Raw genomic sequence first — 69104 nt, 5'->3', positions numbered from 1 at the left:
CATCAAGTACGAGGTAGGGGCGCGAAGAATACGGAACTGTGATGATTTGTCCGGGATTGTAGGAGGGGGGGGGGGGGGGCGATGACTCGAAGGATGAGGGCGATGGCTGGCAAGAAGGGGTCAAGGAATTGCAGAATTGATGTTGATGACCCCCGTAAGATTAAGAAAATTAACCGGGCGGTGACATGATGTCTGTACTCATCCAGACTTCAATAAATCTTAGATGATCATACACATACTGAACATAATTTGCAGACAATAGAACTGATGACTTCAGAGAGACTAGAGTGGATCTATCTCTATCTCTATCTTTATCTCTATTGATAAAGAACAGGGCACTGAATTATTTAACGTAACGCGTCAGTGTGCTACGCTCTTTAAGCACACAGCAACGTATATAGTGTTGCACTACAAATAGCACAATACAAAAATCTGCAACAATATCCCACATTCAGAGCTCTCAATGCATCCAGTGTCCACCCTATCGCTCGCCGTTTCCGCCGCTCGTTTTGTGCCCAGTTTGTCCTTCCCATAAATAGCCCCAGATAATTATCGTGTGCCCACCGGCAATCGGAGGTTGATTGTGACGTCACTCTGACGTCACGAGCACTATCCCGTGGCGTCGGCGGTTGTTTGTCGCCGGTGCGTCACCACAGAGCCGAGATATTTGTGGCGCGGGGGGACAGTTGTGGAGCACGGACCCCTGTGGTGCCGGATTGGTATGAATGTGTTGTGGTCCGGCTAGCTGAGGCGTCTGGGCTGAAAGTAGCGCGGAGGGAAGGAAGGGAAGGAGAAAGAACGGCGTGGAAATTGTTCTGTGCTGGGCCCCATGTGTGTGTTTTTTAAGTGTTGAGAAGCATTCGTTATTGCTGTTTTCTCTGATTAAAAGCAAATAAAGATGTGAATGGATCATCTAGAATTTATTACCCATTTTAAGAAAGACCTACGAACTGTTTTAGTGCAATTAACTCAACACATAAATATAAATATCTGACTGTAGATGTTAAGAGAAGACTGTTTATAACTGCACGGTACAGAACATTAGAAAGTTACGAGAAAATACTTTGTTTATCTTTCTAACCAATCACCAATCTCCCTCACGATACAGCCGCACAGCACCGCATTCAACATGTCCAAAGCATTCTGTACCGGGACTGTTTTCGTCCAGCGAATCCAATTGGCTGTGCGCCTCGTTCCGATACGATATCGCGTCTGTCCAGCACAGTAGCTAGCTGAGACTAATGTTCTCTGTGCTGCTGACAATAGGATTGGGTCATGGCGGACGGTGTAACCCGTGCTACATCGGGGGAGGGCAAGGGTCAGCCATTATGTGAGGTGAGGAAAGGTGGCTGAAAAATGGGGAGAGTGAGAAAGAGAGAGAGAGAGAGAGAGAGAGAGAGAGAGAGGAGAGAGAGAGAGAGAGGGAGAGGGAGAGAGAGAAGTTATCTCGCTTTCGTGTAAACTTTTGCTAGTTGCTACTTGCCACATTTTCGTCAGGAGAATGTAGAGAAAGCGAGCATGAGAAAATAGAAAATAAGAGTATTTCCAACCAAAACACCCAGTCGGAAGACCCCAAATTTGACGTCCATTGAGTCACAACAAGAAGCACTATGGATGGACGGACACTTCTACTTTTTATAGAATCACCACCATCACGGCAACTTTCTCATCTTGAAAGGGGACAGGGCGGAGGTCGCTAGCCGCAGGCCTGCCACTTGGGATTACCACAATGAAGACCGACACGACATTATCCGTGGATGACTCGAGTCATATCCAGACCCACGAGAATGCCTCTTTCCAATTATCCGGATCAAACTGCTATTGGGAAAGTTTCATTGCGCGGAGACATGCGATGCGACACTTGATGGTGGAATGTGGAGCGTTGTTGCCTGTAAGAAGTGACAGCCAAGCAGCTGACAGCTGTCTGAGAGGTGCTTAGGAGGAACCCAGGAACCCTGCCGCCTTCTTTCTCATAGGAACAAATTACGTTTAGCATTGTTTTTTTATAGTCTGGTGTAAGACACGTGACCGGATGACTGGTCATGCCCCACGGGCATGACCCGAGTACACTCTCTGACATTGGTCCCGTGACGCAATAGAACGCTGACAGGGGCTTCTGGCTCACATTGGTCCGATATAACGCTGATTTGCTGTCTTTCAGAGCACAGTACGATGCTGATTCTCAGTCCCCAGGCGACTTTGGACAGCTAATTTTGTTAGGTGACCGTTGGGCACATCGAAACGGTCTAAGAATGGGGGATATTCTGGGAAGTTTGGAAGAGAGAGGAGAGGGAGAGAGAGAGAGAGGGGGCAAGGGAGGGAGGGAAGGCTTAACAAATTTCAGTTACGTGTATTCGTATGTCGACTAAAAGTAATCATGATTTGTAAAATGGATGTACTTTAGATTTAATTGCTCGTGATAACGAATAGTGAAATAGGAGATAAAGAAAGGAGCAGGCAAGAAATGTATTCTTATTCTGTCTTTTGTTAACAATTCCGACGAAGATCTGTAATCGAAATATCAATAGGGGAGAGTGGGGAAAGATGCCAGGGTTTTACTATGTCATATATTATTCGAAAATGACGATCCGAAAGCAAAAACTTGGAGTTTCAACGGAAGCAGACATCATTTTTCTCCAAAAATGTCACACTTTCGTGCCTGAATATGAAAACTTTTTTTTGCTATTAAGCATTTTCCTGAAGAAGTGAAAGGGGGCATCTTACCCCACATGGTGGGAAAGACGCCCCCTGGCGTTGGGGAAGATGCCCCCTGCACTATAAGTGACATAAATGGGCACGTGAATCACCTGAACGAATCCGTAGTCTCTTCGAGCCTGCAGTAGACACCAAACGTCATCGTAAGGGCCCTCAAAAGTAGTCGTAAGGGGCTTCAGAGGTCATCGTTAGGGCCATCATAGTCCAGCGCGGCCAAACAAGCCTCCGGTGGCGTTCGGAGACCACTGTGGGGCCCTTATAGGTCTTCATGATGCTTGAGGGCCCTCGAGCCCATCGTGGGGACCTCAGATGCCAGCGCGGCCCGTGGAGCCAACGTGGGAACCTCAAAGGATGTCGTGAGGGGCCCTGGAGCCATAAAGGGCCCACAGAGGCCGTCGTGAGGGCTCTCAGAGTCAGATGCCGCCCAAAAAGTCGCTGCGTGGGCCGAGAGACCGGCATGGGGAGCACCCGACCGTACTGGGCTCTCAATAGTCCCATATCGGCTTTTGTCTCTCATCACAAGTATGTAATAAATGATTTGACGGGCTGCTTGAAGGACAGCCTACGGATTTAGGGGGGTCTTTCCCCATCAGGACAGGGGGCATCTTACCCCAAGGTACCGAAGTAACATTAAATCACTACAATTTGTTAGCCATAAAACTACACCCTGAAACAAACTGTCTGGAACACAGTACACGCATGTTAATGTATCACGACTATTGCAAGGGACGCAAAAATTATCATCCTTCTTTGATATTTAAAATGTTTTGACACCAAATATTTTTTGAAAGCAGCAAATAAAAAACATGCAATCACCAGCCAGCCGTTGCCCAACTGAGATTCGCCAATTTTTGTGCAGTTAACAAGGCAGACTTCCGCTTTACGCTAAGAACATTAATTTCCAGGTTCGATTCTTTGTTTCGCCGCTAGAGGGGGTGGGGCGTCTTTCCCACCCTGGGCATCTTACCCCACTCTCCCCTATCAATATATCCTTTTTGCTAATTTATATTTTAAGAGGAAAGGTCATATGATACTAAAACTGCTTTTACTAATGTTCCTCGCACAAGCGCTCAACAACATTAAGAAATGGTATTGTCTGTAAGCGACCGTAAATTACGTTCTCACCAATCAAATCCTTAGAGATTTAGCTGCTTCATCCATAGACTGACACATGTCTCGAGGAAGTCAAATGCTTATCAATCACAAAAAAACTGTCATCAAGATCACCAATCCCATTGTAAGTAGGTACAGCCCACCGCTAAAGTAATGTAGGGTTTTACCAATCTCAACGGTTGGCTTTGACTGGCGATTGTTTAATTAATGCGGAGTGATCGAAAAGAAGATGTCAATAGCTAAAGTTGCAGCTGCAAGGGTGACGATACATATAAGCTACAATCAAAGTTTCATTGTAGTCTGGCTAATCGTTCCTAAGCTTCAGAGGCAGAACATACCTATGAATGAAACCCCACATTACTTCTGCTGTGGACTGTACCTACAAATGAACTGACAACCAGAAGCGGATCCAGGAAAACTCCGGGGAGGGTCATGAATCGAAGTGGTGCCCCTACCTATACCCAAAATTAAAAACTCAACGGATTTCGTCCACTTAATTTTGGTGGTGCCCCCATTTTCAGTTTTTTTATTTTTTTATTTTTAGTCAGTATCTTAACTCTTACCCACAACCACATTTACCAATTGTAAGCAAGTATATGAATGTGTTATGTGTATATATGTTGTGGACGCTGAGTAGTGAGTACTTACCAGGAACGTTATCAGGTAAGCGAATCGTTGTCAGTCCGACGAACTTGACCCTGGCGTCTAAAGGGTCTGTCCTTGACACTTCAGGCTTGTCAGGGGCACCAAAGTCCTCCCAGGGACACCACAAACCTGTCAGGGCACCTACGGCCTTGTAGGGGCGCCACAGGCCCGCCAGGAAGCAGGGGCACCACAGGCCTGCCAGGAAGCAGGGGCACCACAGGTCTAGCAAGTATACACGACAGGCCTGTCAGGGGCACAACGCCGGCCTGTTGGGCCCATGAGCACCCCTAGGGCAGGGGCACCACAGTCCTTCCAGGGGCACCGCAGGCCTGTGAGGGGCACCAGCGGCCTAGCAGGGGCACCAGTCAACACAGGCCTGCCAGGGGGGCACCACAGACCTGCCAGGGGCACCAGAGGCCTGTCAGGAGCACCACGACCTCGCAGGGGTAACTTGGGCCTGTCAGGGCACCACGGGCCTGTCGAGAGGCACTTCAGGCTTTTCAGGGCACCATAGTCCTCTCCGGGCGCAGGGGTAGCAGGGGCACCAGAGGCCTGCCAGGGGCACTACAGGCCTAGCAAGGGCACCACTGTTCTATCAGGGGCACCACGAGCCTGTCATAGCCAGGCATCTCAGGCTTGTCAAGGCCCAGGGGCACCACAGGTCTGTGAGGGGCACCAGCGACCTAGCAGGGGCACCAGTCAACACAGGTCTGCCAGGGGCGCCACAGACCTGCCAGGGGCACCACAGACCTGCCAGGGGCACCAGAGGCCTGCCAGGGGCACCACAGGCCTAACAAGGGCACCACGGGCCTGTCAGGGGCACCTCAGGCTTGTCAGGGCCCAGGGACACCACAGTCCTTCCAAGGGCACCGCAAGCCTGTCAGGGGCACCAGAGGCCTGCCAGGGGCACCACAGTCCTTCCAGGGGCATTACAAGCCTGTCAGGGGCACCAGAGGCCTAGCAAGGGCACCACAGGCCTGCCATGGACACCACAGGCCTGCCAGGGGCACCACCGGCCTTGCAGGGGCGCCTCAGGCCTGTCAGGGGCACCACGTGCCTGCCGGGGACACTTCAGGCTTGTCAGGGGCGTTACAGTCCTGTCAGGGCCCAGGGGCACCAGGCCGTGGTGTCCCTGCTAGGCCTGTGGTGCCCCTGGCGGTCCTGTGGTGCCCCTGTCAGGACTGTGATACCCCTGATAGGCCGGTGGTGCCCCTGGCAGGTCTTTGGGCCCCTGGGCCTCAAGGGGGGGGGCCATGACCATGTGACCCCCCCCTTGGATCCGCCCCTGCTGACAACAGCTCTTGCAAGAGTAAAGTCGCGCTTCCTTTTTATGTACTTTATGTAGTTCTACTGTTAAGGCCTTACAGTGCTAAAATAACTGTATAACCTTTCTTTTTCGATGCCCTGTCTTACACTAGGATGATCACGGCGTTTCAAATACATTCATACTTTATTACCTTACCTATTGACCCTGCAAACAACTGTACCACAGCTCGGCTTTCGATTTGAGCCGCTTTGTTGGGCACATGCTTGGGTGAATCACAACACATCTTCCCTGAAAGGATTTATGGTTTGCAGGCCTGGGAATTTCACGGACAAAGGATATCATTGATGGTGACTGCAGATGTCATTTTCTTTTCGTCGTTGTGTGCTTTGACAGCATTCAGGGTGAAAAAGCGATATGCCGACGATAGGGATCTCCGTGATTTTATCAAGAAAACAACTAGGATATGTTACAAATAAAGAAAGCTCGAGAGGGAGAGAGAGAGAGAGAGAGAGAGAGAGAGAGAGAGAGAGAGAGAGAGAGAGAGAGAGAGAGAGAGAGAGAGAGAGAAACAGAGAGAAGAGAAGAGAAGAGAAGAGAAAGAAGAGAAAGAGAAGAGAAAGAGGAGAGAAGAAAGAGAAGAGAAGAAGAGAGAAGAGAAGAGAAGAGAAGAGAAGAAGAAAGAGAAGAGAAGAGAAGAGAAGAGAAGACGAAGAGAAGAGAAGAGAGAGAGGGAGAGGGAGAGAGAGTGAGAGAGAGAGAGAGAGAGGGGAGAGGAGAGATGCAAGATATTTCAATAAATCCCACCCACCGACCTTTTTCAGGCCCTCTATCTAATAATCAGCATACTTCTCCACTCTCAAGCACACTCCACTCCACACTCACTGACTCCACACTCCACTCTCTGCTGCACATCCCTTCCCTCTTAGTACCCTCTACAATATACAGCATATACCTCTCGACTCTGCCGCAGACTAACGTAACAAACTGCTGTCCCCGTTCCACCGCTCTCAGGGACGCAATATTGCAAGAGTGATATTGTGTCCAGATAAATGACACATTTACAACTATGCGTCCCAAAATGACGACCCACTTTGGCGTATCTCGAGGTGAGGTGACGGCGGTTGTGTGTTTGTGTGCGGCACTCTGTCTGTCTGTCTGTCTGTCTGTCTGTCTGTCTGTCTGTCTGTCTGTGTGTCTGTATGTCTGTGTGTACGCCACCCTTGTTTACCTCAGCCTGGGTGTAATTATCGTCAATTGTGCGGATCGGATACGACGCTGGCACGCAATAGACGGTACTGGGGCTATATGTCACCCATCCGCTGCGTATTCTGTGGGTGACAATCACTGTTCCTGCCTTAGTAATGCTTCGGAGCTTCGATTCGCTTGCCGAGACATGAGGTAGGGCACCAATACGACACGGATCTCTCTTGTAACTGTATCAATACCAATGAATTGGGAATCACTGATATGAAGTCAATAACAGAACAGTGTGATTTTAAGACTGCTGTTTTTAGAACGCCGAGAGAAAACTCTGGCTTGCTTTTATTTCCTCACCCCTGTTTGTTCAAACCGATAAAGATGTTCTTGTACTGGCATGCTGCTTTGTAGGCGTGCTGCTACAATACATGATCGGTTGTCATGGGGCTGACTGACATTGATTGTTGCCAATTAAGCTAAACGGTTTCATCAGGCATTATGCATTCTTAGCACTATTAAACTCTCCAAAGTCGATTAAATCAGAGGGATAATGAATTAATCCGATCAGTTCTGAATGATCCGTCAGCTTTCATTTGACTATGCAGTCAGCCAAAGGCATCACTGGGTCAGTGGGCGTTCGAACTAACATTAGTTATAGCTCGAGATGCATTAGTCTTGTGGGTGGGAATTGTGAGAAACTTGCACTTTCATCTATTAATATGTCTGTGGTTAACCGGAAGAATCCCACGCTGTGTGTTGCTAGGGGATGTTGAGTTGGGGTAAAGAGTGGTGGTCTGGGAAATTAATCTACATGCTAGGTCTACTCGTATATGCTATCTGAGCCATCGGGGACTCTACAATTACATACTGCACGGTGCAGTGTGAAGCATGTGATACTGTCTACTGACTTGTTAACTTTTGTCATATCGTGACTGTTTTCACTTAGAAAACCAATTAAGAAGTTATCAACATTTAACGGAGGAATTTGGAGACCTTTCGTATCGCTACATTGCAATGTGTTACAAAACAACACGAGGCTGATTGCTTGCCATTGAAACGCAGATACCACCGACGTCTCCGTCTCATACATTCAACATGTATCGAGCAGAGCTATCGAATTGAGCCAACCGTAACCAATTTCGGAGGTGTGGTATCGTTCCTTTTCACCGTTTCTGGCAGCTCGGGAACCGGCATCCGGCGGTTATGTGGAGTGACGTCAGATAAGATGGAAATATGCCTCACATTTGAACCAAATATCATTCAAGGTGTGGCAGGCGTTGAAGTTTTTTCCTCCACCATACAGCAAATAACGCTTCCTACTTTCCAGATGCTTTCGAAGGTCGGAAAATTTGAGATGCACACTTTGGGGGATTTATATGGGGATATGTTACGAATGTTTTTTTTAAGCGTATACCTGCAGTCTACAGAGCTAGTTATTTTTGTTTCTTTTCACAATGAGTCTATAGGGTGTGTTCTGCGCATGCTCTCTGGGACCCAGCATTACCTGTTGAACATTTTTACATGTGTTCATTTGTTGCTTCCCTAATCAAGCGTTTAACGACGACTATTCAGCATTGCAATAAGTGACGAAGATGCGCAGGACTATGGCACAACAAGTCACAAACATGGATGTTTGGACATTTGCTTCTCGTAAAAATCAGGGAATGATGGGTGGCAATAACCATGTGATTGCTGCTCGCTTGGTTATTGCTGTAACATGTAAGTTAGCCAGGTATTTGCGCGTGAATCTTAACCTTATCACAATTAAGCGACGCCCGGAGTGGTATTGCCGAGCGAGAATACATATCGAGAATACAGACATGTAATAGCTAATACCAAAGCATAATAATTATATTTCGTGACCCATTTGTTTCGAAATTGTTTGACCAATGATGAAATACATTTTTATTGCACAAAAACACACCCGACGACTATCATAGTGTCTCAATATAAACACCAGCCCAGCTCTCCACGACAGCCGTCAGTGGCAGCCTCACCTGAGTCAGCTGATTCTGACGTCACGGACGTCCAACCTGCGCTCGTGCCCTCAGGCGAGCAACTGGCAGTGGTAACACCGTCGGTGAGCGCGAGACCAAACCGGCGCACGCGTGTCTTCTGCCGCCCCCGCCCCCGCCCCCGCCCGAGCCAGAGCAACAGGTCCCCCGGCCTGGCCTGCGTGACGTCATCACAGAACGTCACCGAGACCAAATCGATTTGGGGGAGGGGGTGGGGGTGGGGGGCCACTCTGGCTCTCCCGGTGTCGAGTTTAAAGGGACATGTCGACCGTAAGGCTCATTTTGGCGCTCGTCGCGGGCGTGATTCGCCCTTATTGGTGTGCCTGTCGAGACTTGATTGCGGTAAGTGAAGCTGATTTGTGGCTGGAGGATCAGATTTGATTTGAATCAGCGACGTAGACGAGCTGTGGTATTTCGTGGCATTTTCATGCTGACTCTTCCGGAGCCATTATATAAACAACAGGGATTAAACGAAGTTGTTCATGTTCATCTCGTCAAATTTCACAGTCAAGCACGTAAGCGTCCGCTAGAATGATCTTGAATGCCCTTTCCTAGAATCGGACAAAAGATGTAAGAAAGGATGTCAGCGCTTATGCATTTAGAAGATGGTGTACCTCATACATGTTTGCAATGTTGTTTTACGCCACCATTATGAGTGATCTTATTTAATTTAGTTTTGATGTGTTTTTTATTTTTTATTTTTAATATGCACGCCATCGTCGATAAAGTTTAAACGCTTGGTTTACCGGTTTCGGTTGTGTAAACCGTTGAGTTGTGGTAATCTGTGTGGTGAGTAAACCGCTGATATTTGGCACACTTCTATGAAATGGCATCCGAAACTAATCACGAGTAGTTTAACAAAGCCCTGTATGATGCACGATCGCAATTGCTCAAGCCTGCTGGAACCACGTTTGGTAAATGCTCCTGTTTCAAAAATATATTCTCCACCCACAGGTTGACTTTAGAAGAAAATATATTTCCATTTTTAGCAGATACTTCTAAAGTCAAAAAGAAAGCACCAGCAAACACGCGTAAGACATCACAATCCACAAGGAGATCGCAAGTTACACAGGTCAGTGAAGTGAAACCTCGGGACCGCTCAAACTACATAAGAGCATCACATGCAATTGCGTACAAAAACTTCATATGGCATCACTGCAGCTAGCCGACTCTTGAGATGCCAGCCCCAGGAGGACAGTCGTACTCTATGCAGCATTCTGGGTAGACAGCGAACCGAGAAGTGGGTATCGGTGTGCACGAGGGGTGGTGAGCGACCACGCCGCACCTGAAAACAAACGAAATGATGTTAGGACCCACGGTGTAACGATTGCATATATAGTTGATCGTAGAAAGAAAGATTGCAACTTAGGTAGAGGTACTCAGCGCTAAAAATGTCCTATCGAATTCAATTAGAATGAAGCGCTGCAGATGGTCAAACTCAAATTGATTGGCGAAAGATATTTCTATAAACGAATGTTGCTCGCCGCTTTCGAGATTTTATTACCTATCCAATTAAGGTGTAAAGAGCTTGTGTGGCTATACCTGTTGTTTACATCTAGGTACTTTGTTTATAATTTATAATGCATGCTAATGTATAATACTTACGATAAAAAGGACAGATATAGAGCGCCCCTTTCTTTCGTGCACTCCACGACCGAACAGTTTGCCAGATATCTCTTTTTGCCCGGCTTCAGGTAACCTCTGATCTCATGAACGTAGCATTCTTTTTCGTGGCCTGCAACAGATGTGTAAAAGGAACAGTCACATTTACATGCAAAGATGTTACACAAATTACATTTTTAGAGCATTAACTGTATTTTCCTCGTGTTAACAATAAAATATGGGCGGGTGACATGCACTTGTTTTTTGTTTTTGTTTTAAATTGTGTCATCGTTTTTGAGTCACCGTAGAGAGGAAGCGAATTTTAAAGGGACCCTCCCACCTTCAAAAAAGTTTATGAATTGGCATGAAAATGATGTCGCTCGGTTCAGAAAGAGCGAAAACGAATATCTACCAAATTTCACCGAAAAATGTTCACCGGTTTTCAAGATATTAGACTTTTACTTTTGTTTACTTTTTTGGGATCTCCGCTGTTTCTAGCGACTTTATTTTAGAAGTGCGGCGTTTGCGGCAGATGTTGCGCGCAAATAGCATATACCACCGCGTGCTACAAAACGTTTTAGTCAAACATTTAAAAATCGTTAGATATCTGCGCTGACGTCACACATTCAGAGGGGTATTCCTAAGCATTAGCCCCTCTGAATCAAAATGCTGCAATTTTGAAATTCAATATTTCCGATTTAAGGCATTTCTCGATGTTGTGAGTGCCGAAACCGGTAATTGTGAGCCAGGGACCCCATTTTGGCTATCTCAACTCAAATCTAATGTTAAGGTGGGAGGGTCCCTTTAAAGCGCATGTATTTCGTGGCATTCGTGGCGCCAAGTCATCGCCAATTTCGAGATTTTTATGAAATGTGACAAAGTTGACAATGCAATTCGCTGAAGCAGAGGCAATAAAGACCCCGAAAAGACCACAAAACTGTCCGATAAAACCGAGTTTTTTTTAAGGTACAAAATACAACTTGAAGCATACTCTCACCTGGGTGAATTTCCGACGGTTCGAAACGTGCTGCAGCCTCTCCACCGATCACACACACAGTCACAAACAGTAAAACCACCGCCAGCTGCATCTTCGCAATAGCAGGTCACCACCACCGCGTGCCCTGTCAGAGGAGCAGTGCGCCGTCACTCGAGACCGCAGGGCGACCGCAAGCCCTCCCGAGCCCTCCCGCTTCCTTGGATTAGCACGACAGCGGAGACATCTCGCGGCGGCGGAGAGAACTAGTCAGACAAGCTTTGCAATTTCGATAACCTGCACATTGAGTGCACAACATGTGCTCTCTCACAGATATGCAAGTTTTAGTTAGGAGATGTTATAGAGAGATTTGAGAAATGCCATTGATTTGTTCAATCAAGGCTTCTGTTCATGGTCCTGTATTTTTGGCAATGTCACATATGTTAGGTATATTGTACGTCATTCTGTGCTCAGGGTTAAACTGAATGTAGGTTGAACCTCAGCAGCTGCGCTCAATGCCCCTATCTCCTTGCAATCCTCTCTGCACGGAAACCGGTTTTCCGTGCGTCTTTAGGCCGGATTTTCCAGCGCCTCGGTACTGCGTCTGAGGGTGTCGATGTTGTCATTGTTTCCAGTAAATCCTGCAGAAATCACCAAGTTTCGCCACTTGGGATGCACCGATTGCCGGCAATGCTCATTGCTCAAACTTCATTCAATAGACAGCTTTATCTCCAAGGAAATACATTGGCTAAGAAAATGATAAGCTCTTCTCATGGCCAAATTTTGAGTTATGATGCATTGATCTCATAAGCAGCTAATACGCTATAGTGTGGCTTTTCCAACAGCTTATCACTGCCCAAATTAAACCTTTATACCTAACTAGTTGGGACTTGAGAGGAATGTGGATGGCTTCTACTTGGAGTAAGAAGCATAGCCTCGCTGGGTTCAGAGGCCGGAGCGTTTAAATGTGGATGCCGGATGGCTTGAAATGTACCGTTCGCCTCTAGCCATGGGTCGCTGTCGATGGTACGTCCTGCGTTCATTTTTATTTGCAATATAAAAACATTATTGCTAACATTTAATCAAGCAAAATGTAAAGTTGCTTATGATTTTGAAATATTTTCTTAGGAACTTCATCTACAATCGATTTCTTACATGGGTCACAGTGCCTAGATATACGTATGCATAAAAGCACCACGTTAAGAACAGCATACATACATCAATCACTCGGTAATATTCGTCCAATTGTAGCTCTACGATAGAAGTAACCCATGACAAACAATGTGTCGCATTGGTCAGCAATATTAGCGTAATCGTGCATTATATGCCGCCGGATGCAGACACAATGCAATAAAGCAATCTCAGCACGTGTGTCAAGCAGTGCTGGACGCTGGTTTCCATGTAACCGGAGCTCGCGCATTGTAGTCCGAACTCCGATGTATTGTTTCTGAGAGGTTCAACGAAGACTATTTTAACCATCTGAATTCTGATGCTCCATGGTCGTGCTGATTGTGAACAGTTGTGTTTTGGAAAAACAATGCGACCTCAATCCTCTTTATTGCCTCAGCCCTCATAGCATGCATTCATGAGTCAGGCTACAAGAGATCAACCTAGGCTTAGTCATTGTGAATTAAAAAAAGGATTTGTTGGCTTATTTTGCCGAGAGCAGGCTGCTTCGTCCGAAAAAGGCCATCGCAGAGCAATGAGATGATGACACGGTGTAGTGACATTTGAATTAAACAAATTAATTCGTATATACTACTAAATACAAGATAAAAACACAATGGCCAGCCATCTTTTAGCATACTTAACTTTACCTACCCAGCTAACAGGAAACGTTAGTACAACGTTGTCACAACGTCGTGTTTCGGTAAGTTGCGAAATTACGTTTTAATTACGTTCTAGCAACGTTCTGAACGTTGTGAAGCCATGGTTTGGTCCTAAAGTTGTGGTAAAACGTTGTGACAACGTTTTATTGGTACGTTGCAGCAACCGCGCACTTGCAACATTATATTTTGATAATGCATGGTGACATATATGGCCATATAACGCATTTCCTTTGACTTCCAATGCGCATTTTCAGTTTTCATTGTTAAATTTGACATGTATTCACACTAGGACTGTTCACGTTGTCAGCTGGTGGTCGCCAACACGTTGTTAAAACGGTTTTTCACAACCTTGACATAGGTACTGAATAATTAGCGGTGTTTTTGCAAGTAAATTCACCTCTCTCCCTCTAATATATATATATATATATATATATATATATATATATATATATATATATATATATATATATATATATATATATATATATATATATATATATATATATATATATATATATATATATATATATATATATATTCTTTTAGACAAAGACCATTAAACGTAATAGCACTTTCACATTTCGAAAGCTTTGTTTGTGTTTTTATGATCTTATTGACTATTTTCTTGCTGTTTTCGTCAATACGATGTATCAGATCGGCAAAGTTCATGTAAAAATATTCGTTAAAGTTCGACGCGTTTCGAATGTATTATACATTCATTTTCAAGTACACTGTGAGACACTCGTTCAAATAATGTGAAATGCGAAATGTGAAAGTGCTATTACGTTTAATGGTCTTTGTCTAAAAGAAGATTTATTGCCGAAGTTTACAAACACACATATATATATATATATATATATATATATATATATATATATATATATATATATATATATATATATATATATATATATATATATATATATATATATCAGTGTATTTTGGCAGAACATTTTCTTTTAGACAAGTTTTGTTGAAGGCCAGGGAATATCTTGTTTTTGTTAGCTTCTTGCGTGTTTGTTCGATATGTCGAAGTAGAAGTTTTTGATCCTGAGGTAAGTCAAAAATGAGATCCCCAAAGTTCATGTATTCATTTATAGCTAGCGACGTTTCGGCTTTTCCAAAACCATTTTCAAGCTTAATTATGTTTAGCACGACATGAGCGATCACAAATGTTGATAAATAAAGTAAAACATGTTTCATGGTACACGATTTCAAACAAAGAGACATTTTGTGACAGTTATTTTTGGTTTTTCACACTTGTTAAAACGAGGTTCTTAGCGAGTAGAATCCTCATTGCGGAGAAGCAATGTACAATGTTCCGTACTCCGTTAAGCTTAACATACTACACGAGCGCGCACACAATACAATGTTACACTGTAATCTATGTACAATATTAACATCGTTTTGGATGATGCTACTACCGGCCTATGAGAATAAGCTTAGCGTAACGCACGACGACAGTTGCTTGTTGAGCTTTGGCTTCTCTCTACGAATGTATAGAGCTTCAAGAACTTGGAGTCGTCGTCTGTTGTTGCACATCGTCAAGATAGTCGTGTTGTCCGTCAAGTCTTGTGTTATGTGTTTGTGGTGTGTCTGTGTTGTGTGGTCATGGGGTGCGCCGTCACGGAGGTGCATTGTGAGCCGCCGAGAAAGGGTGGTGGTGGTAAGTCCAATGTAATCTGTTTTACGAAGCAGGCAGTCTTCGTGTGGGCAAGAATACTTGTAGATTACGTTGGTGCGTTTGAGTTTGTCATTGTTCTGCGTGGGTTTGTTTTTCATAAACAGTGAATGCACTTTACGACTTTTGTAGTATATCTGGAGCTTGATTTTGACATTGTCTTGTGCCGGCTGGATGTTTTTAAGAACGATATCTCTGAGGACCCGTTCATCTACACGGTACGCTGAAGACATCTGATTTTTCACCAAAAGTGTGATGGTTTATATATATATATATATATATATATATATATATATATATATATATATATATATATACTGTATAGCATACAGTTAAAAGGCGGGTGGGTATTAATTTGATGGTGACTCTGGTTAGCCAGTCTTTGCCGTAGCGCTCCGGAGTTAGTATGGTTTCGGACCGCCAAGTCCGGCACAAATCCGGCTCCCTGCCACCCAAACAATATGCCCGGTTACATAGCATTTTTGTCGGGGCTGTTGCTCACTTCTTCTGCGATAATTTTAACCCGCGCCCTGCTGGGGGGGGGGGTGTTTGAACACCCCCCCCTTGTGGTTTTTCGCGAATATCTCAACAACGGCGGCGCGGAGCGCCGCCGTTTTTCGTACACCTTATCATACATCAATTCTACACATGTTGTGAAAATTTCAGACCAAGGTCATTCAAGGTCAGGTCACCAGGTCACTTGAAGTGACCTCACCTCATAAAAAGTTTCAATGTCTGTCATAGCTACACCGAGTGACCGATCGCTTTGAAACTTTCAGCGATTGCTAAGAGCAATAGCATGTACAAAATGTATATCTCAGAATTTTGATATCGATGACCTAAGGTCAGGTCAATTTTGCGACCTCCCCATTATAAGTCAATGGGAGAAAATTGAAATGCGCCTCTTTTGGACAAAAGACATTATAAACACTCCCAAACACCGAATTACAAGTGGTTTAGACACACTGAATATGAAAATGGTGTCCGTGACCCTTGTTTGTGCCCTGAGGTCATCTTAGGTCACGAATGGTATCTAACAGTTTTTCGCAAATAACTTTTGATAGAGGCATGCTAGAGCGATGAAAACGCCTTATATGTGTTCAGCTCGACGATACGGATCGACTGATATGCAATATGACCCTTTCCGGTCAGGTCATGACCTTGACCTGAGGTCAAATTTTCAAGTTGACCTTTCAAGGTCAAGTTATAGTTCATTCGATGCGTCTTGACGAGAGGAACACGATGCCGGTAAAAGTAAGCTCGTACAAGGCTTGGGTCAAAAGTTATTGCAGAAAAACTGTTTCCGAAAAAATCGGCCATTTTTGCAGCTTTTGCCCCCTGCAGGCAAAACCGTTGACGTTAGGTCAAATCTGAGAGAATTACTCAGAAAGGGCGTTAATAGGGCTATCGAATGCGCTTTTCCGCGGCGCTGTAGCTCTATTGGTTCCCGAGTTATGCGTTAGCTTTTTGGAAATTTTCGACATTCGACCTGGAAATCGGCGAAATTTTGCCTTCAATAACCTCTGGTGACCTGACCTTTGACCTGACCAAAAAATTGACCGAAGTGATTTCGTCATTATTTTTTTACGCTCTTTCGAACGCCGCCTTCCGCGTATCGCTGCGTGACCCAGGAGCCGAGTTACAAGGGGGGGGTGTTCAAACACCCCCCCCCCCCAGCAGGGCGTGGAAATCCAGGACCCCCAGCGGGGCGCGGGTGTAGCACTTTTCGTATATTTAGATGAGATCATTGTGTAAATTGCAAAGCGTCATTGGCATGTTTTGCAACATCACAGGCGGAGCTAGAGGCTTGCAACTATCCCTATGTAAACGCGGCTGTTATCCGCGGCTGCCAGCGAGCCACGCCGGCAGCCAGTGTCGAGCAGAGGCGGCCGCCCTGACCTCGCCGGAGGGGCCGTGACGTCAGTGTCACCGGCCGGCGCACAGTGGGCGATCCGGCCGGTGTAGCCTCGCGAAACCTATCGGCATTCATAACATCCATGTTTTTGAAGCTAGAACCACAATATTTAGGAGCAACCTTCTTGAATATCCAATGAGCATATGTTTTAAATAAGGACTATCTCTTATAGGATTTGTGCTCTGTGGCGAGCTTGCAATTTGCCTAATTGCTGCTCGAATAACGCATGAATACTTTTGAGGGTAGGTCGAAATTTATGACGATATGAGCTGGGTAGGACATTGAAATGGTGTGTACCTCCATAGAAAATTGCTTCCAAACCAATATTTTATTCAAACGATTATGCCCTGGCAATTTATACATATCATGAAACAGCGTAAATCTCCCCCGGCAAGGCCCCATTTCATAACGTGACCCAAGCAGCGGGTTTGGTACTTTGGTACATAACTTCGCAAAAAATGGCCGCAGAACCACGATTTTGACATCGTCGTGTTTCCCTTGCTCAGGCGCGTCGAATGGTATACTTTTGTTTAGGTGAGGCCACCGTAAGGTCAACCTGACCTTGACCTCGAGTCAAGGTCAGGTCAGAGGTCTTCAAATCACGAAGTTGGTCGAAGGAGGTCATATCGCATATCATTCGATTCGGCAGGTCTTCCGGAGTCCATTGGTGACCTTGTCGACTCTCTAGCTCAATTTGATTGGGAGTTATTGACGAAAAACTAGTATGACTCTAGTGACGTCATAAATGACGTCATGCAAGGTCAACATTGCCAAAATGCAGCATCAGATCTTGCAATGAGTGCATGAAGTAGCGATTCCATGTATTTGAGACAATTGAATATCATTCCTAGCGCCAAAATAACAGTTTTCATATTTCCCCATTGACTTATAGGTGAGGTCACGTGACCAACCTGACTTTCTGTGACATTTAGGAAAAATCTGAGATATACAAGTTGTAAGACCTCTGAAGGACAATAAGTCCTGCAAGTCTCACCTCCCTGTGAAAGTTACTCTGGCACTGAGAGCGTTGCAAGGTTGCGATATCTAAGGATCGTGCAGAGGTTCATTTATGACGTCATAGGTCAGTGACCTGACCTGCCTTGAAAGTGCAATTGGTGTCACAAGATCCAGCGTGCATCAAAGGTCAGGTATGCCAAGTTGCAGCTCTCTATTGCCTGGGTGTTTTGAGCTATCGCGAAAACACCCTTTGGGGCATTTACCCCTTGTGCTCAAGTGCACCAAGCCACGGCCAACCCTTAGAAGAAAAAAGTGTCTGGATGCCAGGGCTGCAAGTGGCTGCAAATTTTCACTGGCTCCCCTAATAGATAGTGTCTTAGTGCATGCGATACAGCATTATTTTCAGTTCATCCTCGTAAAACTTTTTTTGCTGGGCTTGGTTAATTCAGTGAACGTAATGTTCAGTGGTAGAAAAAATATAAAAAGTTAACCTAATTATAAGACATTTTGAACTGATTTTGTCTACTTGCTTTCTATGGCGGAATCGTCTAAACACCTAAATTTCACTTTCCATGCAAAATGGATGCTCAACACCTAGCAATTTCATCGTTCCGCAAAATATTCAAAGAGCGTAAAAATCGGCTGTGATTATCCCCCTTATGAAGTGTTACGGAACGCTGTCTTTAACGATACTTTTGTCTACGAAAAAATGTCTCCTGAGCCATGCAAATGCACTAATCGTAATCTTTGATGAATTTTTTGTCGACTAGTATGCGTTGTTTTCCAATTTTCGGAAAAAAGCGTCTTTGAGGTTTCGCGAGGCTAGACCGGCCCGATCGCCTACCGTGCGGCGTTCAGAGCCAGCCGGCCGAGCCACAGTCTGCGCGGCCCGAGCAAGCAGTGAGGACCGGCGGCGGGCGCGGCTGAGGTAGCTGGAAGATGAAAGATAGCGCCAGTTGTCTGCGCTTGATGTGATTGTTGTTTTGACTGGTAAGTCAAAGTACCATTTACGAGTAGCATTTGCAAGATTGTGCCTTGTAATATCGTGCTGTCTAGGCTATAGTTCATTGTAGCTCTAGCCTCTAAGGTGTTGACATGTTTGATCTAGCCTGTCGCACTGTTACGGGAAGTGGTGAAGGTATTTTTGTGATTTTTTTCGTGAATTGAATATGTCTGATTTTCCCTCATGTCTTCCCGCAGACGTCCTGCAACTCGTCAGCGCGCCTTGTGGCAGGCCTACTGTCGGCAAGGCGGTAGCGAAGTGGCTGTCCGGAAGCTGCGACCGGAACGGGGGGCGTGCAGACCGTCTGGTCAGGCACTGCCAGCTGCCGAGGGACATCGAGGCCGCAAATGAGCCGGTGCCTAACGGTCCGCCGAGTGATCCTCCCAGCGAGGATTAGTGAAGAAGTGAACTTCCACCAGTTCTGGCGTGCTAGCGGCTAGCGCTAGAGCCGGTAGAACCCAATTCCGTCCCACGCACCCATGGGGGCGTGGGAGGCGCCCCTGGGCCCCATGCCCCATCACCGATGCCGCCGCTGTCGTTTTTTTTTTTTTTTTTGTAAATTGACCTGTGTGATGTATTGAAATATACACTTCTTACATGCCTTTTTTACAAGTCTAGAGAACGGGAAGAGAGCGCCGGAAACACATTCTGAATATGTTGCGAACACGTTGAGAGGACGTTGCGAAAATGTTTAGGACGTTTACTCGGGGTCGCACGGACGGCAATACTGATACGAAGATAGCGACAACGTGGTGCGCACGTGATAAAAACGTTCAGAAACGTCGCAGAGACGTTGCCAAAGCGTTCTATACTCGTTGTAGTCACCAAGGCCTTAATACAGTAGTCACGTTGTGGAAACGTGGTGACAACGTTCCAGAAACACTGTTGGCACGTTACAGAAAACATTTCATAACGTTGGCGGGACGTTGTGAGAACGGTTTTGGGACGTTACGGTCACGTTACCGAAACGTTGTGATGACATTCAAATGCATGGTCGGATGACGTTGTCACGCCGTTGTCTGGAGTCTACAAAATTACGTTGTCACAACGACAAATCGGAACGTTGTGGTAACCATTTGACAACGTTTAAACGACGTTGTAACAACGGCAAATTGTTAGCTGGGTAATACCTATCACCCGATCATGTCAACCTTTCCATATCACCCTTAGTCCTTACCATATTACCCTTGAGTTAATACTACGAAACGTTGGTTGGTTATTGTGTTTTTATCAATTAGTGACCTTAGTGTAGGTATTGGAATGGGCAGACCACCGACAGACGATGCACCATGCGCACAGTGGCAGGGACCTCCCGGTGGGACGGTTCCCGATGGGCAATGACAAAGCCTGTCCTGCCGGGTTAATTAAATGGTTACCTACCCCAGAGAAGGTAGTCCACGGGCCACGAGGGAGGGTGTAGGTATTCAGACGAATAAAATAACGATGATTTGCCCTCATCGCCGGTCCTCTGGTCGTCTGGTGGGGCCGTGACCGTAAGCCCGGACAGGGATGGACGTGTGAGGGGGGTGCGAGTTGTATGGGCTTGTTTGTCCCATGAGGATGGCGAGGATGGATGAAGTTACTAGTTAGGTATGAGCTATTGCTCAATGCTCATCAATGCTTGCTTCTCGCGTGATCCCTATTACCCTACCGCTGCGTCATCTATAATGAGTGTAGTGTTCATTTCTTGAATGTAAGCTTCCAGGTCGGCCGCTAGATGGTAGAAGCTGCAATTCTGAAGCATATGCTTGCTTTGGGATAATACAATTTCTTTGCTTATTTTTCTTAAAATTGTGCTGATGACGTAGTTGATGCATCTACCAATGGCGTGCATATGCTGATGACTGAGGTTTGGATGTTGAGGGTAATATTATGTTTACCTACTAAATATTTTGTGATTCAGATGAAAATAATACTTTGTTGCAGTAAATGTAGAAAATGAAGGTAGTTTAGATGTCGAAATACTCGAAGATGGATGCTCGGGAAAGATTCTGTATGACGTCATTATACTGTTTATTTCCCTCATTTGTATTACAGTATGTTAATTGCTCTAGCCCTGTAGTGTCTGGAGCAAGGCCCTATATATATATACCCCTATATATGGTCTGGAGCAAGGCTGGAGTAATAATAAACACAGCCAGGAACTGACGAGTGGAGAGGTAATGCGTGAATTTATTGTTCAACGCAGTATGTTAGGACCACTGAACTCTATAATGTTTACGAGATATGTCGGTAAATGTCAAGTTTAAGTCCTAAGAAGATTTCATTGATAAATTTTTCATATTTTTACATTATTTGACATCCTGAATCAAAAAATGATACTCATATGTCTCGCAAATAAAAGAAAAAACATAATCAAACCTGACCTAACCTTACCTACTTACCTATAACCTACCAACCTACAACCTACAAACCTACCCTAACCTAACCTAACCTACAAACCTACCTACCTACAACCTAAAACCTACAAACCTACAACCTAACCTAACCTAAAACCTAAAATTTTTGCTGTTTCATATTCGTATCAAAAGCACCACAATTGTAGTTAGGACCTAAACTTGACATATATCGATATGTCCGCACCTTTATCTCATATTTTTGTCATAGAAATTAGGCTGCCATTGAGTGATTGATTGGTTGTCTTTTCAGGACCCAGCCAAGGTTAAAACGTAATAGCCCAACCTAACTGGATTCGGGCAAATTGTCGATGTCCTTTCATATTTATATATATTTTACATGGAAAACTGCATTTTATTAATATCTGACAGTGAATGGTTTCTTTTGGAATTGCTGGTGTAATTTTGAAATTGTATGATTTGTTTGCAGCTTTGGATTACACTTGTCAATTGTCATTGAACATAGAAGATGGGAAATGCAGATTCTAAAGCAAGTTTCAGACAAGCTCTTTTGCAGCTCACATCAAAGTCCCAGGTAAGTGTGCATGTGGTTATGCTATACACTGTGGTCCTTTACTCTGTTGTTTCTGTCCTTAGGGAAGTCAAATCCTTTTTCGTACCCCCACCCCCTGCCTGACTGAAAAATCCATGTTACCATCAACAATCAACATGTCTGGCATAACAGGTAGATTGAGCAGAGGCACAGTATCCAGTGTAACTCTGTGTCAAAATTTTGGTGCAAGGATGAACAAATTTTGGTGCAAATGGGCGATTTAAGAGATTTTGTCACAGGATGAGTGCTAACCTAAGCTAAGGGTTATTCATACGCTATACTCTACACTACACCTTTTTGCACTCAAAATAGGCATCTTTTCATTCAATTTCGGCGAATTGCATTCAATTTTAGCGATCTCTCTATTCGAAGCAAATGAGAGATCGCTAAAATTGAATGCAATTCGCCGAAATTGAATGAAAAGATGCCTATTTTGAGTGCAAAAAGGTGTAGAATTAAAAAAACCTGAGATGATAACTCCTCTGGTGCCTAATGTTCATCAGAGGCCACCTGGCTTGAGCCCCCCCCCCCCCAGATTTATATTCGTGTAGCCCTAAACACCCAGGGGTTGAGAAGACTGGTCGGATTACTAGGCCCGAGAGTCCTGGCCATGCCCTGTAATATGCGATGGGAAGTAGTTTGTCTGCTGAGTTGTCTGAAGAGAAACACAAATTTTGCATGCAGTTCAGCATGTTGATTGAAGTTCGGCGCGCCGGATGATTGTCTAATCGATGCTGGTATTATGTTGAGCAATTTTTCCGGTATTGACGTGGTTCAGAACTGAATGACAAATACCACGCTGATCCTAAATAAGACGGCTGCAGAAGGTCACATCGAAGTTTCACGGGCTGACCCCGGGCCCGGGAGATAGGCGCAGCGTCACCCGCGCGCAGAAGGAAGCCGGTTCTGCCCATGTCTGTCGATTTTTCTCTCTTAAGAGGAACATCTGATCGATTTTATCACAAGTACCTACCGATCATCTCAGCTTTATTACAACTACCAACCGGTCGCCCCATCGACTTTTCTTACATCTACTAATTATCGTGTTTTCTCAAACTGCAGATCATCTCCTCGCTTTTCTCGAAACTACCGATCATCTCCTCGACTTTCCTTGAAACTACCGATCATCTCCTCGACTTTTCAAACTACTACCGATCGTCTCCTCTTCTCTAACAACTGACTATCTTCCCCTGTTTTCTCTCCCCAGCCAGTGGACCCCTCCGATACCCGTTTCTGGGACCAGTTCTGGTCCGAGTCGGTAGCTTCCGTTGAAGATGTGTTCGCCCAGACTCCAGCCGCCGACATCCGGGCGCTGCGTGAAGAGATGCCGGCGAACATGGCGACTGTCTGCTTCAAGGCGGTGGAGAAGCTGCTGAAGGCCTCCGAGACGGGATGTTCCACGCAGCAGGAACAGCAGACAGGTTAGAAAATGTGCGAGTGAAAGGGAGAGTGCAGAATATATGTGTGATATGGGTGTAGAATGTGAAAAGGTGCAGTGTGTGCAGATTATAGACATATGAGAAGGTGGGGGAAAAGGTGGGAGGGGAGTGAAAACTGGGAAAAAGTGAAAACAAAAACGTCTCTACGCATTGCAGCGAGGTATTGGTAACGTCAACTCCAGACATAACAAGTTACAGCCAACCGGAAAACAACCACAACCCACAGCATTCTTTAGCACATCGTTTCTATCGTTCGTTTTCACTCTGCGTTTCCTGATCGCTCGATCACCGAACTACCCTCGCTAACTCTACCTTCTCACCCTTCTCACACAGTGCTCAACTGCGTGCGCGTGCTCACACGCCTTCTACCCTACATCTTCGAGGACTCCGACTGGAGTGGCTTCTTCTGGACGAGCGCTCGGCCAGCCGGTGAGCCGCAGGATGGGCCCGAGCCACTGCCGCTCGCGCAGACTCTCATGGTGGCGCTTTGTGACCTGCTCTTCTGCCCGGACTTTACCGTGACGCCCAGCAAGGCTGGTGCCGGCGTGGTGAGTGTAGTTGTGTGTGGCGGGTGAGGGTTCGATCCTCACGGGAGATGATCATTTTCGCCCTGGCTTCTTGTTATAACTCTGACTATGTTTCGGTACATTTTGTTTTGTTTTGTTTTGTGCTGCTAAGCGTCATGATTTGCCAATTAAATGCGATCATTTCCATTACAGAGACCTACGGTTTAATATCTCACTGATGGCGTTTAGCAGCCTAGGCTTTCAAATTAACCCAATAGTACAGGCTATCCAGGACGCTTTTCGAAGATCTGCCCTGCTCTGATGTTAGACTACGACCCTGTGCCGATGCCATTGAATTTCTTCGTAGTCGAAGTGAATCTAGTGTGAGATCGATAGTGCGTCTTTTATGGCTCCAATCCAGGTGTTTGAACACCTGTGCAGCTGAATGGCTAATAAAGGGCGCTGCATAGACGACGGGGCTGAACTAATTAGGCTCGCAATTTAGTTTTAAAATGCTGACTCTTGCCTTGATCTTTCTATACCTTGTCATTGGATAATCTCTGCTTGCTGTCGTCATATCTTGGTTGTCTTCTGCATAAAGATCTATCGATAATATCGATATTATAGAAGTGCGTGAAATTTTATTGTTGATGACATTTTTGGGAACTTGCGTTATATAAATAGAGCTATTGCTCAACACGAATGCAATTTTAGAGTGCATAGTGCCACCAAGGCACAAGGTAACCCTGGAAAACTCCATCCACCTTCCCTTTCAGCCGTCAAAATAATGAGTTTCGCTAAACAGCCGAGAAGCCAGTCGTGTGCAATGTGCATTAAGTACTGTGGTGCTAAAACGTGCCTCAAATGCTAAATGGTCCACACCCACTCAGTCAGGGTCAGCTGGTTAGACTAAGCGGAAGATGATCGTGACAGTAGGGGAAGGTGGGGTAAGACGGCCCAGCGGGGCAAGACGGACCACCAGCCCTCCCGGCTGAACTGCTGCTGGTATCTACTGCTTTATGCACTCACTATGTTTGTTTTCCTTCGTAACAATGGCCACCTTGAGCTCATGCTGCTAGGATGCATAGCTTTTGAGTTATTGAGAAAAATGTTGTTTTTCGTCGAACCGATCTAATATAAGAGGTCTACGGGTGATTCAATTACGGCGCCTTTCTTGCATGATTAGTTTCTATTTTGCACTTAACTGTGAAGAACAAAGTTATAAACTTAGTTAAAGTCACACTTTAGGAACTGGCAAGGTTTTGCAATGTTGGGCTATTTGACATATACGTCATGATAATGACAGAATTTAGATTTGGGGCAAGACGGACCACTGTGGTCCATCTTACCCTGTGGTGGTCGATTGTACCCTGCATATGGAAAGTTCTTTTCCAAAACATTGACACAAGTTTAAGTAAGCTAATTTTTCAGGAAGAAGTCTTTGTTGCATGTGAGCCATGCATGCAGGTGCTCAGTTAGCATGCATTCATGCCAAACGACAATCAACACTCATGTTCCCAGCTTTTAGCTGCACTTCCATCACACATGAGTAAAGAATAAAGGCTCATTTCGTTATTTTACCATTCTGGTTACTTTTTCTTACAAGAGTACAGAGCAGAAGTGTAACACACATGAACGGATAGCAGGCACTGCTGGGTGGTCCGTCTTACCCCACGTTTTTTTCTTGTCTGAGTTTTTGACATGTCCGTCTTTAACAGCATCCACCACCTAGATGTCTTTAAGTTGAAATTTAGTCTTTACACATATCAACAGAGGAAAGATTGAGCATTCCGAAGACTATAAATAATATGAACTACGAGAGCAGTGTAGCAAAATATGCGGCCTCAAACCTTAGCTGGTCCGTCTTACCCCACCTTCCCCTACTTTGTTTTCCACTGAACATTCTGCCAGCTGGGCTTGGGGGGATTTAGTTCGCTACTCACTGAATGCTAAGCCGCTGCTGGTCCCCTCAAACTAACTTTATTATTCATACTAGCCTAACAATAGCCCCATTTTGATAGAATAAGTCGTTATCCGCCCACACGTCATGAAAGAGTTGCAATATGCTTGCAACTTTTCTCTGTTCGTCCGATTCACATATTGCACTCATACATTCATTCATTCATCCATTGAATCACTAATTGGTCTTTCGTTACCTACCCATTTGTTTTGCAATCACCAGTTCATGCTTCTTCCATTTTTCACCCATTTTGTTCTTCATTCATGCACGTACTCTTTGTTCATTCCTAAGTTATGCATTCATTCATTCATTCATTCATTCATTCATTCATTATCCATGCGCTCTGCATTTCTCATCCATTAATTTGCATTCACCTACTCATTTATTCATTCATTCATTCATTCATTCATTCATTCATTCATTCATTCATTCATTCATTCATTCATTCATTCATTCATTCATATTTAATTCATTCATTCATTCATTCATTCATTCATTCATTCATTCATTCATTGATTCATTCATTCATTCATTCATTCATTTGTTCATCCTATCACTCACCCAACCCGTCTCCGTGTTTTCAGGACCAGCACGAGGATGTGCAGTCCATCGACAGCTGTGAGTACATCTGGGAGGCCGGCGTCGGCTTCAGCAGTCCCGTCACCCACAGTTCGGCTCACGACAGCAACCGCACCGAGATCCTGAAGCTGCTGCTCACCTGCTTCTCACAGACTATGTATCTGCTGCCCAGCGGTGAGCACGCTAATAGGGGATCGATCTTGAGGCTTTATTATTGTTTGGGATGCTGTCGACAAGGGAATGCATAGGTAGCCGGCGGTGATAGAAGCATTCATGTTGCTTTGGGATAGTATGACAGCTCATGGCTCACGTATTTGTTCTGACAATTTACTGGCTTCGCCTTGGAAAGGTGGTCTTGTTTTGAGCAGTGACCTTGGGGTTTATGGTTCCTCCGACGAACAATATCTTGCTTGATTTCTTATGACCCGATTAACGGCCGGAAACATGACCTATGGCCGAAAATAGTTAGGTTCGTTGTCATGGATGGTTGACAACCTTGAACAATGTCACGTTAGCTCACCGAGTGCGTATCTGACCAGTAATATGCAACCTGTTTAGCATCCTTATGACTTACCCACGGCCTTTTACTTAATCGTCACCATCAACACTACAATTATGTGACCGACATTGACATGACCTCTGACGGCTCACAGACGGGGCCCAGGCCGGGCCGAACCGCTGGGTGCAGTTCTTCACGTCTGCCGAGAACCGACATGCCCTGCCTCTGTTCACCTCGCTGCTGAACCTGGTGTGCGCCTACGACCCTGTCGGCATGGGTGAGTGAACCGAAAAGTCGGACTTACGAGTATGTGGGATTCGAATCTTAGATTGTTTAAGTAATTGGTTTGTTCTTGGTATCGTTATTTAGCCGCCGTAGATGTATGGACAGCAGCAAGATTAACCGTTTGAAGAGGGAGCTGCGTGGCGTTTGTAATGAAGGATGAAAGCGCGTTAAAAGTTGCATTGGCTTACACATTATAATGATTTTCCTCAACAGCAAAAAAGCACTTTCTGATGTCGCTAATTATCATTCAGTCATGGAGTTCTTTTTAGTTGGTATGACTGCTTGCTACAAAGTCTGCGTTGGCTATCACTCGAAACGCTTCTGTTCTCAGGCCTGCCGTACAACCACCTCTTGTTTAACGACAAACGCGAGGCCCTAATGGAGACAGCCCTGCAGATTCTCATTGTGACGCTCGACCATGACTCCACTGCCAGTCGGGCTGATGACGAGGTTAGTGACATCATTGGGTCAATAGTGACGTCATCGAACTAACAAGCCATTCTCAAGTGAAAAATTAGTCATAAGCACTGACCTGGGAAAACATTTATCATCATGAATTTTTCTAGGAGGATTGTTTGAATGTTTATACTCGATATCAATTTATGCAAAATGTTTTTGCAAAGTCACTCCGTGATTATCTAAAATCGTTCACCCATGATTCCACCACTGCACAAAATCTTTCTTCTGTTACAGCGCTCTCCGGACAACCTGTTCATCAACTACCTGTCACGGATTCATCGCGAGGAGGACTTTGACTTCATCCTCAAAGGTATGTTACGACACGTAACGCACAAACAACGTAACAGGGATAACGTTATTTGTTTTCAGACACCGTTTGTCGTCGCCGAACAAGATATTGCGTAACGGCTTTGCGACGAACGTCTTCGTAGATGTTTTACTAGTGCTCAGGGATATCATAGTGGACTATAATGATTTGTGTCTATAGAAAGTTATAGCTGTTATAGCTGTTTTCCTAACTACTTTATTACCGTAAACGGGGGTGACTGCTTTGCTGGGTGACTTTGCCATGCTTCTCAAAAAATGTTTTAGGGTGATCTCCAGTGATATTTTACGAAGAATGTAATAATTTTTTATGCACAAATGAAAGATAATTGATGGGCCTTCCAACATAACCAGCACTGAGAGATAAATTGAAGGATCCTCACCAACTCTTTCGTGGTTGTTATTAACAATCAGCATGTCGGGAGAGCATGCATAACAAAATCGCGTGTGCACAAGTGTTAATTAAATGAGTGTGACGAGAACGGGAAACTGCGGATGACTCAGAATCCCTGACTCAGAATATAAAGTAGAACTTGGAAAATGTGTACTTGAATTTCATTTGCATATCATTCATAAATTACCACTAAATACCTAACTGGGCTCCGTTTTATTTAATGGTCAAATTTCCGAACTTTTTATTATCTAACCATGTTCTAGACCAACTGCGATGCTGAGACTTGGTATGGTTGATCATGACAAGGCTGTTAGGTTAGCATATCCAACAAAACTGGCATTTGTCACTTCATTTAGCTAACATTTTTGGTGGCGATTCTTCCAAGTGAATTGCAGGCCACATGGGGTGACTTTGCCACCATGTTATCAATGCAAAAATGAATTACTTATCCGATGCAATTCAAAATAAGTTTTAAATGTAGCATCATTTTGATCTTAAAACTGGTTTTTAAAACGTAAAAGTTTATATGTTGAACATTAACACAGGAATGCACAGTGGGAGTATAGAAAGGAAAAAAATCACCAAAATAAAAAAATGGATGAAGCTGGGCCCAACTTTTTAGCACCACAGCCATGATCATCTACAACTCCTAAGTTTGCCAGTAAGACTGACTGAAGAAATATGTATCATTTTATAGATCAAAATGCTGATAATAAGGGTGTCGGTATGTAATTCCCGCAAGAACGTCCTCTTTCTGTTCCGCTTAATGCCGCTGGAAAAAGCGGCAAGGTCCTAGAGTACCGATACAATAAGACCTGTGCTTATTTATCTATTCTGAACCATTTTTCAGTTTCTATTTACTATCAAATCTCAATTATTTTCAACAAATATAATGTATTATAAAAAGTAAGGCATCTCTCCTTTTTTGTACATCGTTTAAGAGCAAAAACCTCGAATTGCTTTATTTTTCCTATTAAACAATTAAGAATGGTTTCCCTTCCTCATACAATGGAACAAAAATGCTTGAAAAGTATTTGTTAGCGTTACAAAGACATTATTTGGCATAGTGGCAAAGTCACCCCTTTTTCAGTTTAACTTTGCCACGACTCATTTTCCTTAAAAATTTATATTTTTAGGCAAGCTATAAATACGATCATAGCAAAACCCAAAGAGCTAATCTTCATCCGTGTTTTGAACATAGAGTCATCCCAATAAGTTACCAAGTTAAAAGAATACAAGCGTCTAAAGTTGAAAACATGGCAAAGTCACCCCCGTTTACGGTACTATAAATGGCTTTATAGCAAGAGTGTTGCGAAACGATGGGTAGAATCATACGTTTACGGGTAGAATCATGCGTCTTCCGAAACGTTAAATCGTCTATTGTGCATTTTTGAGCCGCTTTACGTTGCAACTTACATCGTTTCTTGCAGTAAGCTTCTAAATGTTTCGTTTTCAGGGTTTACTCGTCTTTTGAACAACCCGCTGACTCAGACTTACCTGCCGCATTCGACCAAGAAGGTGCACGCCCATCAGGAGCTGCTGGTGTTCTTCTGGAAGTGCTGTGACTACAACAAGGTAAGCGTAGTTGTGTTAACAATATCATTAAGTGTTAACGCTAAACTCAAGTCTCAGTTAATCGTCACTTTGAATTTGTTTTACTTTGTGATGCCGTTTACTTTTTTACGTGAGTTACATGTGTTTTGCGAGTGTTCTATAAGCAGATGTATCCTTTGGAATTTGTTCAATGTTTTGGGATATGGATGGATCGATTTGCCACTTCATAACATTTATCTCAAGTAACAACAGAAATGGACAGGAACCATGACTTTCTCATTAAAACCTGTGGTTGCCAGCTTTTTCTCTTGTGAAAGTTCACAAGACTTATCTCCGTGGTTGTATAACATGGTACATTCGGCAAACTACTTGTAATGTGCCATGTGCTGGCTCCCACGAATATGCGTTTGCTTACATAATCCCCCACTATAAGACCCACACTCTACAACCACTCTCGTCATTCACTCTGTTGTCGTTCAATTTTGCGCATTCGCCACTTGGCGGTTTGAGGGCTCGCTGAAAATCAAGAAGAAAACTGACTACAATCATGCTGGCTCTTTTGCTCGCACTGTTGCCTCTTGCCGTTTCGTCTGAAGAATGTATAAAGCCTCAGCCCGACCCTACGTTCACGAATGCCGCGTATGAGGGCACTTGGTACGAAGTGGGCAAGATCCAGACGCCCGGCGGAGCGGCGTTCCAGAAGGACTGCGTCTGTGACGCCCTAGTCTTCCATTCGGATGAGCCGGTGGTGAGTTGACTGACATTGCCTGCGGCTTCTTCTTTTTAGTTTTTTTTTTGCTATTTGTTAATGTGATTATTTTTGTTCTCGGACATTTGTTTCAACAGTTTAGGAGGTCTCACCAGTTTCTGCTGGCTGACATATATTTGTAGGGCTACTGGAAATGGTACTTTTCATATTAGCTACAACTTAGAATGTTCTATGATAGGAAGAGATTATTTATGCATAAACGCTTACCGACGTTTTCGATTCCTTGTCTTTGGTAACCACTATGTGCTAGTGATCTCTACTCTCCGTAATTGTGATGGTATGACAGTTGTCGTTTTAAAGCGCATTCTAACCTGTGTCTGTCCTCGTTTTTCCAGCAGGGAGACGGCGAGGTCACGTACGCCTGCCGCTACAAGACGGTGGACGGCATCTTCACCAACATGACGGCCGATCTCATCTACGATGGCACGCCTGGAAACTTCAACCAGAAGTTCCGCTTCCCGTTCGCTCCTCTCACCGACTACAACCTGGTCCTGCTGGACGAAGATGCCGCCATTGAGTATGACTGCAGTCCTCATGCTGATGGTACCATCGACTACTGCATCCACTTCATCAGTCGCACCCCGAGTCTGTCCGAGGATCGGCTGCAGGCTCTGATTGATCTGGCTCTGGGCATGGGTCTCAACACGCAGGATCTGGCGTACAAGGCGAACATCCAGGACGGGTGCTGGCGTTGTGAGAGCTAGGCGAGGAGCCATTTTCCATGCCTCAATGTGTGATAGTTTTGACTAGGAGAGACATGTCGACAAGGAAAGACGTTTGAAATGTTGGCTTCATTCTGTCGTAGATGATATTCTGTGGATGTTTTGCCGAGGCTATGCTTTATGTATACCGTTCTTGGGTTTACGATTTGTCGATAGTAATGATGCGACGTTTGAGGCTGGTACTTGGCACAAGTCATGACGTTTCTTTTCAACGACATTACTTGATGGCTACGGCTAGTGTACTTGACAAGGTGTATGCTTTGCGTGGTATGGTATTGCACCAAATAAAGCCACAAAATATTTTGTGATGTCGCTGCTTGTTGTCTTTCTGCGAGTTGTGAGTCAGTCAGATAATTGTATTGCGTTTGACATGTTTTCTTGCTTGAACGTTTCTGGCAACTTTTACGCTTGTGATGAAAAGCAACACGATCTACTTACTTACAATCTTGCTCTTCTTTCCCGATGCTAGACATTGTCAGTAAAGCACCGGCTTCAGGGTATCTAAAACGTGTGCTGTGAAAACGGCACCAGATATTTGATGAGTTTTGCTGAGCTAAAATATATTAATTTTCATTAAATTTATGATTAATGACTCAATTAGTGGGCAACGAATAAACCTCTTGGTGTCTCGATATCTCGTGCCCACTGTTCTTTGCTATTTTTTCATCACATTTTCATGCCCACTGTCGTATTTGAGTAGCAAGTGCCCAAGCAATAAATTATTCAATTTTCATTTCCCTGCGTTCCCGTGGACTTTTCAAATGGGTCCTCGCGGCGCTAGACTGAGCACTTGGCATTCAGCTTTATCTTTCAGCATTTTTTTCAGCATTTCTTTCAGCATTTTTTTCAGTTGAAGATGCGATCGACTTGTTGGTTTACAAGCCGGCCATGATCGTGTAAAATGACTTCATCGTAGATCGATTAGTTTCTTAGATATAACCGGAAATGTAATAGTGCGAAACCTACCGCTTAATCTCGCGAGAGCCGTACTACTCACGATTACCAACCCTCACCGTTACCCTCACTCTCCGTTCCCCTTTCTCGGCCTACAGAAACTGCTCTTCTTCGTGCTCAAGTCGAGCGACGTCCTACAGATCACGGTCCCCATTCTGTACCACTTGAACGAGTGCAGAGCCGACCAGGCCCGCGTGGGTCTCATGCACATTGGTGTCTTCATTCTGCTTCTGCTGAGTGGGGAGAGGAACTTTGGCGTCAGGCTGAACAAGCCCTACACGGCGGCTGTGGCCATGGATGTGCCCGTCTTCTCAGGTGGGTTTGGAGTCTTGGACTATGGGAGAGTATGAAGGGGCTGGGCTGGCTGAGTGGTGCATGGGTAGGTACTGGGTAGTGTGACTGGGCTGGATAGTCCTATCCATCCGTCGTTATGCTGCTGAGCTGGGAAACTAAAATCCATATGAAGGTTTATATAACTGAGCAATGTTTAAGGAGGTGAATATGCAATGTTTGTTCATTTCATATGCCATGTTCATATGTAATCATATGTCATGTTCATATGTAATATTTGGTCGAACAAAGGATCGAGGTTCTCTGATACATTTGATGGAAATCGCTAGCGTAGTTCATCGGTAGGATGCTATTTAGGCATTTTACGCTTTCTCCGGCATTGGTAGCTTTCATCTACTATACTATTTGTTGAATGAAACTCTGTGTGAATGTGTGTGTTTCTGTTTGCACCGTGCAGAGGGGTCCTTTGACGCCGTGCGCAGTAGAGCACTTCACGGATAGGCTTTTTAGGATCCGGCCCGGCCCATATCCGGCAAGTCATATCCAGATCCGCCCATTATCCGCCTTTCTTTGAATATCAGAATCCGGCCCACCCATGGCCCGTATTGCAGCCAAACTTCCAAAAAATATCCGTAATAATCCGTTTCACCAATAACTGGTTTCACCCAAAACTGGACTAACAAATTCAATTTAAGGGACCAGACAGCCATACATCTCACAGGCCATCATGGTTCCAAAAACCATGCTTATAAACCTAAAACCACATGAAAATCACCACATTGGTAAACTAGGTATCATCCTTCAATAGTAATACACAATTTCTCTAAGAAGTAAGAAGATAGCCGCTTAACACATTAGGTTAATTTTTAACTTCAATGTTGAATGTTAAAATTTTGATCCGTTTTGATCCGGGTTCAACCTTCAATTCCCAAATCCGGCCCGCCCATATCCGTTCTTTTTTAACAAATTTAGAATCCAATCCTATCCGGTCCGCGGATTTATCCGTGGATAACGGATTTATCCGGCCCATGAAGTGCTCTAGTGCGCAGGTCAAACGGTGCGGTCGATGGGGCTGAAATTTTCGCAGCATGTTGATGACGTCACGGGCACGTGCAGTGTCGAGGTTCCAGTCCCGGGGGGTGGATGACTTGCACGTGGCACGCGCTGGAAAAAGGTGCATTTTCTCCAAATTTTGCTCGGCTCTCAAGCTTGATTCAAGGCATCGGCAGCCGGGTTCATTCGCCTTTGACAATAAAATGCATGACGATCGGCGGCGGGTGCCTCTCATTTGCAGATTGGCAGCTTATTTATTTTGCTAAACAGAGGCGAATGAAGGTGTTGATTTTCGGTAAATAAAGACAGTTTCAATGCGCTGACACAAATGCACCGCGTTTGCCGTAATGCGCCACATTTGTCACGAGGCGCCATTTTTGTCGCAAATCGCACAACTTTATCAACTATGGTCCGATAAGCGTGCAATTCGGTGGAAGGAAACATGGCAAAACGACAATTACAAATGTACCATTTTTTGTCGCAATGCGCCACATTTGTCACAAGGCGCCATTTCCATCAAATATGATTAAGAATAATGGAATTACACGAGTAGGAGCACGGTTAGGAACTCTTTTTTTATTTTATCAGTTTATCTGATGGTGCTGTGACCTCACATGGCCCAGTGGTAGTGGTTGGTGTACTGTGTAGTGGTAGTAGTATTGGTAGGAGTAGCGGTAGGGGTAGTGGTAGTATTAGGGGTAGTGGTAGGGGTAGGGGTAGTGTTAGGGATAGTGTTAGGGGTAGTAGTAGGGGTAGTGGTAGGGTAGTGGTAGGGGTAGTAGTAGAGGTAGTAGTAGGGGTAGTAGTAGAGGTAATAGTAGAGGTAGTGGTAGGGGTAGGGGTAGGGGTAGTGGTAGGGGTAGTGGTAGGGGTAGGGGTAGGGGTAGGGGTAGTGGTAGGGGTAGTGGTAGGGGTAGTGGTAGGGGTAGTGGTAGGGGTAGTGGTAGTAGAAGTGTAGTCCAGGCCAATCCAATGTGACGAGGTGACCTATACGACCTGGCCTGACCGAAGGTGACCTGGCCTGACCCAGTGTGACCAGGGATGACCACCTTGACCTGACTTGACTCCGTATGACCCAAATTTCATACAACTAAGCCCTCAGAATAGTTCTTATGTTCAAAATTTTCTTCTGCACGTTTCCGTCCATATCGCTGCTTCCAGACGACTGATCAGTTTAAAGCAAACACCATTCGAAAGCAAGTTGGCTGCTGCCGCATTTTATGGCTACGCCGCGAAGCAAGTGGCGCAGCCGCTTGTCTATATTACTATTTGAGGAGGGCGTAGTTTCTGTCTATTACGAAGGTCGCGACATGGTGCTACGTAGCGCGGGTTACAGATCACACCGTTGCACCTACCGCGCTGAAATTTGCGCAAGTTATAGAACAAGGATGGACAACGTGCCTTTGAGCGGTCTCGGCTCGATCGGATCGATAGCGAGCGCGTGGCGCGTGCCCAAAAAGTGCAAATTCGCGTCATAGACTTTACATGTATAAATCGGCTGGCAAAAACGGGCGAAAATGGCTAAATTTGCCCGACACGGGTCCGTTCCCCGTGCAATATCTCGGTAGCCGTGCGCCCGATCGGCACGGGGAAAACAGCATCGTGTAGAGAATCGAACGGGCAATCGAATAGTGTGCGGTGCAGGGGTGGCACGCGCCACGTGCAAGTGTGAGGGCAATTTCATTTCAAAAAGTGCCATTTTAAACGGATTTTGGAATTTATATTAATTTCAGGTGATCGTCAGACGGAATGAGTTGAAACAGCGCCTATTAGCAATAAAAATGTACCGTCTCTCATGGAAAAATTGTGAAAAGCTAATTGATCAAAAACAATGTGGAAAAAATCGCTGAATTAAAATGGTATTTGTCCATAATGTGCCACTAAAAAGATACACGGGATTTGCTGCTTAACCTGATACGCTTGACAATTGAAAATGCTATCATTAGAAAGAGCATTCAATTCTCTCCAAGATCCAATCATCACGTTTGCATGACAAGCAACAGTATTCTTTAAAATATAAATGTTTTAAACCTCTGCAAAACGATTTTTAGCGAAAATTATCTACGCCTTTCATTTGTCTTAAAACTACGCACCTCAATTATAAAGCACATTTGACAGATTCTGAAGTGGAAAGCATGCTTATCAGACACGGGCACCTCGATGCGGTGGATATTTTTTCCACAAACCAAAACGTTTAGCCGTCAAAAAGCAATCGACCGAAATGGATAGATAACCCAACCGACACAAGAACAACCGAACACCCGCCGATCGAAAATATCCCTTTTCGCGTTGCGGAGCACGCGGGTCACCCTAGTTTAGTACTGTTTATTTAACGTCAGTTGAATATTTCCGGTAATTGTCGATAGTTATAAACATCTAAGATATTCGTGTAAAAAAAGATATCACCACACTTTGCGCAATTGCCGTTTTACAGTAGAATCCGCATAATTAATCCACCCTGGTGACGCGACGTTTTGGATTTATTAAGCGGTGGCTTTATTAACCGAGTCAGTTATGATTCTTGCAGAAAATCCGTGAACAGCTCAAGTGGCCACAATAAGCCCCTGGACTTTGTTTAAGCCTCAATATAAGCCTGTAATATCACCCTATAAGTTAATACTAAGCCCCAATAAGCCTCTATATTAGGCCGATGTTTTATTGAGCGGAATCTACTGTATTTGGGACAGTCCCATTCACAATAGCCCTCCTGCAGCTGCCAATCTTCGATAACTTTTTTCCTACGATAAGTTTTTCATGTGAGCACGTTTGCCATGACTTGCTGCTCTTGGCACTACCTGAATACTGTGCTCGTTCGGTATAAGCAGTCGCTGTTACACTTCACACACTTGCTGACCGTGTACCGTTTTCTTCCAGGAACTCATGGCGATCTGCTGATCATCGTGTTTCACAAGATCATCACCACGGGCCACCAGAGACTGCAGCCACTGTTCGACTGTCTGCTCACGATCCTCGTCAACGGTATGTGATTGGTCGTTGTAGGTGTTGAAAGTGCTTTGAACACACTTTGCATTTATTGTTTTTTTCCTAAGCATAACTTTATGGCTGCTTTGGGGATTTCACTAAGTTTTTACCCTGCCGTTCCTGCTTTTTTGTGAAATGTGTTTAGTTTGAAGGCCTCATTTACTCACAAATATTTCCAAGCATATTAATGGAGCTATACATTGTTTGCCATTCTGCTACATTTTTTAGAAAAACATCTGCGAATTGCTTAGGAAATTAAGTTATTTGCTTATTTCGTGTGAATAAGGGAATTCGTGTGTCTTTTCCTTCAAACAGAGACTTTTTTACGTTGAGTTTTGCGGTTCAAATATCCAGATGTATCTCTACAATATTTTGATGTGTCTTCCGCACCTTCCAGTGCAGTGTTTCATTTTTCAGCCTTTTTGGTGGCAAATCACACCTAATGGGGAAAATATTTTCATCCCTAAAATATGAATGACCAACTTTACTTCATCTCTGAAAAGAGTTTCATGTATTCCCAACAGCCAGTTCACGTGTCACTTGACAGTTGATGCACCCACATCCTTTTGTTCCACACCCTGTCAAGATCCTGACATGAAATCCTGGTTTATCAGTTAGCATAAAAATTGGCATTACACCATTTTGCAAAAATACTGCAGTTATTTACTTTCTTTTTTTCATCCTAGGATTTTTCTTCATCGGCACACCCAACCAATATCAAATTTTAGAACACTGTTCCAGTGTCTCCGTATCTGAAGACGCTGTCGATGGTGTCGGCCACCAAGCTGCTGCACCTGCTGGAGGCCTTCACCACGCCGTGGTTCCTGTTCTCGGCGCCCAACAACCACCACCTGGTGTTCTTCCTGCTGGAGATCTTCAACAACATCATACAATACCAGTTTGACGGTGAGGCAGAGAAAGAGATGTTGCGTGGTAATGGTACGTGGGTTTGGTCTTTGAATAACTATGCCTTGCTTAATCTTGTGTCGGCTGAAAGATACACAATCAAGTGAAGATGAATGTCTTAGAATTATCAGGGCCCGAAAATAAGTTTTATCAAAGTGCCAGCGGTCAAGACTAAGTCAAGGCTACAACGCTTCCGGTTAGTGTCGTGCATAGGCTGTACGCTTTTTCTTCTTTTTTACTGAAACAGTATAATTTACTCGCGCTTAAAAAAAAACAATTCGGTAAATGAAAACCGGGGATAATTGGAACAAATGTGCTCTGTGATTACACATCTTATTCTTTTTAACGTTGAGGCGCTACATATGCTGGTCCGCAGACGAACGCATCCGTGTAGGTATCTGAATACACTGCCGTATCCCTGAGAAAATAACAGACGGTGTCTGCACACTGCGGTCTGCCATGTCGAAGCTTATTTATCGTTACTGGCCTTGGGCCGAGGCGGGGTGCGCAGGGAACGGTTGTGCAGTTGCCTTGAATAGCCATGTCAGAGGCATTTTTGGAGTGTGTGGGCCGTTTAATATTTGGGGTTGGGTTGAACACCGCTGGTATGATAGACCACGGTGCTAAGCGCCCGTATCACAGACTCTTGCGACAAACTTCGTGCGTTATCTGTGAAATGTCAAGGTGCTATTTGCGGTAGCATGATATATCATGTGCCATATTATGTGCCATATCTGTATAGACATGGCTAATTCCTGGTGGCAATTGGCAAACCTCATGCGTCATTGCACATGCATCACCTTTTTGTACTTTGTAGATGAATTGAATTATGCCCTTCATTTCAGTAAAGTTTGGAACAGCGATCAATTCTCTTACATATATTGTGATTTCGCCGTGTTTTTTTGTGTATTTATGACGTCTTTGTAAATGTCTTGTAAAAGCTAGCATTGCTGTGACAAGTTATGCCTGGTCATAGCAAATTATTCATAAGCGATAACCTCGTTCCTTCCCTTCACAGGCAACTCCAACCTGGTCTACACCATTATCAGAAAGCGTCAGGTGTTCCACAACCTGGCCAACCTGCCCACGGATCACGGCACCATCGACAAGTCGCTCAGCAAGCGGTAAGACTGGCGAGTGGCGATCCTTGGAGGCGACAGGGCTAGTGGATTATTCCGGCGGTGGAGTGTTGTTGGGTTTATGTTTTGTGACACCAGATTGATGCTGTTTATGTCGCTGCATTTGTACGCCATGCCCTTTGGGAGGTGTGGCAAATGACTGTTACTTAGGACCAGCAGTTCATCGAGCGCCATGCGTTTGGCTAGATGTTTTCTCTTTCACCGGATGAATGTGTGGTCTTACTTGGTGCGCTTTTGTATTAGAAGCTTTTGCTTCAGCATGTGCTATCCACCATGGGCTATTGTTTGAACGACCATTACTGCAATTACTCTGACATTTTATTTTTATTTTTCATTTTCATCGACGATACAGCCTCATGTTTTACTCCATCCTACCCATCATCCTACCACCCTCGCTCTTGGCCTCTTCTCACTTTTTTCGTGACAGCAAACATTCGATGCCTCCGCCTCGCTCCTCAGGTCCAAGGCTGAGGCGGTGCGTCAACCCTCCCTGGACGGGTCGTCTCGTGCGCTGGCCGGCGCGGCGGCGGGGCTGGCTGAGCAGGGGGCGCTGAAAGCGACGCTGGCGGCCACACCGCGTGAGTGAGAGATTAGGGACGTTGGCTGAACGGTCTGGGAGCGTATACGGGAAGTGGAACGGGCTACATTTAGAGTTCGAAGCCATGGCAAGTTGAATCATGATTATTTAAAAAGAAGCTCATTTTATGATTTCTTGTGCTGCTTTTGTTACTCTAACGACATCCTCTCACATGAATTGTGCAAGACGCATGCTCATAGATTCATTGCCTACTTCTCATAAGTCTCCCTTCCTAAATATCTGTGAATTCGACGTTATGGCACAGAGCTGTGTGGCAATTACGCATATGATATGGGGTGCTAACCACTCCATATGATAGTTCCCATCATATCCATCACAATACTCATCTCGGCTTGTTGCCCACCTGTCTGCCGGCTTATATCGACTCACTCCCCTCACCGCTAAGTATATTGAGTCATGATGCCCACTTCCCCAGTGTAGAATATTAACTCTCCCCACCCCCCCCCCTCCTTCGCGGCAGGTATTGACTCGATGACAGAGAAGGAGTCAGCCCACCCTCAGCCGGTGAATATCGCCGAGCTGAGCCTGGCTGAACCGGCCGGGGTGAGCCGACCGCAGGAAGGCAGCACCTCTGACGCCGGCCACGAGGAAACGGGAGGCGCTGCTGCTGCCGCGGGACAGGTCGGTGGGGGTGGTTTTCTGGTTGACACTTAGGCCAGAGACAAAAAAAAAAAAAAATGTTTCTGCTGGCAGTTTTTAAAGAGTGTTAAGTTTTGGCTTACGCTGTAACTTTTTAATAGCACTTACGAGCTTGTGGATGCAAAAAGTGGTAGGTGCCAAAATTATTTAACTTAGAGCAGAATCAAAGCTCGGGAGCATTTGACAGTGAATTGTCACTTTTTCCGGTAGATAGTCGATTATCTTTTATAGTATATCAGCTTGTTTTGAAGCGAACCCACCCTTGTTTGCATCAAAATTGAAATCTGCTCGCCACAACAGATGCTATGTGTGTGACTGTATTTGTCGTAATTAACAATTGGTGCTTCCCTCCTAATGTATAATGGGCTGACATCCACCCTATTCTATTCCAGGCGGGCCCGTCGACCAGTTCCCCGGGTCCCTCCAGTCCCACCCCGACCACCTCCTCCGCTGCCACCTCCTCTGGTACCGGCCGATCCGCGCCCCCGGAGCGCTGGGTGCCCACCAGCCAGTGGGTGAGCTCGTGGAAGAACAAGCTGCCCCTGCAGACCATCATGCGCCTGCTGCAGGTGCTGGTGCCCCAGGTGGAGAAAATCTGCATCGACAAGTGAGTGAGAATGTGGGAGAGGTGGTGGATGGGAGTTGTGGGGTTGGTGAGGCTTTGTATTAGTGGGATGATGGATAGGTGTTTGGTAGAAAAGCTGGATGGTGGTTGGAGTTTTTGGGCTGGCGTGGTTTTGTATTAGTGGGATGTTGGATAGGTGTTTGGTAGAAAAGCTGGATGGTTTGAAAATATGAACGTTGTGCATTGGGTTAGTTGCCGAAGTGGGATGCGTTGTGTTCCATGATGAAAAGGAGAATAAATTTGAAGGCTGATTGCTGAGTTGAACACAGCAGAAAAAAGAAACAAATAAGAATTACGAATTGACGGCGAATCCTTTTTCCTATGCGCAATGCCCCTTGCTTTAGATTGCCACTTAGCTAAGTGCGTAATCCCGTTTGGCAACGTTTTGATGATATTTATTGTCGAATGTTTATGCGTGCTAGCGCTGTCAACGCATGAATGTTATTTGGCAACTTGTTGATGTACGTCGTACTCGTAAATTACACACAAATATGTAAAACGAGTTTTCTGAAAACGTGTTATTTGTTTGCGTCTTTCCTTACACCAACCCACATTGTGCACCTTTTATGTCATTGCGCTTTTTGTGGTATAGTGATACGCCATATCTCGTCGTGACTCTGGCCACCATTGTTGACTTGTTTTGTCAAACTGCACGCAGTTGACCTTTACAGCCGATGTGATGTAGCAGTTCCAATAAACAAACTTACATTACACCATACTAACCACCTTCTCCCAACTCCCTTTCTTCACAGGGGTCTGACCGATGAGAGCGAGATCCTCAAGTTTCTCCAGCACGGAACTCTGGTAGGCTTGCTACCAGTACCGCACCCGATTCTGATCAGAAAGTACCAGGCCAACTCGGGTACCACTCTGTGGTTCAGGACCTACATGTGGGGAGTCATCTACCTGAGGTCAGTCCATAGTGTGGTGCTGGTTGGGTGATTATAGTCTGGCAAACGTAAGAAAGAATAAATGCAGGATGAAATTAAGGTGAGATATTTGACACGCATGTCTGTGGACGTAATTTGCGTTTTATCTCAAAGTTTGCTATATGCTTTTATGCTGAAAAGAAAAGTAAACCACTCCAGTTCACTCCGAACTATTTACAACTAACAAAATACACGCAGAGTTAATTTGAGGCGGCTTAAAGTTATTGTTACCTTTGCCAGACTATATTTAGCCGCGGTGGAGGGTGGGTTCGAAACTCAGCATGGCTGATGAGTTTTCGGGCGCTGCTTTGTGTGAACGGTGATTTTGTTGCTGTCTGGCTTTGCTTGTCTGACCTGGGACATGCGGTTATGACAGCCATATTTCCTGCGCGTCCATTCCTTTTCTGTTGAACAGTTATGGAAAACAGCGCCTTACAAAATTGCAATATTTTTTCTATGGAGCAACAGGAGCCATCTTGACTGCATGTGGCTATCCTGAATTATTGTCTCCTGATCCCAGGATGCTTCCTTTTTTGTGTATGTGATGAAAGCACCAACTCCCCCCTCGCATCTCAGCGATTGCTAGCAATCGGAATTGGTGTGCTACGAATGATGCACAAAAGTATGACACTCTGAACCCATAGCATCATTTATCCACATGTGCTACACATGAATGCACGATTGTCAGCGCGTAAACTATGCGCAATGCGCATGCATCTAACAACTTTCTTGGAAACTTAGAAGCATCAATGGTCACTCTTGCTTATCAGTCATGAGAAGGCAGTAAAGAGGGCGCTGGCGAATCTACATGCAACCCTAACAACTCCACGAATGCTGTGAAGTAGTTACATCAAACATTACATTGTGTGAATTGTTGCGTTGCTTCGAATATGGTGTTTTGGTTGTGTAGCTTCACGCTTTTGCGCTACCCGGAGATACTCCTTTTCCTTTATTGTTTCCTTTGACATTGCATGGCTTGGTGAGTCTCGAAAGTGGTTTTGGTGTCACGCTTGTCGCAGTTTCATAAAGGCTTGGCTCTTTATTGGTAGCATGGAAGGTAACCATTTTCTATATGTAGTTAGGATTTCAAATGACCTTTTCCTCGATAATTAATTGGAAATTCAATAAAAAGTAAATATTATATTGTTTGGCAAATTTTCGAACAACAGTTCATTCTCAAGCCACATGAAACAATTGACAACGAAGTTTTATAACTGCCGCCAAGCTACATTTTTTGAATTCTCACACGTGATGTACAAGGTGGTCTTCTTAAAATCAGAAATCTGAACTTAATCGATCATATCCCAAGCTGTTCCGAATCCACCTATTCACATATACATACATACATGACCATCAAAAGTAATATGCGAGCACAATCACATAAATATATACATGGTTCGTTTTGGTCGTGGTCGTGATGAATAGATCGCGTAGCATTAAAAAAAAGGTGACAACAATGACAATATAAACACTTTGGAAGTCTCGTAGCAGATTATGTCGTATAAAGTTCGGTTCGGTTTAAACAATCATACAAATGCATACAACTAATATGCGAGCACTCTCTATTCCCATACATGAATATGGTTCGTCTTGGTCGTAGTCGTGCTAAATAGCTGATCGTGTCGCATTAAAAAAAAAAGAAGACAACAACAATAACAATACAAACACTTCGAAAGTCTCGTAACAGATCGTGTCGTAAAAGGTAGGGTTTACACAATCATACATATGTATACATCTTCGAATCAAGCGCAGTACCTAACAATTATCCACACATAACAAATTTCAATGACAGCCAGTGGGTAATGAAAACAAACAACTATCATTCTATAGTATGGGCCATGAAGACATGTTGGAGTTGAGTTTTGGGCGCTTCTTTTGGATCAGGAGGGATTCCGCGAGTTTCCTATCTGGGTGGTCTTTCGACTTATACAAAACACGTACTTTGAGGGGAATGCCTCCTTCGTGGGTGGAGTGGCACTCTTGAAAATGATCTCCCATGGGGGTGTCATGTGTTTTGTTGAGCGCGTCCCTCAGGTGTTCATTGAATCGTAAGCGCACCGGGCGCTTCGTCTCTCCCACGTACGTTACGGTCATCCCATTGCTTTGACAGACAGTACATGTTATCTCATAGACTAAGTTTTTCTGCGTGCAGTCCCCAGAGAACCCCGATCTGCATGTGTGACATCTTTGACCTCCTGGGCATAAGGGCTTACATAGTGCTGACCTCACTAGTTTATCTTTTAGTTTTTGTGAATTTGTCCATGCTAACTTTACATTGAGGCCTGATTGTCTCACTTTCCTCTTAACTTCGCATAACAGTCTTTCATCTACGTAAGGAAGTGTAAGGAATCCATCACAAGGTTCTTGGGTCCTGTTCCTTCTAGTTCTGAAATGACACCCCCATGGGAGATCATTTTCAAGAGTGCCACTCCACCCACGAAGGAGGCATTCCCCTCAAAGTACGTGTTTTGTATAAGTCGAAAGACCACCCAGATAGGAAACTCGCGGAATCCCTCCTGATCCAAAAGAAGCGCCCAAAACTCAACTCCAACATGTCTTCATGGCCCATACTATAGAATGATAGTTGTTTGTTTTCATTACCCACTGGCTGTCATTGAAATTTGTTATGTGTGGATAATTGTTAGGTACTGCGCTTGATTCGAAGATGTATACATATGTATGATTGTGTAAACCCTACCTTTTACGACACGATCTGTTACGAGACTTTCGAAGTGTTTGTATTGTTATTGTTGTTGTCTTCTTTTTTTTTAATGCGACACGATCAGCTATTTAGCACGACTACGACCAAGACGAACCATATTCATGTATGGGAATAGAGAGTGCTCGCATATTAGTTGTATGCATTTGTATGATTGTTTAAACCGAACCGAACTTTATACGACATAATCTGCTACGAGACTTCCAAAGTGTTTATATTGTCATTGTTGTCACCTTTTTTTTTTAATGCTACGCGATCTATTCATCACGACCACGACCAAAACGAACCATGTATATATTTATGTGATTGTGCTCGCATATTACTTTTGATGGTCATGTATGTATGTATATGTGAATAGGTGGATTCGGAACAGCTTGGGATATGATCGATTAAGTTCAGATTTCTGATTTTAAGAAGACCACCTTGTACATCACGTGTGAGAATTCAAAAAATGTAGCTTGGCGGCAGTTATAAAACTTCGTTGTCAATTGTTTCATGTGGCTTGAGAATGAACTGTTGTTCGAAAATTTGCCAAACAATATAATATTTACTTTTTATTGAATTTCCAATTAATTATCGAGGAAAAGGTCATTTGAAATCCTAACTACATATATCAAGATGTTCCTCGCTAGAGCACTACATACTATTTCTTCATGGTAACCATTTTCCTTTTATTAGAATTGACGCGTATTTTCTGTGTTTGGCTAATAGTAATGTGCTTCTTTGTGTTCTTCATAGTGTCACAAGAGCCTGAGTTGATGAAAAGCAGATGTTAACATTGTGCCAATTATATAGAAACTCGCTTGAAATGCGTTTTTGTAGCAATTCACGAACTATTGCTAAATATGTCATATACTGAGAACTCGAGTTTTGTCACTGGCACAAAGGTACAATCGGTGTCAACATTCGCCACGGTGCGTATTCTACGAGCCCATTTACATATAAGCTACTCATATTTAAAGAACTGTTACGGCTATCGACTCACAAAGCTGGCTTTACGGAAAAGATATGGCTGTTTCCTAGTCTAGAATTTTCATGGTGTAGAACCATGTGTTAGTGTAGAACCCTGTATTCGTGTAGAAACCTGTATCAGTTGCTCACCAAAGTTTATGCAGTTTTGCCTTCGCTTGAGATCCTTTTGTTCCTTCGCTGTTCATACTCACTAACCGCTTTTCATTGTCAGGAATGTCGAGCCGCCAATCTGGTTCGATACAGACGTGAAACTCTTCGAGATCCAGCGAATGTAGGCGTCTTAGCCTCGAGAGACGGAAGAACGTACTTGAGCCAGCAGCTGATGACTCGTATGCTTGATACTGAGAGAAGCATACCTGGCGCTGGAACAGAAGTTTACCTGAGAAAGAAGTTTACCCGAGAGAGATGCCTGAGCCGAAGATGCTTCGGACAAGGCCTGAATGTCTTAATTGTTAAGTGCATCAAGGAGATGCAATGTGTGAGTCCTGTCTGCTGAAATCTTGGATCTCGTGTGTGGCATTCCAGGATTCTGGGGCGAATATATGATGCATCAATATCTAATAGGACGAAGCGGTGGGACGTTGTGGAATATATCTGATTATCTATCTATGTGGCGTTGGATCCCGGTTATATGGTTCATAGCTTGAATGTAACCTTGTATGACTTATTACGTGGAGTTCTGTATGAAGGTCTAAGATGACGAATATTAGCCAATACCCTTATTAGCGTAGGAAGAAACCCATATAAAGATGTAGCTTATTGTTGTACCCTACACCCTCAAGCGATAAGTATTCACCTACACAAGGTTAAGGGGCTTTGGCTCATGTATTTTATAAGTGCACTGCTAAAAATGCCTAGAAATTATAAAGCTAGAAAGTTCGATGGATTATATGAACAGTAGCAGCTTGGGACGAATCTTAGCGTCACGATGGGGAAAAGCATGCTAGCCGTAGTGTGGGTAGCTTCCATGTAAGTCACAGTTATGCACGTATACAGTTTTATTTACGGGGATCAGTAGTTAAGTGTGATTTATTTATCCCACATAGGGCATGCAATCATCACTTGTGTAACATTCTGAAAGGTCCAGAATGTTAACTCAGTTCTTGGTCAGTGTTTTTTTTTTGCGGTTGTTTCCATTTCCTTTTATTTGTGCTGCTATAAGCTACCTTTTTATGAATGTCAGGGCGTTGCCACTATGATAAATGCTATTATCTTTTATGATTATATGCAAACCTGCTCTGGCCGTCGCAAGCGCAGTCATTCCATTTCTGTGAACCCATGTGGTGTTATGCTTTTATTGATCTCAAAAGAGGGAACTGCCGCTTTTAGTTCCATGATTACAGTTTCCCGGAGTTCTGGTGGAGATGAAAAGTTTTCACAACCCAAAGCTTATTTTAAACATGGAGCATGCAGGGTCATTAAGTGTTGTGTCTCACTTACCTGCTAGATAATTACATCAGACGACGTTTCATTTGAGGCAACTGCACTTGATCTCTTTCTCCAGTGACAATAATTTGATTTTCAAGATTACACCTTGCTTAGCACTGTATTTGTTTCATGGTTTGTCCTCTTCATCAAATTTATGAAACACAAAGTGTTAAATGCTTATTTTCGCTTGGGTAAGAATATGTAGGTCTCATGCCCAGTTTCTTTAAGCTCACTTCCATCATCCATGCACTTGCCCAGTGCTTATCGCGTGATGATAAATGTTTGTAAAAAACGACAATATATTCAAATACACAATTAAAAAACAGAGCTTTCGGTAACAAATACCTTGATCACTGATCACTTGATCAGTGATCAAGGTATTTGTTACCGAAAGCTCTGTTTTTTAATTGTGTATTTGAATATATTGTCGTTTTTTATATATATCTGTCATGGATAACACACATAAATGTTTGTCCACACGTGATCATGAATGTCGTAGTATCTACAGGGGTCTAAACACGGTTCATGTCTTGTAGATTGAATATTGTTATTTGATCAGCTAACGCACACAGACTGTTCGTCGTTAAAAACCATCTCTATCGCACTGTATGTAATAATTTCAACGACGAATTTCAATGCGATAAATCGTTGTGAATGTATAGCTTGTGTTATGTATGTATGTGCTTCTGTGTTCTTTTAACTTTTTATTGTGATGTGTCATGATTATAGGTATCTTCCTTGGCACCTTTCTGGCTATGTGAAATGTGCAATGATAAAGCTTTATTTTGTTGTGATTCGGTGTCGGGTAGGGTAAGAATATAAATATATTTTGTCGTACTGTTGTCGAATATTGCGTTTATCTATATTGAAGCTTGTATTTCCTGGAAAAGGCAGGTCGTCACATTGTCAAAGTTATTGAAGCGGAAGAAACTGAATGCAATTAATAGCATCTAAATTAGTGGTTATCGCGGTAGATATATTTATACATTTACGCCGATTGTTATAACAATCTCACTATAGACAACCACAATGAGACGAGTAAGAACATAATGAGGATATTCACATTAATACTTAACAGGCAACTATCCTCAAATTGATAACATTGTACTCTCACATTCAAAGCAAACATTCGAATCCTGAAGAGAGGACCATCAACTTCACTCAAGCGTAACGGCACTTTTCAGAATAAGTGACACTGGTTCCTTTCTTCACTCCACTCTGACTCCCACAACTATTAGACGGTCTATGCTGAAGAGTAAATGACACACGAATAAGTGGACTAATATTTTGTGTATTTTAGTGCACTTCATGGTTTCGTATATTTTACTTCGGGGATCTAAAGAAAACTCAAAACGGGCACCAGACAGTAATAGCATGACAAACGCACGCGACGCTTATTTGGGAGTACCGTACAGATTCCTCAGATCAGAATAAAACGCGTAGCTATCAAAATTCGGGTCGTTGAAGTTTGGCAAACGTGTCGCAGACGAGGTCACCTGTGCTGAAGAACCAGACTTGGGCCTAGTGGACGCTGAAGATCCAGACTGCCTGAACGTGTTTCCACGAACGCTAGTGGGAGGGTTGATCTGAATGAAGGTAGCCTGGGGCCGAGTTGACGTTCCCGCATGTCGGAATGTTCCCTGGCTTGTGCTAGGTGCGTGGGTTGGGATAAATGCCTGAAAGCTGGTGCTGGGAAAGGCGAACGCCTGTGTGCTGGCCGGCACGGCTTGAGCGAAGTTTGTATGTGTATTTTGCGTGAAAGGCACTTGATGGGTGCTGGAGGAGGAAGATGGGAAGCTACTATGGAAGTGAGAGGCGGGTCTAGCTGTCGTGGTGAAGGCCGAATGGCTTTGGAATGTGTTTTGGAATGTGTGTGTTGGCTGGTGACCGAATGATCCTGACGAGTCGGTTGCTGATGCCGGTTGGGCGAACGTTGTGAAGGAGCTGCTGGTGTGAGGCGTGCTTTGTTGAGATGTTTGATGGCTGGGGGAGGAGGAACTCTGGAAATTGCTGGAAGGTTGAGTGTGACTAAAGGAGTTCGAGTGACCAAACGATCCTTGGTTCGAAGGAGTTTGACTAAAGGAATTGTGGAAGCTGCTAGAAGGTGCACTCTGTCCAAATGATCCATGACTCGAAGCAGTTGTGTGGGTGAAGGGCCTCTGCGTTGTAGTGGTGAAGCTGTTCTGCGGGAAAAACGACTGAGAGTTTGATGACGGCACCTGGCCGCCGGATGAGCTGCCCTGGAAGCTGCTATCGAACGGTCCGTCGCGACGGAACGGAAAGACGTTGGCGGAATCCTGCGAGACTTGTGACCCTCCAGAGGTAGACGACGATCCCGAAGGGCTTCCTCTTGAGAACGAAGTGGGGCCCGCGCTGCCTCCTGTGGTTCCACTCTGGGCGGAAGGCTGGAAACCCTTGCCGAACGAATTCGAGCCAACGCTGTTGGTAGGATTGGCTGCGTCGGCAGTTGATCCTCCGGTGGAATCTCTGGCGATGATCCTCTGGGTCGGAGGGCTCACTGAGCTTGCGTCTCTGTGGGCGTCAACAGTCTCCCGGAAGAGAACTTCGTCGGGGACGAAGGCGCCCACCTTGGCCGGAGAGACTACCGGGGTGACACCGTGGAACTCATTCTCCACTATGTTGAGATCGGGATTGTCCAGCGGCAGTACGTCCAGGTTCAGCGCATTCTCCACCTGCCTAGCAAGCTGCGGCTCCAGCGGGATGAGGGAGTCCGGTCCTGGAGCTGGCTGGTCGAGATTGCTTGAACCCTTGCCTGGCTGTCGGTCTCCTCCACCGAGCCCTGCCAGGCCGAGTAAGCCCGCGCCGATGTCCGGGAAATCACCCGGAAGGTCGATGGTAATTTTCCGGCCCGGTGAGCCGAACCCTGACTGCGAGCTGGCGCCGGTGCCAGGCTCCGACGGCCCGGTACCGGGCGCCGTATGCTGGAACTCGTACGTATGGAACGTCTGCCACGTGGAGGTCGTGCTGCGTGACGTTCCTCCGGTAGGCGCGTCGGCGCCCTCTGCAGGTTCGAAGAACTTGAGGAACTCAGGAGGGATCATACCATCAGGCGACTCGAAGGTGAATGTGAACTCTGGTTCGGTGAAGGGCGCGCCGCCCGCGGCGCTAGGTCCTGTCGCATCCGACGAAGGAGGGGGCAGGTAGCCATTGGAGGGACGGTGGACCGACTCGGCCTCCGGACCCTGCGCCCCGTTGCCATCTGCTGGGGGCAGGTACCCACTGTATGGGCGAGGCGTGCTGGTCGCGTCGCGCGCCTGAGCCTCGGTCGGCGGCCCAGCCGTCGGCCGATCTCTTGACTTCAGTGCCGCGATGGCAGGACCCGGCAAACGCGCCGCAGGTTTAGCGGCCTTCGCCAGAAGGTCAATGGCATCCGGCCGGGGGCCAAAAACTGGTTCTGCGACGATCACTTCCGCTTCAGCTGCGGGGACCACTTCAGCTGCCGCATCCACTATAGGCAGAACTTCAATCGTCTCAGAAACAGGGCCAAGCTCAACCACCTCTTCCACCACCGGGGCAGCTTCGGCAGCTGCTTCTGCCGGCGGCAGCTCTCCGCTAGGAGCAGAGAAGACGGGAGCTTCAGTCGCCCGGTTCTTCTCGATGGTTTCGCGTAAGAACTTGAGGAAGGCGGGTATCTGCTCCTGCGGTATGTTTGGCAGCTGAATGGGTGGCGTGGGGTTGTGCTGAGGGGCCGCCAGCGACCCCCTGACCAGCAGCAGACAGAGAAGATACAGTGCTGACCACTGTGAAAAAGAGAAGTGGGAGGGTCAGTGGAAATATCTATGTAAACTAGCATTGACATTTGAAATTACGATTTACGAGAGCTTGTTTGTATACGATTGTTCGAATGTTCAAAAACATACGAAGGGTCAAAAACTGAGGCATCGCGTAGTTGTAAAGCGGCTTTAGCTGATAATGAAAGAAACATTTAACAGAATATGCATACGTTTGGCGTCTCCAATATAAATTTATCCATGCTGCTGTGCTTAGGGGATCTCTAACAGTAAAATTAACGGCGTCTTTGTTTTCCCCGCGAGTGTACAGCCCTGCAAGCCATACATTTGTTAAAATTCTACCGATTCCACCAGCTTTCCTGCGCTGCTGTTCGATGCTACATTGATGTGACCTTCACATGGCTCAGTTAGTCGCTGACACACAGGAAACGAAGACGTCTCTTCAACTTTGTCACAATATTTCCTCATGGGGATTTTCATAAGGAGATTATCGGTGTCATTGCTCAGCTGATCCGTCATTTGGAGGGATCAACTTTGGAGAACAATGAATGCAGGCGTAGATAGCATGATTCATGTTATCTATGGTTAAGGCTATTGACTTTTGCGTCATTGATGTGATTGTGATTGATTTGGTGTCATATTTCGGTATCATATTTCACGTTTGCGTTAGACTTTTGTGTGAGATTTCTTGTGGAATCGAAGTCCGGTTTGTTCCGGTTTGCGTCAGTTCCCTAAGTAAATTCATACGGTAAATGCATCCTAAATCGCCCCTGTCAACTAAAATTGACCATTAAATCACAGTTTCTCATAAGCAGATTATGAAACTCATTTGAAAAAGCACCTAGTAGGAACATATGAATAATTGCGATCACTGATCACGTGTTGGATGGTGACGGATTTGCCGGCGGACACCGAAAATTATATCATTTCTTCTGCCTGTTTTTAATTTGACCGTTTTTCACTAAATTTGACTTATTTTTACTTCTTTTGATTGAGCCGGAATTTCTTTGAGAAACTAGCAGCTGCACATTTACTTAATTGGACACTGTTTTGCATTTAGGTACCATTTGCGAAAACCTAAGGCGTAAAATGCTCCATGCACGGATGAGGAAAGTGTGCCCGCCGTTTATGGGCGGCTGTGGTGATCTCCCAATATGGCGGACAGTACCTGTGGTGATTTTTCTTCTCTGACAATTGTCCCTCATGCACACCCGAGGATCTCTGAATGGACAATGGCGGAAATTGTTTCATGCTAATGAGGAAAGATGTGTTGGCCATATATGAATATCTCAAATAAAAGTGCGTTTTTATGTCATTTGATAACTGTAGAGGGAATGAGTCATGCTATTCGACGAAGTGTTGTTGTGAGATGATCATAATTGCCTGTTATTGAGGGTTTATGCTAATGCTCATAGGAGTCTCTCATTCGAAAGTGAACGTTTTTTTCTTCTGTGTTTGCCATAGCCGTTGCTGAGTACAGCAGCGACAAAATGTTTTCAACGCTTAGCGGCAATAAATTGATGCCCCCATCATGCGTAATTTAGTCAAAGAGATTGAGTCAAAAAGAGTCAACTGTTCGGTTCAATGTTCATTGTCCATGGCGCTGTATTGAATGTGGTGTTAGATTTCCTGGTAATGTGATGTTAGATTGGTCTTTTCTATCATGGTCTGAAGTAAATAGAAATAATTGGAAAAACCTGTCTCAAAATTTGGCATGCTTGCTATTCAGATGCAATGCAATTTCTTTAGTGGGATTGATGCTTCAGCAAACGCACTGCTGTGTGGAGATACGGTTGGCCTGGCATGATGATAAGACGCTAATAATTGAACGAAGAAAAGAATTGCTGAATGTTCTTCGGCCGACCACAAGCTCGATATGGAACAGACTATAGTCGGAAAGTTCCAAACATATATGGGTTTGTTCTGGCGGAAGCCCAAATCTCTCAGTACATTATTTGTAGAAAAGAGCTCTTTTGCTGCTTTACCAGTTCTGTGCCACCGTCTTCAGTCACGTTTCTAACCCACTTCAATCGCATTGCACGCTTACAAAAGAGGTACTTGTTTTCAAACACCACTGGGAGGACCCCGTCGCCCGGTCGCCTTCTCACCTTCATGATTTCACGCAAGTGGCAGCACTGTATCAGCAAACCCACGAGCTTCAACTGAAGACGGATCAAACAATAGCATCAGTTTTAATGGCGGATGCACTTCGCCTGCCTTTGTGTCGACTCGAAGGCGACATTTTCCTGGATGTGCAGTTTGCACTGGATGGGGAGACGGCAAAAATGTACCGTCGGTCTGAAGCCTATGGAGGCATGAGTACCTAAATCATGTGGGCCGTGATTGAGCCATCGGATGCGGTCATCGATATGTGTCGTGTGATAATCATCTGCGCGTTGTTAGTAAGCCAAAGGGTTGGGAGTAACTGGAGCTGGGATGCTTAGGCTGCTAGAACCATGCAGCTCACCTTTGTTGCTTTGTCGAGCTACTTTGCTACTGCTGCCTTGTTTGTTAACCGTATCATTCCTAGGAAATATCTCGAAAACATTCTTTGTTTGTTCAATCCTCTTTTGTTTCCCTCATCCGTCATTCGTAGCTCGATAAGGAAAGAAACAATAGAGATTATTCGTCATCAAAACCTATGTCAAAGAAGTGACCTGGTGACTGCTCGCTAATCAGAGTAACCTGCTTGATGCGTTGCTTTCTTCGCCAGTCTCGACTGTCACGCCGCTGTCGTCGCTAGTTCCAGCTGACGTGCCGGACTCGTCTCCGGCTACAGCTGAAGCGCCATGTGTGCCCCTGTCTTGTCGAATGGTGCGTGATGCGCCCAGTCAATAGGCTCGATAGCAGACCTGTCAGCCAGTTTCCTGCGATTGTCAGTTCGCCATGAAAAATCGCCAGGGCTTCCCAACGGCGGTGCTGCTTTTGAGCGCTAGCGTACGTGCGATATGTGCACCGTGCATCGCCTTATGGTTGTCTTGTCACTAATTTGCTATGTCGTTTGGAAAACAAAACCGCATTTTCTTGTAGTTGTGTGTCCGTCCGAGAATAATGCAGCATGACAATGTTTGAACCCAATAACAACTGCATTTTTAATGAGTAACAGCGGCTACAATGACGTACCGAATTAGCAGCACTGGTAGTGGTGATGGGGGACAACGCGGTGGTCATGGTCATGACCCATTTTACCGCTAGACGTGGTGCGGGAGGTGCACTGTTGAAATTACCATCCGATCATCGATTTTAATGGCTGCTCACTTACATTTTAGCTCCCCTTTTCTCTTTTGCCCCTAGTTTGGTCCGATGGTGACGTTATACGTTATACGTCGGCGTTGCGTGAGGTCCTCTTAAAATCTGTCTAAGAATGAACCAAAAATCTATCTGGCCGGGTTTGCTAAATCAGTAGCACCACGTTAAAAAGAATTCCACCTTTTGCCGGATATTTTGCACATCGAGGCTATCAATCATTCGAATTTTTGGAATTCTTGATGCGGCTTTCCTCGATATTTCTGCGCAATACCGTGCAGCAGCAGCATACCCCAACATTGTAACACGGTAGTTGTTTTTTAGGCTGTGTCTGCCGCGGTGTGGGGGGAGGGTTTTCCAATGTGTGGATATTGTGAATCACCCGGGCTTATTGCACGGTTTACCTGTGCCAAGGGGTATGAAAAAATGGCGTTCTTCAGTGAAACTGGCGACTGCTTCCACTGACAACAGATGATGAATGAAGCGGATATGTTCATGTTTCATGTCTGAACGAATTAGGTTCAAGCTGTCCACCCCTAATAAGTTATTTAGGTCAGGATGTCAACGTGATATTTCATGTTCTTACACCGTTTTCACATCAATTAAACATAATTGGACACTTGTGGTGCCACAGAAGTCGTGTGTGACCATGTCTGCTTCCGTTGAGCATCAGACATCCTTGTTTCATCAATTATAGCCATATTAATTGACTGTCGGTATCCTTCGTCCAGTGACGAGGAACGGGGAACTGAGGGATTGATTGTCACACCTGCAAATGTTGTCGTCATACCTGCTGTGGCGACCTTGGGTCCGTATGAACACTTGGCTTTCCTGTGTTGTGATATGGTGACCCGGACGTTTGATGATTTATGGCATGCAATAGATGAGTGGCGTTTTGATGACGCGGAGCAAAGCTTACAATTTCCGAAATGATGACATTATGGTTGAAACGGCCAGCTAGCAACCGAAGATCTTCGCATTGATAATTTGTGAAATATATCGCAAATGATGCGATACTGAGAGCTGCTGGTCACGTCTTTTTCACATTTCGACGTGTTAGAGGAATTGTAAGTATAAAAAAGATGATCTTTCCTCAAGAATTGCTATGTCACTATTGACATTCTTGATGTGTAAGAAATAAGTGCTTATTTGGAAGATGAAAAAATCAAGCATGCTATATGCTAACAATGTAAGTTCCTCAAACAAGACACCGGACGCCGCTATCGGCACGTTTGTCGTGTCTAGAATGACCATAATGTAGTTAAACAATGGTGCATTAAATGTTTGGCGGGTTATGAATCAGGGTTTTACGTAAAAAAAGTGCTAACAGACCTATGGGGTGAAGACTGATGTTCACGGGGTCAAATGTTGCTGCCAATCGCTTGTAAGAAGTTCTGCCTTACCTGCCATAATGTTGACTACTTAGTGACTAAGAACTTAACCGAAGGTTTGTTGTCAATAGTTAGAACTTAGAACACTATTCGTTAGAATTTTGTTTTTCTATTAAAAAACAAATCTGAGTTCCCTGACAATTTTGAAAAAGCTGTTTTGACTAAGTGCAAAAAAGCGACATCATTGAAAATATTTTGCCAGTCCCATTGCTATTTCGAGTTTGTCATGATTCAATCCTCCCTGACTCGCAAATTATGTATATAATGTATGAGAAATCAAGTACATGAGCTCCGATCTACCTTGCTGCGATCTTCCTTGTCCGCGGCTGACATTTATTATCCCGAATAGTCCCTTCATGTCCATTGCGCTTGGCACTTGTTATGCAGCAAAACAACAGCTCAAAGCGAGACATGTCTATCAGGGACTGAATATAGATCCATTAATGATGGTTACTCATGGACACCTGTCGCTATTTAAGCACAGTAAATGAAAGAAAATGGAATGATTATTAGCTTTAGATGGGTGATAAACATCCATTTAGTTTCCGTGCTCTCACCATGCAATGTCGACACTACTATTACGCGCCCATTGACACCGAACCTTTAATTGACATAGCCGCTGCTGAAATTACTATTTTTATTGGCACTGGAACAATCAGAAGCACCCATAGTATCATCTTGATACTAAGTAGTATGCCAGTACTGGCATCTTTACTAACATCTCCAATTGACCTATCTTGGCACTTAAACACGTTTTCGCCAATTAATCGTCACGCGCAAGTCCAGAATCTGGACTGTTTTGGCACTTTCACCGCTATTCGCCAATCATTAGCCAAGATGACACTGGTTGACAAAGTTACAGTTTCCAGAAGTATTTCTTCTCGTGCATCCAGACGGAGACGACGAGCCAGAACATAACGGTCCACAGGGCCTCTCCGAGCCTCCAGAAGTGGCTCTGCATGTCCCCGTACTGCCACGTGAACGGGAACATCTCGAACGTCACCTCGTGTCCCACGTACATCAGAAGAGCGTTCCGACCTGAAACGGAAGATGTATGTATCGTGTCAGGCATTGTGATATTTATTCACATTCGATAACAACACAAAAGCAAGTGGCTATTTAGAATATTTGCTTTTGTGTTGTCATCGAATGTGAATAAATAACGGAAGATGTGTCTAGTGGTTTGACATCATTTAGTTGGGGTGCGGAACGAGAGGAGTACGCTCGTTATATCCAAAGGTTATGCCATCAACTATATACCTCTGCATACCTTGTAGTGGTCCACTATATACATACTATAGGTGTGCTGAGTCACAGGCCATGGTCTATGGTCGGTCTGTCGTCTATGGTCATAGGTGTTATATTTTCTAAAAATATATTTCCAGTGTTAAAGTCCCCGAGTATAAATATTGCTAGTGGTGAAAGCGAGTTGGCAAGAGAAACACTTTCGATGAACCTACTATTGAATTCGTCCAGTCTTTCGGCTGAGAGACCTGGTGGAAGATATACACTACAAACTACTATGGATGTTCCGTTCAGTGAAACCTTTGCCCAGACCCAGTCCTCCTCTTCTAGCTCTAAATTTGCTAGTCTCTTGACAGCCAGGTTTGCCCGCACATATATCGCCGTTCCTCCACCGTCTCTATTTCTATTGTGCAGGTAAGGCGTGTGAAAATCGGGTAATTCATAAAGACTAGGATGCACGGAGTCGTCTAGTTTTGTTTCACTTGTCATTAAAATGTCGATGCTGTTGTGGTTGACAAAAGCCGACAATTCGTCTATTTTTGATGGCGTACTGTTGATGTTCACGTGACATAAATTTAATTGTTTGATGTTTGGTCCTGGATTTGTCTCGATACCGCTGATGATTAGAAGTAGTTTTGTTATGGGGCACAGAGCAAACAACTCCCATTGTTTAATTGTGATGTGTTGAGAAGGATGTGCTAAGGATGTCTTTGCAGTGTAAGGTGTGTGTTCTGGGGATGTCAGGATTTGTGTGTTGTTCTGTACAGCTGAAGGACAGTAGAATGTGTGATTGTGTGTGCGCAAGCTGAAGGACTGTGAAGGGTAGGTATAGGGGTCAGCGCGGCGCTCGTCGGACCGGCACCGACCCGCCAAGCACTGGTCGACCATTATTGAAAGTCAAAAGTCAAAAACAAGCCGCGGCAGCCGAACGTGACAGGGTCAACAAAACAGTGAACATGAACAGTGAACATAAACAGTTGTGGGTGAGAGACTGAACATAAGCAGTGAACAAAACAGTCTACAATACTGTGAACATAAACAGTGAACATAAACTGTTGTGTATTAGATGCTAACCATAAGCAAGCAGAGCAAATAAGAGCAATTTTATAAAAGGTTAGGCATTTATATACATAACACAAGCAGGCAGTAGGTTGAACCACCCAGGGAAGGAGGCGAAGCCAGCATGGCTGCGTCCCAACAGACAGCTCAGGGGTTTGTGGGGGCGCGCTGCTGTGGGCTACGTGTCGCTAGCGAGGGGACGACCCGACGGCACGACGGCCGGCGGACCAGCGGCGGGACTGAGTGGTAACTCGTTGTGCATTATAATGACGAAACATCGTGGTGAGTTCAGTTGTCTGTTGTTAATTCAATTAGTGGCTTAAGTTAGCTAGTTTGCACACAGTTCTGAGTTGCACACACATGCATGAGTTGCACACACATGCATTACACACTTAGCGTCCTTCTTCCCCCCCCCTCCGGACTCCCTAACCGGATTCCCCTGCCGGACCCCCCCCCCTCCCTTCCCTCCCTTCCCCCCCCCCCAGCGCCGCAGGACTGTCTCTGCGCAGTATCAGGGCGCTGGGTTTACCTCAGTTCAGGTGCGTCTAGTCGCCTCAGTCGCTCATGTGTCCGTCCTTAGACCGAGGTCATATTCGAGACGCAACTAGAGCTGGGCGCCGGCGAAGCGCCCAGTCACCACACCCGCGGCCGCACCAGACGCGTAACAGCCTCGTCAGCAACTCGAGTCACCCTTCGCGGCATCACTTCCATCCAGCGACAGCCCACGGTCAGTTAGTTCGTCGCCGCTCGCACAGCACACGCACGCAACACGACTCCCCGGTCGCCACGGCGGGACTGACCGGAGTGACCCGACATGACCCGAGCGGCCGCAGCGTCTCAGCGGCGCACCCAGGAGCCGCGAATGGGGGGGGGGGGGGGGGGGGCGCCGCCAACGCCGTCGCCCAGTGTTCATCGCGAGAACACTTCTAGCGCGCGGCGCCCCCGCGTTTACGGACTGAAGCCTCGCGTCGGGGCCTCCTCGAACCGGCGTCTACCAGTGTGAAGCCGTCGTCGGCATCCTCTCGCCCACCGACGGCCGCGGCGCCGCCGCTGCCAGAGCCTCCCGCCGCAGCGGCCGCGCCCGCCGACGAAGGGGGCGGCACGGGGTCGTCGCCCACGAGACGAGCCAGGTCGGCGAAGGAGCGGATGACGGTGGTGGGATCGCCGTCACGTGCCTTTGCCTTGAGTTTCCCGGCGTCGGACCAGACGGCCCAGAGACGGCCGTCCTTTTTCAGTTGTCGTCCCCGGTAGAGGATGTCCTGGTTGGTTTTGGTCAGGCTGTCTGAGATGAAGATCTTAGACGCCACTGCGCTGGTAATTAGAGCGCTTGGGACCTGGGATTCTCAAGCTCTGGGATTCTGTCCTCATTTGGCAACATGGACCACTTCCCCATTTACCTGTCAACTAGCCTCACATCATCCACTTCACCTACACAATCTAGGACGATCTGGGACTACAGCAAACTCGACGCAGACAAATTGACCAGACTCATACAGACCACAGACTGGGACGAGTTACTTAACAATGACATAGACACCGCCACCGAAAAATTCACACAAGCAATCTTGGAAGCCGCCCGTGAGACAATTCCTACAAAAATTATTCACGTTAAACCTGGCGATAAACCCTGGATAACAAGACATTTGAAACATCACATGAAAAAACGAGACAAACTTTTTAAAATTGCAAAAGGAACGAACTCGAGCTGTGACTGGGAAGCCTGGCGACTTCAGAGAAATTTTGTTACCAAACTGAACAAAGACTGCAAAGACATACACACCAAACGACAAGTGAATCAGCTCCTCACACAAAAACACAATCCACACCAGTACCACAAAATTCTTAAACAAGCTATTCGACCAAGACCATGCACACAAATACCTCCACTAGAGACACACAATGGACAAGTAGCGACAGATGATGGCGAAAAAGCCACCATCCTTAATAGACACTTTGTCGCACAGACACAACTACACAACACACCTACGCTTCCACCTCCAAACACGAGAACCAGGCCTGTACCCGAACTAAACGAAATAACCGTAACCGAACAAGAGGTACTGTCAGCATTAAATTCTCTCGACCCACACAAATCTACTGGCCCTGATCAACTCCCCACGAAAATATTAAAAATGATAGCAATTCTCATAGCAGAACCATTAGCAAAATTATTTAATATGTCTCTCAGAACTTCAAAATTTCCTAATCTTTGGAAGGAAGCCAATGTCACACCAATTTTCAAACGTAAAGGATCGGCAGCTGACCCACAGAATTACAGACCCATTAGCCTTCTATGTTGCTGCTCTAAAATTTTAGAAAAAATCATATTCAAACATATTTACGACCACCTCATCGAAAATTCGCTTCTTTCTGACAATCAAAGCGGGTACAGGCCTCACCACAGCACGCAACTACAACTAGCCTACATGACTGACAGCCTCTACAAATCACTGGACAAAGGACAAGACTTTACTGCTGTTTACTTAGACGTGACAAAATATTTCGACAAGATTTGGCATAAAGGTCTCCTGTTCAAGTGCGAAAACGACTTCTCTATCACTGGCTCTCTTCTCGACTGGCTGAAATCATACCTAACTGACCGAAGACAGAAAGTAAGAATAGGGAACTCATACTCAACGACAATGACTTTAAACTCCGGATGCCCGCAAGGCTCAATTTTAGGTCCACTTCTTGCCCTCCTGTACCTTGACGGACTCCCTGGACAACTGAAAAACACCGCCCTACTTTACGCTGACGACATATCATTATACGCATCATACACACCCGACAACATGACACAAGCACAACTTTCACTTCAAGAAGACCTTAACACAATTGAGCAGTACGCACAGCAATGGGCCATTACTTTTAGTTCATCAAAAACCATAACTCAGACATTCAGCACAAGAAATAACTATACTTCACCTCAAATTCAATTCAATGGGCAACTAATATCAAAAACGGACACTCATAAGCATCTGGGATTAACTCTATCAGAAGACCTGCGTTTCAAGACCCACGTTACCACAATCATTCAAAAAATAAACATCGCCCTCAGCCCCCTCTACCCAATTGCGAAATTCCTTCCACGACAAACACTAAACACCATATACAAGACCTACGTGCGACCATACTTCGACTATTGTGACTGCATTTACGACGGACACATCACTGCACACGACGAATTAAGACTGGAAAGACTACAAAACAGATCCGCTAGACTCGTGACGAACACACTACATCGGACATCCACAGACAAACTTAGAGACGAACTCGGTTGGGACAGTTTGAAGACGAGACGAAAAATCCACAGGCTTTTTCTATACAAAAAGATCATAGACAATACACCTCGCATACCGAACTACATTACAAACATGATCCCAGAGGAGAGAGGGCGCACGGCAGGACGAAATCTCAGAAATCAAAACCACCACACAGTCCCGCGAACTACAAAATCTTGCTACCAGAGATCCTTGATTCCCAAAACATCCCTGCACTGGAACCAATTGCCTACGCACATACGAAACTGCCAAGAGATGAAAAAATTCAAACAAAGCATTAAACTACTACTCGGCACACCACAGCCCCCACACTACAACGCACTAGGAACTAAGGTTGGGAACACATTGCACACACAAATCAGACTGGGGATGTCCAAGTTAAACGCACACCAGTACTCTATACAAAAAGTAACAAGCCCCGAGTGCGCCTGTGGCTACACACAAGAAAACACAAAACACTTCATCCTTCACTGCCCACACTACGCACTGACGAGGTCCACACTATTTGCACAAGTATCCACACACCTCAACATTGATTTCAACAACCAATCAGACACCATGAAATTAGACACACTTCTACACGGACACAACACGACAAAGCAAAACGCACCTCAGGTTCTCCTTGCCTTTCAATCCTTCCTCAAAAACACCTCCAGACTGATATAGCCCCGTCTCGGTGGACTGGCGCCGGCCCGCTATCACCGCTTATCAATGCAAACTGTCGCGGCAGCCGACCTGACTCTCCGCGGCCCTGGATTGTACCATATTCATTTATTCTGTTTACGTTACCAGGTGGTGGTGCCTCGATTTAAGCATCAGCTTTTGCACCACCACCTGGACTATCTGCTTATTTCCATTTTATGTCTAATAAATGTGTTTTGTTGTTGGTGTTAAGTGGTCTATGCACCAACATATCAACAGAAGATTACTGCTCCGACGGTAAGGAATAACCGAACACGCAGGAAGGATGGCATTGCCGATGAAAAATGTAGAAAATGCTCTGTGCGACCTTCCTTATCAATATTAAATCCACCCACTGATCACGTCATCAGGAAGTGCCGTAGAGCCTGCGACCTTGTACTTTCCGACCATTGGAATCGTGGGTCTTGCGGGCAGTAGACATTGGGCGTTGGGAGTGGACGGGAGTGGCCATTTTTCATGTCAATAGGCAGATTCCGATCACCGTTTTACCCTTAATCATTAGTGAACGCTCCAGCTGATGCAAAGTCCGGGTTGCAGTTTTTATTTTGCAGATACTAATGTGGAATAACTCTTGTTTTATTTATGGATTGCGCGAAGTGTTGGTTGGAAGTCGCTTGAATCACGTCAAAGCTATGCATACCTATATGGGATCATTAGCACACCGGGACAAAGATAAGATTGATGATAAAGTTTCGTTATTATATCTCCCGAGACCTTGCGTGGGCAAGGGGCAGCACAGTTTGGTTTTGTTGATCATTCTCTAATGTGAGTCATCAATGCCTCCCTGCGATTTGAGAGAGCTGTGACTCGCGTTATGCCTGGTGACCAATTAAATGCGTGCACAAGTGTTTGATGTGACAAGTCGCGTCCCGGATTCAAGCGACTCCTTTGGGGCAAATCATAGACAAACACCGCACATTGTTGATCCCTGTACATTGAGTGCTATCATCTGATAACAACCGCTGTCTGCCAGTTATAAACTTCAATAAACTTATCGCTGTAAATGACCATATGATCATTGCCGTTTCAAAGTGACATCAACACATTCAGCCCATAGCCGCCATGGCTGTGTGCAGCACAACAGCGATGCGTTGCGATCGCTTATCTCGAAATGAATCGGGCAAAACGTCGCCTAGCGATTTTCCTTTCTGCCAAATCTACCTTATGGCAATGCTGCATAGTTGGCTCGCCAAGTCGACTTTATTTCGTCGGGTGTTTCCCGCCGTGATAGCAATTTTCCCTAGGATGTCGATTTCTCTTGGGAAACTATGGGAACGGAGTTATGATAGTTCTGCGGTCTACAAATGCCTCATCAGTCTTCAGAGCTTCAAGTCTTAGGTTCACGGGGTCCCAGGCTCCTATGGACCGATGCTAGATTGTTGGCTGATGTGTCCTGTTTGTTATTCTTATGTTGTGTTGATCGATGTAGATGCATTGGAGCACGAGTTGAGTCACCAGTAACAGTAAAGAAAATTATACAGAAACTGGTGTTCCCTTTTTAATACAGTTTAGAAGTCTTACCGGGATAAAAGAAGGGGCTTCCGGTCCACCACTTCAGAATGTCCACGACGATGTAGAAGGCGGTCAGCAGGAAGAAGGCGAAACAGCTGGTCACCATGACGTAGGAGAGCGACCTGAAGAAGCAAACAATTTGTCATTTGTCAATAGAAGTAAAAAATGCTATTGAAAAGGCAGCATCGAATGCCTAGTGGTCAGTCAGATCGCTGCTCTAACAAGTGTCTCAAATTTAACCATCCATACAGAAAAGGCAAAAAAAAAAAATATGAACCGCTAGATCTCACGTTTTATTATAACGTCATCGTTTAACATTTGCGGTTTCTTTCAAACAGAAATTGACGTGACCGTTAAGATACACGTGGGTTACTCGTCCCCGTAAGTGATAAAAATTGAACCGGACTGTTTGAAGGAAAAGTATACGAGTTAGCTGTATCGTGGTCTTGTCATCCCCAACACAGCCATTACGAGTATTACGGGCATTCAAGCGACATCTTCAGTAATGCATTTTCGCTCCTTGAAGCGTGCCGCTATTTACTCCATTATCACGTACCCAAAAGAATGTAAACAACAACAAAACGAACGTCATTCAGCGTCCACACGACTAATCAACAGTCATGACCTTCCTCCCGTTTCCCGAGCCCCACTCTCCCTAGTCCCTTCTCTCAACCACCAAACTTTCTCACCAGAGGTTCTTATTGACCGGGATGACGCCCCCATCCTGTGATCCCCCGCAGAGGCCAGTCGCGATGACGCCGGTCACAACGCCCCAGGCGGTCCAGCGGATAACGCGGGAGCGCCAGTCCTTGTAGATGTACAGGGTCATCCCGGCTTGGACACCAAGGAAGACACTGATGCACGCCAGCATGACTCCTAGGAATATCGGGAAAGGTGGGTCGGTCAGGAATTTGCAAACGGGTGGTAGAGTACACTTGTCAGTTGACGTGTAGGTACTGGGCTCGTGTTCTGAGTAAGATTGCATTTACAGGGTGACACAAAAAAAAACGGTCATCACCAAATTTCGAATAACTTCGGAAGTTTTATTTAGATCATCACCAAACTTCGGCCACTTAAGGTCACACCTATGTAGCAGACATCCACCAAGTTTCAAGTCTTCACTACGAATACTTTTAGTACAGTGTGTGTTTTACTGACGCTCCACAATGTGCTCCAGGTGAGCGCCCCGGCGCTGCAGGGCGTAGGCACACCTGCATCCGGCGGGCAAAGTTGCCGTTAACCCGATAAGAATAACGTTTCAGGGGTAGCACACCCCCTGAGCACTGTCTCCAGAGGCCATTGCACTCTGTAAAGTGCACAGCCATCGGGTTATCGACAACTTTGCCCGCCGGATGCAAGTGTGCCTACGCCCTGCAGCGCCGTGGCGCTCACCTGGAGCACATTGTGGAGCGTCAGTAAAACACACACTGTACTAAAAGTATTCGTAGTGAAGACTTGAAACTTGGTGGATGTCTGCTACATAGGTGTGACCTTAAGTGGCCGAAGTTTGGTGATGATCTGAATAAAACTTCCGAAGTTATTCGAAATTTGGTGATGACCGTTTTTTGTGTCACCCTGTAAAATAGGTGCACTGAAGGTAACACATTTGACGACGTAGTTTTGTTCAGCTGATTAACTCAACTATATTTATTGGGTACTTTGATAATTGACTGTTGACAAAGGCGAGATAATTAGCAATAACGGCCTGATAATACAAGGAAAACATCCAGAGCGATCACAAAAAAAAAACAAAGCGATCACTGCAGATAGCGAGCTCGATTGTCGAATCTCACCGAGCAGTCCCTCGGGATCGAAGGCTGCCGTCCCGTAGGTGGCCTTCGGTGTCGGATTTTGGTAAATGTGCGACTTGCCGAACACCAGACGATCAATGTAACCGGTGGCGCCACCTACACATGACCCGTCCACTGTCGAGTTGTTGTAGAGGCCGCCAGGGCCCAGATACCCTCTGAAAAATATTTACGTCATTGAGCAAGTATCACCAGTGGAAGTTGAAATCAAACTGTAATCGTCATGCCATGTGTGGAAGAATTGTGATGTCAATACATACTTACATCAATGACCGACAGCGATAGCGAGCATATCTCCCAGGTCAGCTTTTGGGTTTCCGTATGGGTTTGTCGGTGATGTGTAGGTTCCCGTGGGGAGTTACTCACGTGGGACAGTTTGGCACGTGCAGCAGGAAAATGATGCACGTGTGTCCGATGATGATGGCGATGGCCAGGATCCACTGGGGCCACATGCATGTGATGTCGTACACGTGAGTTGTCCAACTCTTCTCCTGGAGACAAGCGTGGTGTCATTTGGAAAGAATGTGTTTGAAACAGATCGGAGCTTGGTTTGCCCTGAAGCATCTCGATCAAAGATTATCAGAAGTGAAAATAACTACCGATTGTAAAAGTCGCAAATGCTCAATCGGCTAAAATAATGGAACACATGACCAGGGAAAAACTTACAACGATGCGTGTCGCATCCTTTTGTCTCGCTCCCGACGCTTCCTCACGCCCTAAGCCTTGACTTTCGATGCCGGATGCCCATGTTTGCACCCACCATCAAGCCTGACTTGACCTGACCACACATGACCTCTCCCTCAAGCTATTTTTCCTCCCCCGACTCCTTCCATCACCTCACTCCCTTTCCCTCCCCTCCTCTTCCTCTTCTTTCTCCATCCCTGTACTGACCTCCGGCAGTTTCGGTTTGCGTGCCATGGCAGGCAGCATGGCCAGGGCCATCACCAGGTATGTGATGGCGAACCGCTGCAGCACACCAGGAAGGCGGTACGTCTCCAGCTTGTTGTATCCGCCCAGAGAGTTGAGGGAGATGCCGATGATGAGGAGCCACCAGGAGCGCTGCGAATGAAGTGGAAAAGGGAGTTCAAGGGCCAATAAGCGACCGAGATGTGAAGAAGAAGAGAGGGGCCTTCGGTATGTGCTCGCGAAACAGGTTCGTGGCAGCTGGGCACAGAAAGCTAGCGACATACCTATTCGTGATAAGGACTTGAAGCCGTCACTTTTTCGTCCTATGCAAATATGCATGCTTCTCCTAGGTTACTGCGGTTTTCTAGTCGTACAATCACTTTACAGATGCTGAATATTTAATAAATATTGAAGTTGTGCGATTTCTAACCATCAAAATCAACAAATGAACGTTGATGCGGCATGCGCTGTTGTAGGCGGGATCATTGCATACGCTGTTCCAGAATGACTTTCTGTTCTTAGCTGCTCTCTATCCCATGCTCTTTGTGGCTAAAGCAAAGTGCTCGATTGGTCCCCTATGTCAGTTTTTACCTTGAAGATGTGGAACACCATTTTCTTCATAGACTTCCCTCGCCGTATCTGCGAGCTGAGAGAGAGCGGAATGCAGGCTCCCATGATCCACATAAACCTGAAAACCAGGAGAGAAAGTGTCAAGTCAATATGAAATTGGTCGTTTTGGTGGATTATTTCACACTACTTCTTTAACCAGGATCCTTACCAGTTCGTTCCTAGATGAGATAGTTTTACCAGCTAACAAATTCTCAAATCGTTTTGGTGGCCAAACATAAACGCATAATTAACTGCAAGGAAATTGTGTTGCTGTAAAAATCAAGTATTTCTTTATTGTCATGACCTTTCCTCCTTTTCAAAAATATGCTGAGCCAAAATTATATTGTTTTAGCGTTTTCAAATATATCGGCCACAGGCCTTCATCAGTGAAATATCCAAAAGAACACTTTTTCACACTTTTTTTAACACTTTTTCAGCATATTTTTGAAAAGGAGGAAAGGTCATGACAATAAAGAAATACTTGATTTTTACATTAATAATGATCCTCCAATAAGCACTAAAACAGAAATTGTGTTGCTGTTCAATTTATATTGGTCTTCGACAAACACGCTCGTAGTTTAACTAGGATGTGTGTTGGTTTTACCAGGCAAAGACGAGGTCGGCCACCTGCAGACCGTTCCAGGTACTGTGCTCGAAGAACCAGTACTGGCCCTGCCACTGGTTGACGAAGATCATTACCAGGATCGTCACACTGCGAAAAAAAAAAACAATGGGAGCCGCCGTGTTAAAACATTGTGCTTGTTCATTGCCAATTGTTAAAGATGCGTTGCATGCAGTCGTTCGGTATGAAAATGCTAGTTTATCGTTACGGTAGCTGAATTGTTGATATGCATAAAATTGTCCATTATTTTTAATATGCTTTGTAGGAATAAGAAAGAAGAAGTTATCCTTTTGACAAGAAGAAACATGTCAAATATGCAAACATTAAGGCATAAATAATGATTAGCTTGTAAGTAAATGCATGAGTAATATCTTCTCCGACCTGACATTGCCAGTAAAGTAATCATTTGCGTTTCCGAGGGATTTTATCAATGCACCACAATCAGCGTTAGTCATCAACATCATCGTCATTTCCAGCATGATGACCTACCCTCTGAACACGTCCAGAGACGCCAGTCGCGACTTCTGTTTCTGTTTCTGAGCATCATCCACCGTTGGCAGATCGGGTGCGTCTTTCACCCTCCTGTTCCGCACCCTCGTAGCAATGCACGACCATAGGCCATGGATGATGGCCAAACCCAGCAGGACCAGTGCAAAAACCCACAGCGCTGTAAAAAACGGAGGGACGGCGGTGAATAACAAGCGTGCGATTGATGGTCGTTGAGAAAGTTGGTCACGGGGAAAGAAGTGACTGAATTCAAGGCCATACCAGAGTATATTGAATTAGGGGCCATACTGAGTTCCTTGGAAGTTATTTTGAAGAAGAAGTTTGATCGTCTGAAAAATATAATTTGATAGTAAATAATAATGTACGATGTCTGTCAATCGCTCAGCGCTCACGTTTAATTAACATAGCGGCGCTCCTGCACTCACATGTGTAAATATTATGTGGTTTATGCTCGGGGAATTCCGTGCTTGCACTTACGTTTATAAACATCGCGGGGCTCTTGCACTGTGGTGAGATGACATCCAGAGCTGTTGACGGATAGCTCGTAGAAGCCCTGGTCACCCAGCTGGGCCTCCAGTGAGCAGTACTCTGTGCTGTGGGGATGAGGGAGGGCAGGATGAGCAGGAGGGAAAGAGAGCGAGAGAGAGAGGGAGAGAGAGAGAGAGAGAGAGAGAGAGAGAGAGAGAGAGAGAGAGAGAGAGAGAGAGAGAGAGAGAGAGAGAGAGGAGAGAGAGAGAGAGAGAGAGAGAAAGAGAGAGAGAAAAAGAGATAGAGAAAGAGAGAAAGAGAGAGAGAGAAAGAAAGAGAAAGAGAGAGAGAGAGAGAGAGAGAGAGAGAGAGAGAGAGAGAGAGAGAGAGAGAGAGAGAGAGAGAGAGAGAGAGAGAGAGAGAGAGAGAGAGAGAGAGACCTGTTAGTCCGGTTTGTAATTTGCTGAACGAGAATCTTGTGGCGTTCTTATCTTGCATAATAAACTCAGTAATTGTTGGGAATGGGCGGGCTGGGGCTATCCTAATGGACATCCCAGGCAGTGCTTCCTCAGCCTGGGTTTATGTCGTAGGTACTACGTTGTAATACGGGACTTGAAATGTGCAGCTTGTGATGTCTCTTTTTATCGTCGCTAGTTTTAGAGGTCGGACAATTGGGCGCATTTTCTGCTAAAGTGTTAACTGAACTGAAGCAGTAAATTACTATACTTGCATAAAGCCATTCCTGGAAAACCATGTCTTATGGATGGATTTTAGCAAATATTCATGCATACAAATTAGCACAGTAGAGAGGGGTTCAAGGTGAAAACCCTTTGACATTCGAACCTTGATTTTTTATCGACATTTCAAATAGGTATCCACAAGAAAAACGTTATTTGATACATTCAGCGAAGTTTTGGTCATTGTGCATTACTGAGATGCTCAAAATGTTCTTGGAAGTTATCGTACAAAAAGGTGAAATGACGGCGACTGTGAAACTGGGCCGTTATTCAGTTGTATGTATTACGGAGAGCGACCGCAGCTGTCTCGAGATTATGCGTTGATGTTCCGATCTGTGGCATTCCGGAAGCTTACCTGGGTGAAACGTATGACAAGTAGCTTTAAGAAATACGAGAAATCGTATCGGGATGTGAATTATGCTTTTCACTTGAACTTTTATCCTTCCTTTCATGTTTGCAGACTGCACTATGCAGCGCTTTGTTCTGTCCGATGATTATTCTCACGAAATAAGCTATCAGGTTCTCCTTTCCACGTTTGACTGAATGTTCTATGCTAACACAGATCTATGCTAACCGGTAACTCTCTCCCTCTCCTCGCTCTCTCTCTCCTCTCTCTCTCTCTCTCTCCTCTCTCTCTCTCTCTCCTCTCTCTCTCCTCCTCCTCTCTCTCCTC

At 45.1% G+C, this 69104-nt stretch overlaps 5 protein-coding genes across 5 annotated transcripts; 2 read left to right on the top strand and 3 right to left on the bottom strand.

Annotated features, from left to right (window-relative positions):
* Positions 1 to 9871: 9871 nt before the first annotated feature.
* On the bottom strand, positions 9872 to 12067 carry LOC122376184. Its single transcript, XM_043355914.1, has 3 exons — positions 11552 to 12067; positions 10558 to 10687; positions 9872 to 10237 (listed from the first exon to the last, which is right to left on the bottom strand). Exons 1-3 carry the CDS (start codon positions 11640 to 11642, stop codon positions 10114 to 10116), a joined length of 345 nt encoding a protein of 114 aa, XP_043211849.1. The 5' UTR covers positions 11643 to 12067; the 3' UTR covers positions 9872 to 10113.
* An 8873-nt stretch (positions 12068 to 20940) lies between these two features.
* Positions 20941 to 47434, top strand: LOC122376180 (protein HID1-like). The gene is made up of 18 exons (XM_043355910.1): positions 20941 to 21071; positions 21739 to 21843; positions 23069 to 23282; positions 23634 to 23848; positions 26351 to 26519; positions 26999 to 27121; positions 27461 to 27579; positions 27823 to 27898; positions 29763 to 29881; positions 32404 to 32620; positions 36524 to 36628; positions 37373 to 37537; positions 38556 to 38661; positions 39136 to 39254; positions 39735 to 39895; positions 40306 to 40520; positions 41291 to 41449; positions 45370 to 47434. Exons 2-18 carry the CDS (start codon positions 21778 to 21780, stop codon positions 45431 to 45433), a joined length of 2412 nt encoding a protein of 803 aa, XP_043211845.1. The 5' UTR covers positions 20941 to 21071; positions 21739 to 21777; the 3' UTR covers positions 45434 to 47434.
* Positions 30317 to 31667, top strand: LOC122376183. Its single transcript, XM_043355913.1, has 2 exons — positions 30317 to 30608; positions 30965 to 31667. Exons 1-2 carry the CDS (start codon positions 30408 to 30410, stop codon positions 31331 to 31333), a joined length of 570 nt encoding a protein of 189 aa, XP_043211848.1. The 5' UTR covers positions 30317 to 30407; the 3' UTR covers positions 31334 to 31667.
* Positions 47435 to 47465: 31 nt separating the features above from the next.
* LOC122376181 (nuclear pore complex protein Nup214-like) lies at positions 47466 to 52630 on the bottom strand. Its single transcript, XM_043355911.1, has 2 exons — positions 52447 to 52630; positions 47466 to 50347 (listed from the first exon to the last, which is right to left on the bottom strand). Exons 1-2 carry the CDS (start codon positions 52450 to 52452, stop codon positions 47981 to 47983), a joined length of 2373 nt encoding a protein of 790 aa, XP_043211846.1. The 5' UTR covers positions 52453 to 52630; the 3' UTR covers positions 47466 to 47980.
* A 2968-nt stretch (positions 52631 to 55598) lies between these two features.
* On the bottom strand, positions 55599 to 67886 carry LOC122376182 (heparan-alpha-glucosaminide N-acetyltransferase-like; the record flags this gene model as incomplete). The annotated part of the gene is made up of 10 exons (XM_043355912.1): positions 55599 to 56013; positions 62784 to 62896; positions 63464 to 63650; positions 64568 to 64740; positions 64949 to 65073; positions 65474 to 65641; positions 66080 to 66176; positions 66702 to 66809; positions 67209 to 67386; positions 67704 to 67886. Coding segments are annotated over 10 exons (1514 nt in total), but the record flags the coding sequence as incomplete, so codon positions are not given.
* Between the last annotated feature and the right edge of the window lie 1218 nt (positions 67887 to 69104).

Source organism: Amphibalanus amphitrite, unplaced genomic scaffold (genome assembly GCF_019059575.1).
Source record: "Amphibalanus amphitrite isolate SeventyFive unplaced genomic scaffold, NRLGWU_Aamphi_draft 002045F_arrow, whole genome shotgun sequence".
NCBI classification, from domain to species: Eukaryota; Metazoa; Arthropoda; class Thecostraca; order Balanomorpha; family Balanidae; genus Amphibalanus; species Amphibalanus amphitrite.
This window is presented reverse-complemented; position numbering and strand designations above follow the sequence as displayed.

Excerpts from the sequence above, each read along its gene's own strand:
- LOC122376184 (XM_043355914.1), bottom strand. The coding sequence starts at position 11,642 with ATGCAGCTGGCGGTGGTTTTACTGTTTGTGACTGTGTGTGTGATCGGT. Across the intron at positions 10,688-11,551 it reads ACCGTCGGAAATTCACCCAG|GCCACGAAAAAGAATGCTAC; the intron begins GTGAGAGTATGC and ends CATCTGTTGCAG. Across the intron at positions 10,238-10,557 it reads CTATATCTGTCCTTTTTATC|GTGCGGCGTGGTCGCTCACC; the intron begins GTAAGTATTATA and ends GTTTGTTTTCAG.
- LOC122376183 (XM_043355913.1), top strand. The coding sequence starts at position 30,408 with ATGCTGGCTCTTTTGCTCGCACTGTTGCCTCTTGCCGTTTCGTCTGAA. Across the intron at positions 30,609-30,964 it reads TCCATTCGGATGAGCCGGTG|CAGGGAGACGGCGAGGTCAC; the intron begins GTGAGTTGACTG and ends TCGTTTTTCCAG.
- LOC122376180 (XM_043355910.1), top strand. The coding sequence starts at position 21,778 with ATGGGAAATGCAGATTCTAAAGCAAGTTTCAGACAAGCTCTTTTGCAG. Across the intron at positions 32,621-36,523 it reads GGATGTGCCCGTCTTCTCAG|GAACTCATGGCGATCTGCTG; the intron begins GTGGGTTTGGAG and ends GTTTTCTTCCAG. Across the intron at positions 39,896-40,305 it reads CTGCTGCTGCCGCGGGACAG|GCGGGCCCGTCGACCAGTTC; the intron begins GTCGGTGGGGGT and ends ATTCTATTCCAG.